This window comes from Malus sylvestris, chromosome 13 (assembly GCF_916048215.2).
Source record: "Malus sylvestris chromosome 13, drMalSylv7.2, whole genome shotgun sequence".
Taxonomy (NCBI): Eukaryota; Viridiplantae; Streptophyta; class Magnoliopsida; order Rosales; family Rosaceae; genus Malus; species Malus sylvestris.
The window spans coordinates 27462264-27534352 of record NC_062272.1 but is presented as its reverse complement, the minus strand read 5'-3'; the positions used below and the strand labels follow the sequence as shown (position 1 = coordinate 27534352).

General features: G+C 39.5%; 2 protein-coding genes and 2 long non-coding RNA genes across 7 annotated transcripts; 2 read left to right on the top strand and 2 right to left on the bottom strand.

Moving 5' to 3' along the window:
• Positions 1-11936: 11936 nt before the first annotated feature.
• On the bottom strand, positions 11937-21562 carry LOC126597181 (uncharacterized). 2 transcript variants are annotated; one of them, XR_007614170.1, is made up of 2 exons: positions 21395-21562; positions 11937-12128 (listed from the first exon to the last, which is right to left on the bottom strand). It is a non-coding gene; the product is annotated as an uncharacterized LOC126597181 (long non-coding RNA). The 2 variants fall into 2 exon arrangements; XR_007614171.1 differs by lacking the exon at positions 21395-21562 and adding an exon at positions 12181-12308.
• Positions 21563-26499: 4937 nt separating this feature from the next.
• On the bottom strand, positions 26500-29039 carry LOC126595504 (uncharacterized). Its single transcript, XM_050261778.1, has 2 exons — positions 28935-29039; positions 26500-28716 (listed from the first exon to the last, which is right to left on the bottom strand). Exon 2 carries the CDS (start codon positions 27922-27924, stop codon positions 27250-27252), a length of 675 nt encoding a protein of 224 aa, XP_050117735.1. The 5' UTR covers positions 27925-28716; positions 28935-29039; the 3' UTR covers positions 26500-27249.
• A 22232-nt stretch (positions 29040-51271) lies between these two features.
• Positions 51272-53394, top strand: LOC126595694 (uncharacterized). Its single transcript, XR_007613658.1, has 3 exons — positions 51272-51453; positions 51537-51696; positions 51802-53394. It is a non-coding gene; the product is annotated as an uncharacterized LOC126595694 (long non-coding RNA).
• A 5494-nt stretch (positions 53395-58888) lies between these two features.
• LOC126597341 (uncharacterized) lies at positions 58889-64245 on the top strand. 3 transcript variants are annotated; one of them, XM_050264125.1, is made up of 5 exons: positions 58890-59604; positions 59705-60374; positions 60865-61170; positions 61598-61689; positions 62797-64245. In XM_050264125.1, exons 1-5 carry the CDS (start codon positions 59405-59407, stop codon positions 63665-63667), a joined length of 2139 nt encoding a protein of 712 aa, XP_050120082.1. In that variant the 5' UTR covers positions 58890-59404; the 3' UTR covers positions 63668-64245. The 3 variants fall into 3 exon arrangements, with proteins under 3 accessions (XP_050120083.1, XP_050120082.1, XP_050120081.1); XM_050264124.1 differs by having other exon boundaries at positions 58891-60374; XM_050264126.1 differs by lacking the exon at positions 60865-61170 and having other exon boundaries at positions 58889-60374.
• Positions 64246-72089: the final 7844 nt, after the last annotated feature.

Here is a 72089-nt window from a genome sequence, read left to right as displayed (position 1 = left end):
TTATTTTATCGCGGTTCGATTCGGTTTAGCAGTTCCACGATTTTTATGCCCACCCCTAGGCAGAAGATTTGAAGCCCAACTAAACCTTTAGGGGGTTGAAGGGTTTGTTTTCCCCCTAGTTTCCATGCATTAATTGTAAACTATTAGAAAAATATTACCCTAGTTCAATTGCAAAAACCATTATGCCCATAATATCTCTTATTGTTCTACCCTTTTTCCCAACTTTATCACAAGGAAGAAATAGTAACTTGCCTCTATCTTTCAATATTACTATCCCAACTTTACCAAACTTTGTAATGGAAAAATTCATTTCCATCCTTGGAAAAAGATATTGTAAATTGTTTCCCTTAAACTTAAATATTCATTTAAGTTGTTTTTCATATCCAATAATTGAAGTTACTTTATGTTTGGATGAGGGAAATAAATTTAGAATTTGAATAAAAGTTAGAATTTATAAATTGACATACACAAATTCCCTTGTTTGGATTTATAAACATAGAAATTTACAATTTTTGTAGGGAAAAAGCTTGAAATTTGGGATCTCCAATTCCCAAGTTTGGATTCCATGTAAATATGTGTTATTTTAAATTTTCTATAAGGAGTTTAAAAAAAATAAAAATAAAAAGATAAACTCAACCATGAGTGGCCACCACCACCCCATAACACCACCACCACCAATACCACCCCACCATCATTATCACCATTAGGCTACCGCTGCCGCCACGTCATTGTGGTCCCTGCATTTGCCACAACCACCACCCATTGCCATCATTGCCGACACCACCCTCACCATCATAGACGCCGTCACCATTAACACTAGCACATTTCATAACTAATATCCTTCATTTATATATTAATGACTCTATACAAACATTAAATTTCGTATCAAATTTCATTGTTTTTTTTAGTTAACCAAACAAGAGAATTCACAAATTTTAAAAAATAAAATTTTATCATTTTAAATTCTTTAGAAATTGAAAAATGATAATCTCTAAGAACATCTCCAATCTAGGTTGCAAATCAATTTTTTACAGCTCTCACCACCAGAAGATGCTCCAATATTTGGGCTATAAAAACGTAAAACCCATACCGTAGGAAGATGAAAGAAAAGATTCAGAGTTGCATCCAAACATATATTTGCACCAGCAGAACCGACAAGTCCAAAAGGAGAAAAAACAACTGTGTTCTACTAGTCGAATATGGATTGTCCAGATTTTTTCTTTAGCTGATAAAGGGCTAGAATTGGGGAGATTGTGAGTACCTTGAATAGTCCAGTTTGATCAAATCTAACATGATTTTGCAATCTTTATCGAGGGTGCATTTTTGCTCACCACCATTTAGAGAATCACTTAAAAATATTTTTAGTCCATTTGTATGAAAAATGAAATTAACATATATATGTATAAATAATTCTACACAAAACAAATTAAAGGGGATGATTCAATTTGGATTTTGAGGGATTTTAATTCTTTTAATGAATCTATGGGTATTCAATTAGGATTTTAAGTGATTATCTAAAATTCAACCTGCATTTAATTAAGATTTTAAGATAGTTTATTAAAAATTTTACAAATCGGGGTGTTTCAGTTAGTATTTTAAAGAAGTTTATTGTAGAGCCTAAAATAATCCCAAAAATCCTAAAGGCAACACGTGAACTTTTGCTCAAGAAATACAAGAATGCCCTCTACTCTCATTAAATGGGCAAGCTTCTCAAATACTCCCACGCGTAGCTCAGCACCCATGAAGGTCCAAGCAGCTGAAATGACTGCTCACAACACACCTGCCCATGGCAAAAAAAAGTCAAAGACACTAAAGATAAGGATTAATTACCAAATCCTATCTTTAATGCATTCCCAATAGAAGATTATCCTCATTCAAGTAAGTAATCTATATTTCAATCAATTAGGGATACTTCCACTATTATCTCAAGATATTATTTTCTATTTAATATCTTGAGAATATTCTTTCCATACACCTTGGCCAATAGGATGTTGTCGTACGTAAGGTAAAACCCTAACACCATGGTTGGCCACTCCCCTATAAAACCTCTATCTCTACCAAATTTCGGTAAGCTTTTGTTACCCGTACAAGCCCTAAACACATACTCTTTTCGGAGAAACTAACTTAGGCATTAGATATCCATTGGCCTAACCCCCCCCCCCCCCCCACATCGTGGGCGTGTGCCTTTGATCAAAGGTGTTGATTGTTTTGTAGGTACAAATTTGTTAAGACTGATGACGGCAGATTTTTGTTTCCACAAATTGGTGCTTTCATTGAGAGCTTGATACAAATACTCGAAGAAGACTCTTGCAATTGGTTTTTGGAATTTTATGTTATGTTGAATTTCTCACATGCGTATCAATTAATTTTTCCTAGAAAAATTTCTTAGTCAGTCCCTTGAGAAAGTGAAATTGGTATCAAGCAGAATATCCTGCAAATAAAAATTTAACTTTACACAGTAGACTAGTCAAATAAGCTAGTTAACTGGTTACAAGTCAGTCAGTGATATAAAGAGTAATTGCAATAACAAATCCTAACTGACTAATACGTCCAACTAATCAGAGTCTGCCTAGATTAGTTTCACAACAATAATTCCTAAACTTGAACATATTTACATATCAGTTCATTATGCAAACAACAATGACAAAGCAATTATGAAACAAAGTATGATGGATTGACTAGTCAAGTTCACCAGTCAACTAAGTACATATTCGTCAGTTAATCAAATGCAAATCTACGAATCAAACTTAGCTCACTACAATTATCCTAGTTAACAACAATTCAGTTCATTGCTCATAATATGCAGTGTAAACTTGGTAGCTAACACATATCAAAGAACAACTCATAGGATGCATGAAACTTATGCAAGTAAGTAAGATATGTGGACAAGTTTAAGAGACAAGGAGCGCAAGAAGTTTTTTGCCGGAAAAACCCACCTCTGGGTTAAAAAAACCGAGGACTTCCCACTGAGTCCAATCCACCAGTGTAAACAAGGTTCATACAAAGACCAAACAAGCTCAATTCCTATATTCCTATCTACGGAGCAGCTTTACCTTTGTGCAACCTTGCCTTACACGAGATGAACTCCTTCAATCTTCACGAAGTGGCAGCCCCTCCTAAGCTTATCACCTTGTGGCACCTAGAACCAACACAACCATTGCAAATGACATGATAATGATGGTTATGAAATTTGGATTCAATGACCAGTCATTTTATCCAGACAAATACTTGAAGGAAGAAACTGATAAGAATCAGAAACGGGTCAGTTTAAAGATTTGAAACTTGAAGAACTTGACCACAAAATTAAAACAAAACCATGAAGACAATGCTACCTTAATATGTAGTGATTGGGTGTTTGATTCATGAACATGGTTTTGTGGCTAGGTCAATGAAGAACACAAGAGGTTGCTCAAAGCTAAAATCAACTATTTTCATGAAATGTAAAACTCCTAGCCAAAACAAATAAGCATATAAAAAGATTTGAACAAGCATTTCGGAGATAGATTCATAAATATCCAAAGAAGAATATTACCTAGAAAAATGCTTGATGCTCCTAGGGGGTTTGAGATGGAGATGAAAAACAATGTCTCTCTCTAAAGTTAATCTATCTCAACCAAAAAGGATGAAAACCCTAGCTAAGGTTATATAGACAAATTTGATTTTGCACATCCAACAAGGACAAAAACCACTTGTCAACCCAGTAGACAATCTGAGCAGATCAAGGGCCAGAAACAGACCACCAACAAAAAGGTGTCAGTCATCCCATGTGGGCTGTCTTAATTTGTGTGCCTAGATAGCTGGAAGTCAGCACGTAAAACTGACTAGACAATCAAACTAGACAGAACGCAACATAAATAGAGATATGACATGCACGTGTATGAATAAACCTTTTGTAATGATGATTGTCCTCAACCAATGCCTTTGGATGCAAAATCCAGCATGATAAACTTATAATAGGGTTGTAAATTCAAAGACTATCTAAGAGCATGTGTGGTATCATTTACAACTTTTAACACAAAAAGCTAAACAAATAAATCTAGACTTCACAAAAAGGATACAATGATGGGAAATTTTGAAACCACGACAAACAGAACTTCGTACGTTTAAGGAGTTGGACTGAAGAGTGGAGATGAGGACATGGTAGGAGAAGCCTCACCTCCGCGAACCACAATCACCACCATGGCCATTGCCCAGCAACTACTTCATGGCCACCAAGCAGCAGCAACTAGTGCCATTGCAATCACCACACACGAGTAAAAGGCCCAAGACCAGTAGACCCACACTATGGCAGCCCTTGTTGCTAACCAAGTGGCCCAAGTGATGGAAGCCCAGGCCTAGACTCGTAGGATAGCAGCAGGAGGCCCAAGCCTTCCAAGCTACAACCCGAGCCATAAGGCCCAAGCTATAACATTTGGAGCCATCAACCAGGCAGCCTAAGGTGCAGTAACCTGCTCTTCCAACAACGCGAGTAGTGCATACCTAGGGTCAGGTGGCCCACGCGTGACCCGCTCTTGCAACCCATCTCGAGGACCAGACTAGTTTAAGACCATTTTAGGCGATCCAAATTCCAACCACCAGACGGACGATCGAATATTTTCACCCCACTTTCCATATGTATGCATATTCCAAGCCCAAGTCTTGAACCTGCAACTTATTACACTTCCACCACACATGGAGACGACCATCATCTAGACTCTTCCATCGTAAATGGTGAACATCACCTGTCCTGGCCGATCGACCTAACCAACGCCTTCGTGTAACAAACAACCTTGGTGAATCAGCTCCTTAAAGGCATCAAGACGTAGTGCACCCCAAAAGAGGTGTCCAGAAGCAGAACAAGGGAAGATGATCGTGACTCTTCTAGCGAGATCCTGACAAGCAACCACTCAGCCCGCCATGAACCGAGCGTTCCAGCAGTATACATTATCAGCTTGGCCCTTGAAAAATGCCTTTTCATACCTTAATGTATAGAAAAACATTCATTCTCAACTCGACCCACGACTTAGTGCGCACTCGAGGTTGGGTCCACACTCCGAACATTCCAGGCGAAGCGTCCAAGCGAGGCAAGGCCTATATGAGATCTTTATATAAGGCACTAGAGTAGGCAATTGCATGAAGAATCGAGGGAAGCACAAGAGCAGCCCAACTCCAGTTCAGTCTGTAGCCCACGCCAAGCGTGACAGCGAGCTGCTCACTCACCAGCCAGAAATGAACCACGTGCAACGCAATTGCTCCACAGACAAGCAAAACAAGTGGAAGAGAATGACAGGCTAGTAGGTTAATACCGGGGCAACCGAAGGCTCTACTGCCCTAGCAGAGGTAAATCCATGAGAAAGTATAAAGGATCGTAGTAGAGCAGCTGCGCGAATTCTAACGCATTGAAACCATCGACGAAGCTCAACCATGCCAAGCCCACATCCAAAGAAGATCTGAGCGATCATGGATACTAAGTCCCCTATTACTCTGAAGGAGATACAAGGTCTCACAAGGACAACAACATCACTCAATTGTTTCCTCTTGCGATCTATCGATTGATGCAAGATCTTTTTAAAGGTGATCAAGAAGGCACGACGAGACAAATGTAATGATGAAGTGCGAGAAAAGATTCCAAGACTTGAAGAAATACTTAACATAACCTATACGTCTATCTAGCAGCAGAGGACCTATACTATCCAACCCGGAAGCAGCAGAGGACCTATACGTCTATCTAGCAGTATTTGAAGTGGTAGTGAGCTCTACCCTCATATGAGAAGAGCTGGGGCTCGAAAATCAGATACCCGAATATCAAAACTTTGATTTTGGTGCGAATTAGTGCAACCAGGAAACTCAAGTTGTACCTTCAGATGCACGCAATCATCATCATGATGTAGTATTTCGTACAATCTAAACACACGATGATAAAGGCACAAACATTAGTGGACATTTATACGAACACAACAACTTAGCCCAAAAGCACACTAAGGGCAGACGAGCACTAGAACGACGTATCAGCCCAACCTGTAAAAGAGTTCCTCCAACTACCAAGGATCAGAAGTATGCCTTGTCCTCATTACCTGGACACCCAGCCCTAACAGTCAAGCATCACCTCCCACTACACGCAACTTAGCCCTAGAACAGTCCAATACTAACAGCCGAACATCATCTCTTGATGCTTAACATGGCCCCAGCCGGCCTCAGCTCTACGACTCCCAACTGTGCTTATCATGTACAATGGCTCCCAGCCATGCCAAACTTGTTATGTGGCTCCATGACGCACTGACCCATGTTTCACAATGGGGACCCATGCTCCGTGGCTCCCCGCCCTCTAATCAGGCCAACAACATTCCTAATTTCAAAGCATCTAATGACAGAGCAGAATACAAGGCTTTACCAGCACCTTCTGGCTAGCGAAAGAATTTGAGGTAAAGAATCTCTCAATCCATTCAGATTCATAGCTAATCACTAATCAAGCCCTTGAGGAGTACACAGCGAAACATCCAAGGATGGTGCAACACTTGGATTAAGTTTAGGATGACGCTGCTACTCACACCCTTATGCAGGTTCCACATGCAATTCAAAATCTCAAACAGATCGCGAACAACACCTCACATGCTAAGGATTGTTTTAGTTGTCCAGCAGTTCAGATTTCCTCAGTTACACATCATGCATTCACAACAACGACTTCCATGCTCTCCAACACGAGACGGTGAACCAATCCCCTGACACTCATCTGGGTACGCTCTTCCAAGCTCTCCAGCACGAAAGGGTAAACTAATTCCTCGACACCCATCTGTGTCTACTCTCCAATGCGAGAGAGTAAACTAATTTCCCGATACCTATTTGGGTTTGCTCTTCAGGGCGATAAGGTAACTAATTCCCCGACACCCATCTGTGTCTGCTCTCATGCTCGAAGAGGGTAAACTAGTCTGGAATATCCAAATATGGATAGGTTTTTGAAAGCTTTTGACTACTTGCGCTGCACATTCCCAGAATTCCATGATAGTCTTTTCTCAAAGTCTTAGCCGACTAAAGGATTTAATTTTGTGGGAGCCCAAGTTTCTAACTAAAAGAAACACTAAGTGCATGATCCTTGCCCATGAAAGATTTGCATGGCAGGATAGCCTGCGCACGGTATGCATTCTTCATGAGCATAACTCGACTCTAAAGTATACTAGTCATCCGACCTGTGGAATCAGTTACATTGCTGCCCACGAGACCCGTAGCGACCTGCACCAGCTTAGAGGATTAGGGAATCAGTAGCTCAGAATGTCAGGCCATTAAGTCGCATTTTCGCGCACAACTTAGGCCTAAAACACCTTTGAGAGCCTAGGGTAATGCCTAAAATGGTCACGATGGTCGTCTGTTTCTATAAGTAAGACACTAGGCCGAAGAAAATTCCCAAGTCTAAGCAAAAAGACTACTCATCAGCAGCCCATGCAACCACTGGTTCATTGACTGCCACACCTTTAGTATACACTGCTCTCAGTAGCTAAAGTTTCCATCAACTCGTCCTCAGCCACCTTTGCATAGATAGCCTAACCATCAGCTTATCCTCAGCCGCCCCTTCCTGGACAGTCTAACCATCAGCTGCTCCATCAAAGCAGCTTTATACAAGAAGTCAAGCAAATCAACTGGAGATATGAGTAAGTCTCGAAGTCTTTCTCGGAAAACTCATAATCTAATGGCCTACCCTAGAGATGGTCTACATGGCCAAGCTTATAGAAATCGGCCTGATAAGAAGCAAATGCCACTTCGTGACCAACCTTCTTATTCTTCAACTGCATATTCTCCTCGGCAAGCCCAGTGTGTGAGCATCCTGCAACATATCCAGTTTCTTCTTTAGGTTCTCACTAGTAGACATCGCATTTTGTAGATCTACTTCCTTGGACTCAAGCTTACTAGCAACATCCTTAAGACTAGACACTTCACCATTGAAATTGGGTACTAGGTAGAATATCGTACAAATAAAAATTTAACTTTGCATAGTAGATTAGTCAAATGAGCTAGTCAACTAGTTATAAGTTAGTCAGTGATAAAAAATGTAGCTGCTAGAACAAAACCTAACTGACCAATATCTTCAACTCAGCAGAGTCTGCCCAGATTAGTTTCACAACAATAATTCCTAAACTTGAACACATATACATATCAGTTCGTTATGCAAATAGCAATGGCAAAGAATTATGAATTAAAGTATGCTGGATTGACTAGTCAAGCTCACCAGTTACCTAAGTACAGATTAGTCTGTTAATCAAATGCAAATCTTGGAATCAAACTTAGTTCAAGATAAGTTATCCTAGTCAACAACAATTCAGTTCATTGCACATAATATGCAGTGTAAACTTAGTCTCTAAACATATCAAATAACAATTGGGTTAAAAGACTGGGAACTCTCCACTGAATCCAATCCACTAGTGTAAACAAGATTCTTACAAAGTAACACGCAAAGCTCAACTTATAGACCTAGTCTACAGAGTAGCTTTACCTTTGTGCAACTTTTCCTTACACGAGACAGATTCCTTCTGTCTTCACGAAGTGGCAGCTCCTCCTAAGCTTTTCACCTTGTGGCATAAAAAATGTGTTGTCTCTAGTCTTCACAAGATGGCAGCTCTTCTTGAACTTTTCAGCTTGTGGCACCGAGACCAACACACAACAAATGCACATGACATGCAATGATGATAGTATGCAATATGGATTCAATGACTAGTCAATTTCTTCAATCAAACAGTTGAAAGAAGAAATTGATAAGAAGGATAAACCTTTGCTGCAACTTTGGAGAAGAATGAGCCCTTGTCGTGCCTTCCATTGGAGTAAGGACCTTGTGCGCAAGTCACCTGCAACCATTGGAGTTCTAAGAGTTCTTTCTTCCCTCGTTTTAGTTTCAATGTTTATTTCAGTTTTCTTTTCAATTGCTATGAACATGTGTAATTAAGTTTTTCTTAGTTAAAGGTGAATTCAAAGCCATGGACATATGTTTAATATGAATTGATTACCTTCAATTATTGTTTCATAAAACATGAATGTGATTTACTTATCTGTTTGATTGATAACTTATTCTTGTGTGTTGATTAAGGATGCATACTTAGTTTGCATACATGAATCTAATGCTAAATTATAAGGGACTTTCACCTAATCTTAGGAACTTATAATTAAAAGTAGTGGAGATTGCTAGTCATAATCATGTTGAATAGTCACAATCACGTTGAATAGATTCTTGGCTGAAGTATCATGCAGTTCATACCTACAATAACCTTGTCAATGTTTATGATTTCCATGGAACATAATGATCTTTGATTGTATCTCTATCATGTTGTTCTTATAGGGAACTTGAGAAGAATAATTGGGTTGCGATGCGTTGTCCATTCAATTCAATGAATTTAGGGAAATATGAGAGTTAATTAGTGCATTCACGATTAATTTGAGGCATTGTCATTCATGGTTTAAAGAAACAATACTGGAAATTGATTTATGTTGCATATGTTCATGTGTGGAGAATGACCCTCTAACTACCCTATTTCACCATCCAATTCACCTGATTTCGTACTTAGTTTGATTTAGTTTTGCAATTTGTTCAATTTAATTAATTTCATCCAAATCAATCCCCCTTTATTTAAGTGTGTTAGATTAGTTAAAAAAGTGTTGAAATCTGTCCAATTTATTGTTTTGAGTCTTAGTAGTCTGAAATTCATCCAATTAACTAACTAGAGTAAGTTTTTGAGTCAATTTCACTTATTTGTGTTGTTTTAAGTAGTTTGAGTTAGTTTTAAGTCTTAAGTGTTTAGTTTTGTGTTTCTAAGTCTAGTTTTGTGTTTTTGAGTCATATTTGTGTTGATTAGCAGCCCTAGTTAATCCCCGGTCTAAAACGATCCCTACTTGCTTAATACTACAATTACATGTTTAATAGGGTTTAATTTGAGTGTTAGTTAAATTTCACATCAAATTTTGGCGCCGTTGCCGGGGATTAGCAAATTGCTAATCCCTTGTTTAATTTCGTGTCTTTGTGTTTTCTTTTAAGTGTGTCTGTGTGTTTGTGTGTCCTTGCTGTGCCTTCCACCTGGTTGTTGATTGTGTTTATTTCTTCGTTTCAGGTACTAGTTTATAACTCGTAGTTCTCAACCTATTAGTGCAAACATCTTGGAGTACGACGACGATTTTGAAAGAACTTTAAGAAGGAAGAGGAAGCAACCAGAACCTAATCCACCTAGTTCAAGTTCAGAGTCCGAATCTGAATTTGAAGAACAAGAAGAAAAAGAAGTCATGGCAGCGGACAATCGTACAATCAAAGAACTTTCAGCCTCGAGGTTAGACAATGTCGTATCCCTTTGCATTCAATATCCCGTTGCTACCCAAGGAAAAACCGATGAGTTCGAGTTGAAGTCAAGCTTGCTGCAGCATATTCCCAAGTACCATGGGCTGTCCATGGAAGATCCAAACAAGCATTTGAAGGAGTTCAAAGTGGTGTGCTCAAGCATGACACCAATCAATGTCGATGGCAGCATTATGAAGATAAAGGCCTTTCCATTCTCTCTTATGGATAAGGCTAAAGATTGGCTATATGAATTGGCACCCGGAACTGTCACTTCTTAGGAAACCATGAAACGAGCATTTTTGGAAAAGTTTTTCCCAACTTTAAGAGTCATTCTTTTGAGAAAAAAAATCAATGGCCTTCACCAAATCCAAGGCGAATCATTCCCAGCGTATTATGAGCGTTTTAAAGGTCTAGTTGCATCTTGCCCTCAACATCAAATGAAGGAAGAACTGTTACTTCAATATTTCTACGAGGGATTCCTCCTAATTGAAAGACAAATGTTAGATGCCTCAATGGGTGGTGCTTTGGTTGATGAAACACCGGTGGCTGCCAAGATCTTAATTGCAAACCGAGCTTTGAATGCACAACAATACAAAGGTGTTGGACAAAGAGACACCCTACGGCAACAAGTGAATGAGGTAAGTGCAATTTCAGAACTTCAATCTCAAATGGCTAATCTTACTGTTCTTTTATAGCAGGTTGTTGAAGGATCCAAAGTGCAAGGAATTACATTGATATGATGAAAGTTAAGCACTCAAATTAAACCCTCTTGTTGTCAAATTGTAGTATAAATGCAAGTAGGGATCGTTCTAAACCGGGGATTATGAGGGCTTGCTAAAACCTCTAAAATTACTCAAAGACATAAAAACGAAGTTAAAAACGTTTGCATAGACTCAAAGGACTCAAAACAGATTCGAAAGACGCAAAACAACTTAAAAACACTCAAAATTGCCTAAAAACACTTACTGGGCAGATTTGACTCTAACACAACTTTGGACGAAATTTGGGTTTTGACTTGAATCAAAACACTCAAAAACACTAACGAAATAGAAATTTAACACTTTCAAACAACAAAGTAAAAGGGGGATTTTGGTTCTAATGAATTCGAAACAAACAAACAACTTATAAAATTAGACAGATTGTAAGACAAATTTAAGGAATACAATGATGGATGGATTAGTTAGAGGTCTGTTTTTCACACATGACACACTTGGTACATGAATCGATTTCCAATTGCTTTTCAATAAACTATGATGCTCAACACCCCAGATTAACCGTGATGCACAAATTAACCCTCAAATTTTCCTTTACTCATTGAATTGGATGAATGCATGCGACAACCCAAATCATTCTCTAAAAGTCCCCTATATGAATGCATAATAGAGATACAATCAGAGATCATTACGTTCAATGAAAATCATAAGTGTTGATGAGGCAATTATAACTATGAATGCATGATACTTGCCAAGAATTCAATTAATGTGATTGTGATAAACAACCTTCACTACTCATGAATATAAACTTGCAACGATTAGGTGAAACTCATTTATATTCTAGCATCTAATTCATGCATGAAAACTAAGTATGCATCCTTAATAAACATACAAGAATCAATTATGAATAAAATAGATAATTGAATTGCGATCACAACTTATCAAATCACAATTGGAAGAAATCAATTCAAATCTCAAGCATGTTCATGGCTTCAAACTTCCCCCTAACTAAATAGGGGTTTAGCCACTCATAATTGCAACAAAATTAGAAAATAACAAAGTAGACATTGAAAGCAAGAACGAAGTACACCTAAAACGCTCCAAAGTTCCAAGCTTGAAACGCCAAGGACCTTTGTTTACACCTAAAACGCTCCAAAGTTCCAAGCTTGAAACGCCAAGGACCTTTGTTTTCACCACCTTGTTGTAGCACAAGTGTCTAGGATGTGTATGGATATATGGATGGAATGGATTTGCACGGCTAAGAGATGAAAGTGTATGGATTGGTGAGATGTAGTATGGCTAGATGAATGGATGGAGGTCACGGCAAGGAAATTGTGTTTGTGAATGAAGCTCTTTTGATGGATCAAGATTGTCCTTAGGAAGGGGAATGGTGGATGTATGTATAGGATAAGGAGAGGACCATTTCAATTCCTTGCATGTGCAGTTTGTATGGGTGTGTGATGTCCATGTTTCCCTTTACATTTTGACACACATGACCTCCATCATTTCAGCCACAAAACAAACACATTTTCTGCCATGTTTCTCCTTTACATTTACACACATATTCTTCATCATTTCAACCACAAATCAACCCATTTTCTGCCCATGTGTGTTTCTTTCCTTTGCCCATGTGTGTGTATTTTTCCTTTGCATTTGCACACACATGTTCTTCATTATTTCAGCCAACAATCCACCCATTTTCTGCCCATGCCAAGCCCTCCATGCTGTGCAGTTTGCATGTGTGTAGTTGTCCATGTTTCTCTTTTGCATGTGCCATGCCTTCTCTTTCTAACTGTGCATTTCCACTTGCTCCAAACACAAATGAGTGCAATCATAACCCCATTTTCTGCTGAGTGTTGATGACAAAGCAAAACACAAAACAAGTGCCTTTACTTTCTCATTTTATTAGCCAAATCTGCTTAGCCCTTTTCTGAACCTTTCAGTGTTACAATGCCCATAACTTCTTCTAGAAAAATGATATTAACAATCCGTGAATTGCTCCAGAAAATAGACATCCGTAGCTTTCCAAGAATATAAGGCTAATTTCCTCATTCATTCTGAGTTGTTCGTAACATGCTTCCAAAGTCATCTAATCTGCACAGGCAGTTTTGACGAATTTGTTACTTAATATCTCACTTGTGCTACTTTTCTTTTCTTTGCTTGATAAATCACACAAAACACAAAAACATAGTAAATAGCTCAAAAATATAAGGAACTAACTAAGAAAAGACAAGTGAATTTTATGTAAAATATATATAAATATGAGCTTATTAAATACCCCCACACTTAGCTTTTGCTAGTCCTCAAGCAAAATAAAGAAAACAAAACACAACCTAAACCTTCCAACGTTTGCCTCAGGGATTTCCAACACACATGACAAGTTAAAAATCATCATTCGCACAGATTTTAGTCAACTTAACACTTGAGCACATACTTAATCACAGTCACCACTTACTAGTTCACATTCAACCAATTAAAACGATGTTTTGAATTTAGTAACATGCCTTAGAGAATTTACTCAATTCCTTACAAGATATTCTCTATTTTCACACACATTTTCTGACTACACACCCTACACCAGTTATATATGAGAAGATTGATGTAAACATGAAAACGAACACTCACATATATGTATAACAAAGAGGGCAATTTTCTGGAGTTATTCAGCATGTTTAGATATGATCTCATGAATGGAACGCTACTACTTAGATGCGAGAATCAGTGACACCATATGCTCATACCAATTTCAAACTCCACAAATTGAAACACATAACACTCAAGATAGAAATCAAGGGTTGCAACGGGGCTTGGGGTATTGGCTAATAAAGAAAGGATAGGAATAACAAATGTTCTTAAAGCGATATCAAGCAAAGCAATGAAATAGACACTTTGGAATTCACTTTAGAATGCAGAATCAACTTTTTAATACAAAGGAAAGATTCATGCAACACTTAGGACTCTTTTTCACAACTTTTCTTCTTTTCATTCTATTTTCCACGAATGTTTTTTTTTTCTTTTTCTTTTCTACACGTGCCTTATTAAAGACTTTGGCACACACACACACACACAAGAATCACTTCCCCCACACTTGTTTTTCTGCAAAAGTTCAACAAAAGGAATTCCTTCTAAAGTATGTTTTACTATGCTTCAAGAACAAGGGTATGGATGGTCCTAATCTAGGCTAGGTGAGGATATTGTGGGTTAACAAAGAACATTGGCTACACAAGGCTCAACGGGGTTAAACTTAAACACATAATGAAATAGGGCACGGCAATCTGGCTATGGTGGTCACTACACAACTTCATCTTGAATATGTATTATGCAAATCAATAACATGCTTTGAACGAAATAGGCATGAGTTCTAGCATTTGGAACTAACTGATGAAACGCCTTCTAAGTAGCAACCAAGCAAAGAATAATGAGATCATGCAACGACTTTAGAAAACAATGATACACAGATTATTAACTCTCCAAATAAACGTTTAGGCTCAAGTCTCACAAGGTTGTAGCATACATTTGAGTTCCTTCTTTCAAGCATGTTACAAAACTGATTTTTCCGTTATGATTGCATGTGAATTCATAAATTATAACCACAACCAAGCATACACCAAAGAGTAAATCAAATTTTCATCCATGTTTATAACTCTCTTTAATAGTCATGCAATTAAAAACCAAATCCTCATCATTGTGTTGGAAGGTACCCTAAGACACAAATAAACATACAAAAACAACTCTTTTTGGGTTTCTCAAAACAATTTTTCAAATTTTTATGAGATTTTCGGATTTTTATGTCAAAACACACTGAAACACTCCAAAACAGCTTAAAAACACTTAAAACAGCAAGGAACAACACTAGAAGTAATGGGTGATAAACTCTTACGAATTTCATGCAAAACAATGGTTACCCCACCCCCCCCCCCACACTTAAATCAAACATTGTCCTCAATGTTTCAAGCATAAACTCACACAAACAAACAACGAATAAACATGACAAATATGGCAAAGTAAAAATTAGACAGAGTAGAGTTTAAGAACGCAAATCTGGTTTTGGAGATAGATGATCTTGTTATCTTTCCACAACTTTGATCTCGAACTGGTTTGGAATTCTGAGCGAGGAATATGAGAGTTCCTTGGTTTCAAATCAGACTCATTCTGCTAGGTTGATTTGATTGTGCAGTCTGCATTCTTCTCTGCTTGTTTCTTCTGCACGGCGGGCAGGCAGGCACGAGGTAGAGGTGTTGGTCTGTTTCTTTCTTCAATCTTTCCAAGTGCCCACCTCTTGCTTTCTTTCTCCTTGCCCCTAGTTGATGATGAATTGGCAAATTGTCTCCACATGCTTCGAGGTATCATTTTCACTTCTCTTATCTGTTCCCCAGGCAGATGTGGTAGACGAAGAGGAAGCATAAAATGATGAAGATGAGTACTCGAGAGCAAGGCTAGGTAAGCAATCAGGAAGGGATTCCAGGCAGTCGGTTCCAGATCAGAAGATTGATACCAAGTGCTGGCTGATTGCTCTCTTTCTCTTTGTCCCAAAACAACGACAAGGAGAAGGACAGGGAGAAAGCATGATATGAGATACTCTTGCTTTCAACCTTCATGATATGAAATACTTTTGCTTTGGATGAGTTGTTTGCAGAGGTACCCTAAGGAATAAGGAACACTAAGTGACTCGAAAGGGTTTGTTGGAAAGGCATTCTCGGAGAAGAAGAAGGGTTATGTATGTTTGCCTTGCAATAGAGGGTGAAGGGTGACATTTATAGGAATTAATAACCGGTACTATTATTTCACTCTTGTCAGCAACCGTTGGATGATTTAATAGTGAGCTTCACGTGCTTTCTACTTCACAAGAGATCTTCGACAGATTACCCGTAATTTCCGCAAGGCTGAGTGTACATGTGACAGGCGCTGACACGTCTAGAAAAGCAAGTGCCTATTCAATATCTGGAATCGGCGCTTCGACAAACTGCCCGTGATTTCCGCAAAGCTGAGTCTGCATGTGACAGACGTTGACACGTCTGGAAAAGCAGATGCTTCTTTAATATCTGGAATCGACGTTTTGACAAACTGCCCGTGATTTCCGCAAAGCTGATTCTGCATGTGACAGATGCTGACACGTCTGAAAAAGCAGATGCCTCTCTGATTTCTGAGCTTGCCTTTTCAATCCCTGAAATCCCGTCGAGTGCAAAGGTTGCATGTGACAAGTACGGACAAATCTGGAAAAAAAGATTGGTCGTGGTTTCTGAGCAAGCCCAGCTTTTGAGAAAGCTAGCGCCTCTTTGATTTTTGAGTTGGCCTCTTCAATTTCTGCGCTCGCCTCTTCGATCTCTGAAATCCCATCGAGTGCTGATTTTTATAGAGGTACGTAGGACGTTCAAAGCACACTTGAATTTATGCCTGTAAAAACTCCCTTCTTGCACTTCTACGATCTTGACTTGTCCGACCTCTTCTTTCTTTAACACCTCTGAAAATGTCTGGCCCCTCCGACCGTCGTTTTCACTTGAACCTTGGTGAAGAGGCAATCCCGCCTTTTCCAGAAAACATATGGCGCCCATCCTTCATATCCCCTACTGATCTCCTTACCGTTGGGGATTCGGTGATGAAGAATGATATGACAACTTCGGTGATAAAGATAACAGACTACTTGCCAAACGGTCTGATGAGTTGGCTGTTAAGGATTCTCTGGCTCTCAGTGTGCAATGCGCAGGTTCTGTGTCTAATATGGCCCAACGCCTATTTGCCCGAACCCATCAAGTTGAATCATTGGCGGCTGAAGTGATGAGTCTCAAGCAGGAGATTAGAGGGCTTAAGCATGAGAATAAACAGTTGCACAGGCTCGCACATAACTATGCTACAAACATGAAGAGGAAGATTGACCAGATGCAGGAATCTGATGGTCAGATTTTACTTGATCATCAAAGGTTTGTGGGTTTGTTCCAACAGCATTTGCCTTCGTCTTCTGGGGCTGTACCGCGTAATGAAGCTCCAAATGATCAACCTCCGATGCCTCCTCCTTCTGGGGCTCAGCCAACTACTGAGACTTCTCCTAAGCAGCCTTTGTGAAGGCTCCCTCTTGTATTTATCTGCTTAATGTTCCTTTCTTTTTTATGAATGTAAAAATACCTTGCATAACTATCAGTGTTTCAAAATAAAAATATAAACCCACACCAAAAACAATTAAACAAGCAACAAATAAAATGACAACAATTGCAAAATAAAACTACAGAAAAGGGAAGGTTTTTAGGAAAGCAAAACCAATCATGGAGCAATTCAAAAATCTTCCTCATTTGAATACATGGGTTGCCTCCCAAGAAGCGCTTTCTTTAACGTCTTGCAGCCGGACGATACCTCAATTTAAGCTTGTACAGGGCCCACGGCATGGAGGGGTACATTCTCCATGACATGCTCCTCAAAGTTCTCACACATTGAATCCTTGAACGGAACGGGATAGTAGTCCTTCCTGATTTTGGTGTGTTGCTTCAAACAATTGATGTAACCTTCCCTACTACCTTGCATTCGATTAGGTACCTGCACCATAGAAGGTAACAACCTATTAGTTGAAATGGGAATTGAAATTGGGTTAGGTGACGTACCAATGTGCTGTAATGAAGTGACAGCACTATAAACAAATGCATAAAGATTGCTCTCGGTCGAAATTGGGGTTTTGAGAGGTGTGGTCATGCACTCCTTGTTGTTCACTCCAATTTCCTCCTCAATGGTGGTTCGAGGTACTTTCTTTTTTATTAGTGTTGAACGTTTCTGCCCTATATTTTCAATCACATCAATGGCACAACAAAAACAAACATCATTAGTATTCTCAACAGATTCAGGAATATTAAAGCTAATCATATCACCACCAAATGCCATAGTTACTGATCCTTTGGCTACATCAATCTTGGTTTGAGCTCTTTTCATGAATGGCCGTCCAAGGAGGATGGGCAATGTAGGGGAGTGGTCTGACTCGTCCATTTCAAGCACGTAGAAATCCGCCTGAAAGATTAAGTGATTGACCTGCACTAAAACATCTTCCAAAACTCCCTTTGGATAGGCATTAGAAAGATCGGCCAATTGTATAATCACACCATCATTTTTCAATTAGCCTAAGTGCATAGATGCATAGATTGAATAAGGCATGATATTTATAGATGCACCTAAGTCTAACATGGCCGATTCAAAACGAGTATTATCAATTACACAAGGAATGGTAAAACTTCCTGGATCCTTGCATTTAGTGGGCAGTTTACGTTGTAAAACAGCTGAGACATTTTCACTTACCTTGACAACCTCCTTGCTCGAAATTCTCTTCCTAGTTGTGCAAAGTTCTTTTAAAAACTTGGCATACCTTGGAACTTGCTTAATTGCATCCAAAAGTGGCATATTAACTTGAACTTTTCTAAACGTTTTCAAAATATCCTTTTCAGCCTCCTCCTTCTTTGATTGCATAAACCTACGAGGAAAGGGTACATTTGGAGGAACAACGTTAGAATTAATCAAAATTGGAACTTCCTTACCTTTGTTGGCCGAATTGGATGGTTTAGGAGCTTTTGGGGCATGCGACAAACGTGTTTCCACCCTTTCCGTGGGGGTGCTTTGCTCCTCCTCTTCAATTATCAACTCTGCAACCTCATTGGAACATGAATTGGACAATTGGGGATCAGATCCAACTTGTTTTCCACTTTGCAAACTTATGGCTTTGGCAGATTCGAATCCTCCCTTCGGGTTGACAACAGTTAAACTAGGCAACTTACCTTGCTCTCTGAACTATCCTACAAACTCCACAATCTGCCCAATTTGCTTCTCCATTTGGTCCACCCTTTTTTCTTGGTTTTGCATTGTTTTGGCTTGATTTCTTGCCCCTGAGACAAATTGGTGAGTAACTTAAGAAGTGTCTCATTATCTAAAGATGTACCTGAGGTATTTTGGGCAAGTTGTTGTATGGCTTGTGTTGGTGTGTATTGCTTGGTATAGAAGCTCGGAGGTTGCTGCCTAAAGCCTCCTTGTTGTTGGGGTTGTTGGGGCTCCCTTCACCTGAAATTTGGATGGTCTCTCCAACCTGGATTGTACGTATTAAAATATGGATCGTTCCTTGGCTGGTTTTGGCCTTGAAATCCAATTGCATTGGCACTTTCCCATCCACCATTTTCAATCAATTGTGGGCACTTTTCAGAGGCATGTCCTTGGATAGAACACACACCACATACACTTGGTTCTTTCATCCTCATTCCTTCGGCCATCTGAGACACAATGGAAGTAAGATTTAATTGCGATTGAATGTCGGATATGGAACTTACCTCATTCACTTGCTGCCATGGGGTGTCCCTTTGACCAACGCCTTCATATTGTTGAGCATTCAATGCTCGATTAGCAATTAAGGTCTTGGTTGCCATGGGTGTTTTGTCCACCAAAGCTCATCCCGCTGAGGCGTCTAGCATTTGACATTCAATTGGTAGAAGCCCTTCGTAGAAATATTGAAGAAGAAGTTCCTCCTTCATCTGGTGTTATGGACATGAAGCAACAAGGGTTTTAAAACGCTTATAGTAAGTGGGAAAGGATTCACCTTGGTTTTGCTGAATGCCACTAATCCTTTTGCGTAGTAGAATGACTCGAGAAGTTGGGAAAAACTTCTCCAAAAATGCCTGTTTCATACTCTCCCATGATGTGACAGTTCCGGGGGCTAGCTCATACAACCAATCTTTAGCCTTTTCTAAGAGAGAAAAGGAAAAAGCCTTCATTTTCAGAATGCTCCCATCAACGTTCACATGGGTCATGCTCGAGTAAACAACCTCAAACTCTTTCAAGTGTTTATTAGGATCTTCCATGGACATCCCGTGGAACTTAGGAATGTGATGCACCAAACTTGATTTCAATTCAAACTCATCCGTCTTCCCTAGGGCAGCCATGGGGTATTGGATGCATAGGGGAACGGCATTGTCCAATCCTGAAACGGAAAGCTCTTTGATTGTTCGATTGTCCACTGCCATATTGGGATCTTCCTCTACAACCTGTGCCGTGGGCTCCTCTTGCTCTTCTACTTTGTCTTCTCCAAGATCTGGTGCAGGTTGAGATGGTTGGGGTTCTTGTTGATTCCTTGCTCGTCTCAAAGTTCGTTCAAATTCATCGTCAAAGTCACGGATGTGCTTATGAATAGGTTGAGAACTTCGAGTCATAAACCACCTAAAACAAGAAAACACGTAAAGTCATCAACTAGGAACAAAAACACATGAAAATAAACAAAAAGAAATAACAAGGGATTAGCAAAATTGCTAATCCCCGGCAACGGCACCAAAATTTGATGCGATGAAAGTTAAGCACTCAAATTAAACCCTCTTGTTGTCAAATTGTAGTATAAATGCAAGTAGGGATCGTTCTAAACCGGGGATTATGAGGGCTTGCTAAAACCTCTAAAATTACTCAAAGACATAAAAACGAAGTTAAAAACGTTTGCATAGACTCAAAGGACTCAAAACAGATTCGAAAGACGCAAAACAACTTAAAAACACTCAAAATTGCCTAAAAACACTTACTGGGCAGATTTGACTCTAACACAACTTTGGACGAAATTTGGGTTTTGACTTAAACCAAAACACTCAAAAACACTAACGAAATAGAAATTTAACACTTTGAAACAACAAAGTAATAGGGGGATTTATTTCTGACGAATTCGAAACAAACAAACAACTTATAAAAGTAGACAGATTGTAAGACAAATTTGAGAAATACGATGACGGATGGATTAGTTAGAGGTCTGTTCTTCACACATGACACACATGTACATGAATCGATTTCCAATTGCTTTTCAATAAACTATGATGCTCAATACCCAAGATTAACCGTGATGCACAAATTAACCCTCAAATTTTCCTTTACTCATTGAATTGGATGAATGCATGCGACAACCCAAATCATTCTCTAAAAGTCCCCTATATGAATGCATAATAGAGATACAATCAGAGATCATTACGTTCAATGAAAATCATAAGTGTTGATGAGGCAATTATAACTATGAATGCATGATACTTGCCAAGAATTCAATTAACGCGATTGTGATAAACAACCTTCACTACTCATGAATATAAACTTGTAACGATTAGGTGAAACTCATTTATATTCTAGCATCTAATTCATGCATGAAAACTAAGTATGCATCCTTAATAAACATACAAGAATCAGTTATGAATAAAATAGATAATTGAATTGCAATCACAACTTATCAAATCACAATTGGAAGAAATCAATTCAAATCTCAAGCATGTTCATGGCTTCAAACTTCCCCCTAACTAAATAGGGGTTTAGCCACTCATAATTGCAACAAAATTAGAAAATAACAAAGTAGGCATTGAAAGTAAGAACGAAGTACACCTAAAATGCTCCAAAGTTCCAAGCTTGAAACGCCAAGGACCTTTGTTTTCACCACCTTGTTGTAGCACAAGTGTCTAGGATGTGTATGGATATATGGATGGAATGGATTTGCACGGCTAAGAGATGAAAGTGTATGGATTGGTGAGATGTAGTATGGCTAGATGAATGGATGGAGGTCACGGCAAGGAAATTGTGTTTGTGAATGAAGCTCTTTTGATGGATCAAGATTGTCCTTAGGAAGGGGAATGGTGGATGTTATTTATAGACTAAGGAGAGGACCACTTCAATTCCTTGCATGTGCAGTATGTATGGGTGTGTGATGTCCATGTTTCCCTTTACATTTACACACACATGACCTCCATCATTTCAGCCACAAAACAAACACATTTTCTGCCATGTTTCTCCTTTACATTTACACACATATTCTTCATCATTTCAGCCACAAATCAACCCATTTTATGCCCATGTGTGTGTCTTTCCTTTGCCCATGTGTGTGTGTTTTTCCTTTGCATTTGCACACACATGTTCTTCAGTATTTCAGCCAACAATCCACCCATTTTCTGACCATGCCAAGCCCTTCATGCTGTGCAGTTTGCATGTGTGTAAATGTCCATGTTTCTCTTTTGCATGTGCCATGCCTTCTCTTTCTAGCTGTGCATTTCCACTTGCTCCAAACACAAATGAGTGAAATCATAAACCCATTTGCTGCTGAGTGTTGATGACAAAGCAAAACACAAAACAAGTGCCTTTACTTTCTCATTTTATTAGCCAAATCTGCTTAGCCCTTTTCTAAACCTTTCAGTGTTACAATGCCCATAACTTCTTCTAAAAAAATGATATTAACAATCCGTGAATTGCTCCAGAAAATAGACATCCGTAGCTTTCCAAGAATATAAGGCTCATGTTCTCATTCATTCTGAGCTGTTCGTAACATGCTTCCAAAGTCAGCTAATCTGCACAGGCAGTTTTGACGAATTTGTTACTTAATATCTCACTTGTGCTACTTTTCTTTTCTTTGCTTGATAAATCACACAAAACACAAAAACATAGTAAATAGCTCAAAAATATAAGGAACTAAGTAAGAAAAGGCAAGTGAATTTTATGTAAAATATATATAAATATGAGCTTATCATACACCAAATGTATGTGGCATGTGCTCTATGCAGAGGCATCTCAATGATCAATGCCTTCAATTGATAGAGAATGGAGGATGGGAAAGTGCAAATGTCGTGGGCTACCAAAGCCAAAATTAGCCATGGATTGATCCATACTCTAATCCGGGGTAGAGAGATCATCCAAATATAGACAGCCACCTACGGGGCTCTATCAAAGGCCATTCGCACCACCACAAGTCCCACCATAATCTGCGCAAACAAACTCAGGTTCGTCATTAGATAATGATACACTTCTTAAATTACTAACTTCATTAAGAAAGGGCCAACAAAATCAAGCCAAGGAGATGAGTGAAGTGAAGAAGCAAATAGGGCAGATTTTAGTGTTCATGGGGCAGTTTCGAGAAGAAGGAAAACTCCCTAGTTCAACCATTGTGAATCCGAATGGAGGCTTTGAATCTGCTAAAGCCATCACGTTGAGAAGCGGAAAAGAGGTGGGAACCAAGCCAAACACGTCCAAACCAAGTCAAAAAAAGGATGAAAAGTTGTTGACTGAAGAGGAGGAGATGGACAAAGCCACGACAAGGAAAGAATGATCCTTGCCATAGCCACCTAAAGCACCTAAGCCATCCAATTCAGGTAAGGAAAATCAATAGGACATTTGTGTGCTACTTTGTGGTGTGCTTTTAATCCTATCACTAGTGAGTGGTGACTATGATTAAGTATGTGCTCGAGAGTAAGGATAGCTAAAATCGATGTGAGTAGTGATTTTTGATATGTAATGTTTCATTGGAAATCCCTGAGACAAACGTTGGAAGGTTTAGGTTATGTTTTGCTTGTTTTGTTTCTTTTGTTTTGCTCGTGGACTAGTAAAAGCTAAGTGTGGGGGAATTTGATAGGAGCATATTTATGTGACTTAGTTAGCCTGTTTTCTTACGTTTTCATAGTTAGTTTGTGGTTATTTTAGTGTTTTAAGCTATTTTCATGTGTTTGTAGGTCCTAATGACAAAGTTGGCAAGAAAGTGCAATTTGGAGCATTTTGGAGCAGTTTTGGGCCAAGAATGGATAGCTTACATATGAAGCAAGATGGATGGACGTTTTTGAAGTTCAAAAGGCTAGGAATCTGATAAGGAGATGAAAAAATTAAATTCAAGACAAAGAAGATAAGGAATCAGCTCAAAAGAATGAACATTATCCAAAACCTTATCCAACCTTATCTAACCTTATCTTATCCAAACTAACCTTATCTTATCTTATCCTATCCTAATCTTATCATGCCTTAAGTCTAGCTGCAAGGGGACATAAATATCTATTTCTAGAAGCTATTTCTAGAAGCATTCCCTTCTAGAAGTCTTAATTTCTGCCACAAAGCACATTGTTTCTAGAAACCCTACAATAGTGGCGCCTATTCCCTTCTAGAAGGCTTTTGTCTTGCCTTGCACTTAACTTCCTTTCCTTCCAATTCTTGCCGCACGTCTTCTTACCCAATTCCCTATGGATTTTGATTTAATTAGCATTTTTCCTTGTGGATTTGGGTTATGCAAATTCTTTTCAGAAATTAATTGGGCCAAACCTTTTTCCTAGTGGATTTAAACCTTTGGGCTGCACCCTAGTGCCCTAATTCTCTACCCTAGTCTGATTCTCCCTAGGGTTTGCCATGCCTATATATACATATTTTCAGCCAAATTTCGTGGACCACCCCCATATAATTCTAAAACCCTCTCAGCCACAATCCACGCCATTTTACAAACCTTTGATGCAACTTTGGAGAAGAAGGAGCCCTTGTCGTGCCTTCCATTGGAGCAAGGACCTTGTGCGCAAGCCACCTGCAACCATTGGAGTTCTAAGAGTTCTTTCTTCTCTCGTTTTATTTTCAATGTTTATTTCAGTTTGCTTTTCAATTGCTATGAACATGTGTAACTAAGTTTTTCTTATTTAGAGGTGAATACAAAGACATGGACATATGTTTAATATGAATTGATTACCTTCAGTTATTGTTTCATAAAACATGAATGTGATTTACTTATCTGTTTGATTGATAACTTATTTTTGTGTGTTGATTAAGGATGCATACTTAGTTTGCATACATGAATCTGATGCTAAATTATACGGGACTTTCACCTAATCATTAGGAACTTATAATTAAAAGTAGTGGAGATTGCTAGTCACAATCGTGTTAAGTAGATTCTTGGCTGGAGTATCATGCAGTTCATCGTTACAATAGCCTTGTCAATGTTTATGATTTCCATGGAACTTAATGATCTTTGATTGTATCTCTATCATGATGTTCATATAGGGAACTTGAGAAGAATAATTGGGTTGCGATGCGTTGTCCATTCAATTCAATGAATTTAGGGAAATCTGAGAGTTAATTAGTGCATTCACGATTAATTTGGGGCATTGTCATTCGTGGTTTAAAGAAACATTACTGAAAATTGATTTATGTTGCATATGTTCATGTGTGGAGAAGGACCCTCTAACTAGCCTATTTCACCATCCAATTCAACTGATTTCGTACCTAGTTTGATTTAGTTTTGCAATCTGTTCAATTTAATTAATTTCATCCAAATCAATCCCCCTTTAATTACGTGTGTTAGATTAGTTAGAAAAGTGTTGAAATCTGTCCAATTTAGTGTTTTGAGTCTTAGTAGTCTTAAATTCATCCAATTAACTCCCTAGAGTAAGTTTTGAGTCAATTTCACTTATTTGTGAGGTTTTGAGTAGTTTAAGTCAGTTTTAAGTCTTAAGTGTTTAGTTTTGTGTTTCTAAGTCTAGTTTTGTGTTTTTGAGTCATATTTGTGTTGATTAGTAGTCCTAGTTAATTCCTAGCCTAGAACGATCCCTACTTGCTTAATACTACAATTACATGTTTAATAGGGTTTAATTTGAGTGTTAGTTAAATTCCACATCAGGAGTGGGGCTGCTCAGTGCGTGACGCATGCGAATGCGAGGCTTGGGCTCAGGCCCGTGCAAGCTTGGATGGCACGGCTTGGGCCATGGTGGAACCTCATTGTGGTGGTACCACTCTGCCTATGACCACATTTAGCCTCGTGGATCGCCGCGATCTCATTTCTTGAGTATTAGAATTTTCACTTGTGGAATTTTCTAAATTTCTAACCATTATATTTTTCTTATACATTTTATCAAAGAACCTTTGCAAATAAAAAATTCTAATAATAAGAACGTATTAAAAATATTCAAATGGACTAGAAAATAGAGAAAAACCTTTTTCTGGGAGAGTCTTCTACAAGTATGGATCTCAACTCTCAATGAAAGCACCAATTTGTGGATGTAAATTTCTTCCTCCTTGATCTTGGAAAAAATTGCACCTACAAAACAATTAACACCTTAGGGTCAAGGCCAAGAGCCTCACATGCCCACGATGAATGGGGGGGGCTTTGGCCGAAGAACCTCCGATGCCAAAGTTTTTGGAGAGTATTGGGAATTTTGCAAGTGAGTTGGAATGATCTTTTGGTGAAAATGGGAGCCTATTTATAGGGATAGGGTGTAACTTATGGTTTAATGTGTGATTTAATAGATTAATTAGGCAATTAATCAATTAATTGGTTAATCAACACATTTTTGGAATAAATATTTTGGGGGTTATGTAATTTATATGGGATGTTTTGAAGGTTATGATATAATTACCTTGTGAAAAATATAGGGTGAGGATGGATGAAATAACTTTGAATTTGTTACCTATTTTGGGCACTTTTGATTTGGTTGAAGGATGATTGCCCGCTGCTCGCGCGTAGGAATCTCGTTGTACCTCAAAGGTATTTTTGTCCTCTTTTGTCTAAAAATTCACGTGTCGCCTTATGATTATTTTTAGCTCCACAACTGCCAACTTTCTATAATTAGAAAAAAATACACTTGTGAAAAGTTTTTGTCAATTGAAGCACGATTGTCGTATGATAAATTTAACATATACTAAAACTCATTTTACACTAAAACACTGTTTATAAGCACAATGTTCATCCAATTTTGTGCTTGCTTAGTTTTTTTTTTTTTTTTCAATTTCAATTTCTTACAAGCTGGATGGATGAAGTGGAAGAGTGCATCCGGCGTGTTGTGTGACCGCCGTATGCCATTGAAGCTCAAGGGAAAATTTTATAGGACGGCAATAAGGCCGGCGATGCTGTATGGCACAAAATGTTGGGCGGTGAAGCATCAACACGTACACAAAATGGGTGTAGCGGAGATGAGGATGCTTCGTTGGATGTGTGGGCACACGAGAAAGGATAAGATTAGGAATGAGGATATCCGGGGTAAAGTAGGAGTAGCAGAAATTGAAGGAAAGATGAGAGAAAATCGGTTACGGTGGTTTGGACATGTGCAAAGAAGGCCTACTGACGCTCCGATTAGAAGATGCGACTATGGGATAGAGGTTCAGGGCCGAAGGGGTAGAGGAAGACCTAGGAAAACTTTGGAAGAGACTCTAAGAAAAGACTTAGAGTACTTGGATCTAACGAAGGACATGACACAGGACCGAGCACAATGGCGTTCTAAGATTCATGTAGCCGATCCCACTCAGTGACTTGGATTTTCCAAGTCTCCAACCGAGAAGTTTTCCTCACTCAGGAAATTAAGGGAACACTACCTCAACCTACATGCTCCACTCACAAAGCTCCAACAAAAGAAAATTCAAAGAACTTAGCGAAGAAGGCTTTGGTGTATTTAACACAATACGTTGAAATGAAGGAAAGCATATTTATTGATATCCCCGATAAGCTACAAATATGTACATATACATGAGTCAAAATAAACAAACAAGAGAGAGCCTTCACAAAGGTTGCTTAGGAGAAGTCGCAGCAGTCGGTAGAGCCCCAGAAAGAGAAGGCACCGGAGGGGGATCATTCGGAGCCTCAGTACTGGACAGAACCCTAGAAGGAGGAGGCATCAGAGGTTGATCATTTGGAGCTTCATTACGCGGTACAGCCCCAGAAGACGAAGGCAATAAATGCCTTTGGAACAAACCCACAAATCTCTGATGATCAAGTAAAACCTGACCATCAGATTCCTTCATCTGGTCCAGCTTCCTCTTCATGTTTGTAGCATAGTCATGTGCGAGACGGTGCAACTGTTTATTCTCATGCTTGAGCCCTCTAATCTCCTGTTTGAGACTCATCACTTCAGCCGCCAATGATTCAACTTGGCGGGTTCGAGCAAATAGGCGTTGGGCCATATTAGACACAGAACCTGCACACTGAACACTGAGAGCCAGAGAATCCTTAACAGCTAACTCATCAGATCGTTTGGAAAGTAGTCTGTTATCTTTGGGAGTGAGAAGGTTCCTGGCCACCACCGCAGCGGTCATATCATTCTTCATAACGGAATCCCCAACGGTAAGAGGACCAGTAGGGGAGACGAAGGATGGGCGCCATATGTTGTCTGGAGAAGGCGGGGCTGCCTCTTCAACAAGGTTCAAGTCAAAACGACGGTCGGAAGGGCCAGACATTTTCAAAGGTGTTGAAGAGAGAAGAGGTCGAACAAATCAAGATCTTAGAAGTGTAAGAATGGAGCTTCTACTGGTGGAGATTCAAGTGTGCTTTGGAACTTAATGCCAGCCCCTATAAAAATCTGCACTCGACGGAGCTTCAGAAATCGAAGAGGCGCCTGCTCAGAAATCGAAGAGGCGTTTGCTTTCTCAAAAGCTGGGCTGCTCAGAGACCACGAGGGTCGATCTCAGAAATCGAAGAGGCGTCTGCTTTCTCAAAAGTTGGGCTGCTCAAAGACCACGAAGGCCGATCTCAGAAATCGAAGAGGCGCTTGCTTTCTCAAAAGTTGGGCTGCTCAGAGACCACGAGGGCCGATCTCAGAAATCGAAGAGGCACCTACTTTTCCAGCCTTGGCAGCACCTGTCACACGCACACTCAGCTTTGCGGAAATTATGGGCATTCTGTCGAAGACTTCTGGTGAAGTAGAAAGCACATGAGTCTTACTGTTCAATCACCCACTTCCCACACGCAATAGTAGCTCATGTGTATCACAGATAACTTTGCCAAAGTTCTCTGCCAAAGTTGAGCACGTGAAGCTTGCAGCTTCCACTACATCGCTCTGACCAAGACGGGTAAAAGAATAGCAAAGAAACAGCACTAACAAAGTTTAGACACATAAATTTTGAAGGTCTAGCTACCCCATATTATTACCCACAAGGGTAAAGGAACAGTATCACTGCTGGATAATTGGAAAGTCCCTGTGTGTCAACCTCTGTGCTTCGTGGCAAGGTAGACTAGCAAACATGCCCAACCTTTACTCACATTCGTGAAAACACTCCCAACAAGATTGCTTGCTCCAAAATCGAAGAGGCACCGTCCTCCGAATCTCGAGAGCCAGACTCCCAACATGACTACTTTCTCAAAAATCGAAGAGAGGGTAAAGGAACAGTACCATTGCTGGATAATTGGAAAGTCCCTGTGTGTCAACCTCTGTGCTTCGTGGCAAGGTAGACTAGCAAACATGCCCAACCTTTACTCACATTCGAGAAAACACTCCCAACAAGATTGCTTGCTCCAAAATCGAAGAGGCACCGCCCTCCGAATCTCGAGAGCCAGACTCCCAACATGATTACTTTCCCAAAAATTGAAGAGACACCGCTCTCCGAATCTCGAGAGCCAGACCCCCAGCATGATTGCTTTCTCAAAAATCGAAGAGACATCGTTCTCCGAATCTCGAGAGCCAGATCCCTGATAGGATTGCTTGTTCGAAAACCGAAGAGGCAACATTTTCTCAACTACAAGATCCGGATCTCCTTGGATAAAGCTGTCTGTAATCTTCACATGCAACATCAGCTTTCCACATACCACAGACCACTTTTTCAAAGTGCTCTGACAGGGTAAATGAATAGCATTACTACTTGTTGTTAAGGAGACTCCTATATATGTCAACCTCCATCCCCAACGGACAGACAGACCTGCAAAAATGCTCAACCCTTCCTCATATATGAGAGGGCACTCTCAACGAAGCCTTTCGAAATATTCAGCTTTCTTTCCCCCCGATAATACCTCTGCAAACAAGTTATACTAGAGCAAGAATATCTCATATCATCAGGGTTAAAAGCAAGAGTATCCCATATCATGCTTTTTCCCTGTCTTTTCCTTTGGCCTTGTTCTTACCTGCAAGACAAGGAGAAAGAGAGCAATCAGTCAGCACTTGGAATCAAGCTTCCAGCCAGGAACTGACTGCCTGGAACTTACTTACCTGGCATTGCTCTCGAGTACTCATCTTCAACATCTTATGCTTCCAGGGAAGATACCGCATCTGCCTGAGGAACAGATAGGGCAAGTGAGAAGGATACAAGGAAGCATGTGGAGACAAGCGTAACAGCACACGTGTCGATACATCCATTACTCTGTCAAAGCAAAAGTATCCCGTATCAGTAGGGTCGAACGTACTCTAGATTTGATGGACTTGTTTTGACCCTCAAATTCTTCAGTCGGCCTTATACTCTGGAGGAAACCAGAAAACCCTCCAGCTCAGTTCAAGAATAAGCCTGTGGAAAGTTACTTCTTCAAAAGCAAAAGTATCCCATATCATCTCTTCTCATTTTTCTTCTCTTTATCCTTCATGCTGCCTGCAAGATAGGGAGAATGTGAACAATCAGCCGGAGCTCTGATTGCTTACCTTGTCTGTCACCTCTTTCAGCAAATCCCCTAGCTCGGCAACTTGAGGGACTCCTACTACATGGTTTGTATCGCGCTTGACCAAGCCTGAAACTACAAGTAAGCTTCAAGTGAAATTGATACATTACCTTGTGCATCTCCCCCAGTTAAAGATACCACCCCTGGATGGAGGAAGAGTACTTCCAGAGAAGATGCCATATCTACCTATGAGACAGATAAGGCAAGTCAAGACGATACCACATTCCGATACTTAGAAGTTTCGTGATTACGAGATCATTCTCCCACAATATTTCCTAATGTCATTTGTACTAAATCATTCACCTGTACTCACTAAAGGAAAGCTTGAACCTATGTACTTGTGTAAACCCTTCACAATTAATGAGAACTCCTCTATTCCGTGGACGTAGCCAATCTGGGTGAACCACGTACATCTTGTGTTTGCTTTCCTATCTATATCCATTTATATACTTATCCACACTAATGATCGGAGCAATCTAGCGAAGATCACAAAAAGCGACCGTTTTCGCTACCTAGGATATATCGTGCAAGAGAACGGAGAATTAGAGAGAGATCTCAACCATAGAATAGAAGTTGGATAGATGAAGTGTAAGAGTGCATCCGGCGGGTTGTGTGACCGTCGTAGGCCACTGAAGCTCAAGGGAAGATTTTATAGGACGGCAATAAGGCCAGCGATGTTGTATGGCACAGAATGTTGGGCGGTGAAGCATCAACACGTACACAAAATGGGTGTGGCGGAGACGAGGATGCTTCGTGGGATGTGTGGGCACACAAGAAATGATAAGATTGGAAATGAGGATATTCGAGGTAAAGTAGGAGTGGCCGAAATTGAAGGAAAGATGAGAGAAAATCGGTTCCGGTGATTTGGACATGTCCAAAGAAGGCCTACTGACGCTCCGGTTCGAAGATGTGACTACGGGACAGAGGTTCAGGGCCAAAGGGGTAGAGGAAGACCTAGGAAAACTTTGGAAGAGACTCTAAGAAAAGACTTAGAGTACTTGGTTCTAACGGAGGACATGACACAAAACCGAGCGCAATGGCGTTCTAGGATTCATATAGCCGACCCCACTTAGTGGGAAAAGGCTTTGTTGTTGTTGTTTCAATTTCAATTTCTGACATTGGCCAAAATACCCCAGTTTGACATCTGGGATGCACTCACAGAGTCGCTCAGCCTCTTGCTTCCTGCTTCATTTTCATTTGAAAATAAAAGCTCTTGCTGCAATTCAATTTCCTAGCCCTTTCCCTTGAATGAGAAATCCGAAACCCGAACCCAAAGCTCACTCATATGTCACCCATCGGCTTGGCTTACCACTTTCCTTATTTCCCAGTGGTTCGTTTCGATTTGATTTCAATGATTTCTTCGTTGATCCTTACCTTCAGCATTTCCCTTTTTTTTTTTTTTTGGGGCTTCTTTAGTAGTGGTTTTGATCTGGGTTTTTTGCGTTGTTGATTTTATTTTCTTGGATTTTATTTTTTCGACAGTTTGATGAATCTGTGTGCAACTTTTTGGTGTTTTGTTAATTACGTATTATTTGAGGTCTTGAGTAAGCTCATAAACCTTTGTAGATGAGTGCATGTTAATTTCTAAGAGTGTTGAAGTTTGTAAGCATGCTTGCTTATGATGTATATCGAAAGCAGTTTAAGATATTACCAAATGGACAAGCTCATATTCAATTCCGTATTACTAATCAAAAGCTTTAAAACCAACACAGCTATGAAAACTTTGTGATGCATAAATGCACATAACCTTAAATTTCAGCGAAATTTTATTTTGTTCACAGAATAACAATCACATTTGGGAGTGAGTAATCATAGGACCAAACCTGAGCTGGAAATGAATTTGGATTATAATTATTAAGAATTTAAGATGACTAGTAACAATAGGACCAAAACTGAGCTGGGAATGAATTTAGATTACAACTATTGAGATGGATAGTCGTTGTATGCAAGTTTTGAGAAAATAGTATTGAGAAATTAGCCAAAACATTTCAGAAATACAAAATCTAAAACTAAGAGTACTGAAAGTCTGCGTGCTATGCAGTCACAACTGCAATCTAGTCATTTCTACAACTAAACACTACAACTGCAACTATTTCTAAACTGAAGATTGCCACTATTTATAGAACTAAATATGAAAGTATCAATTTTGAGGCAGCACTTACATGAAAAGGAAGCCCATGAGGAGAGGATTAAAATTCTCACTTGGGTCGCTGACCAATTTCGTTAGATTTGGTAGAAAATTGGCCGAAAAGCTAGAAAATGTCACTAGACATTGAGTTTCAACATGTGGGTGTTGTGAATGCTTAAAATGCACTATGAAATCTCTCCAATTCCCTCAAATTCCTCCATTTTTAGAAATCCTTTAAAACAAATTCATAATTGAATACACCTAGAATGTTATAAATATGGTAGTGAAAATATGCCGTCTTCAGTCTTAACGAATTTGTACCTATAAACAATCAACACCTTCGATCAAAGACCTAAGTTTCACATGCCCGTGAGATGGGGGGTGGGGGTTTAGGCCAATGGATTTCCGATGCCTAAGTTAGTTTCTCCGAAAAGAATGTGTTTAGGGCTAGCAAAAGCTTACCGAAATTTGGTAGAGATTGAGATATTTATAGAGGAGTGGCCGGTCATGGTGTTATGGCTTGACCCTACACATGTGGTATCCTATTAGCAAAGGTGTATGGAAAGAATATTCTCAATATAATAGGAAATAATATCTTGAGATAATGGTGGAAGTATCCCTAATTGATTGAAATAGGGATTACTTACTTAAATGGAGTTAATCTTCAATTGGGAATGTATTAAAGATAGGATTTGGTAATTAATCCTTATCGTTAATGCTTTTGACTTTTCCTTGCCATGGGCAGATGAGCTATGAGTATTCGTATTCAGTTGCTTGGACCTTCAAGGTTGCTAAGTTGCGGTGGGAGTATTTGAGAAGCTTGCCCATTTAATGAGGGCAATCTTGCCTTTCTTGAGAAAAAGTCCACTGTTGCCTCTAGGATTTTTGGGTTATTTTACGCTCCATAAATGGCCCCACACCTGCCCGGCTGCATGTAGGAAAATGGTAGGTGTAGAAGTCCTAAGTTGCCTAGGTGTGTAGAGAGTTGTTTCCCAATTTGATGTAGAGCTCATTCTTTGACTTGGAGATAAACTCTTCTAGGAAAGGGAAACCAATTGCCCCTATACCTATTTAATTCTACCTTAAGCAAGGGATTAAATAAATTTGGATCAATTTTTATCCCTACAAGGAAGGGAGAAGCCAGAGGAAATTTGTTCCTCGTCCCTTAGCTTTCTTCTTCTCTTGCCTTTGCAAACAGTTGTTTCTCGTTGTTGTTCTTCTTCTGCACGTTGCACCAAGGTAAGAAAAATTTTAATTTTCCTTCTTAATTTTATGGAGCCTCGAGTCTTGAAAAATTGGCTCGATAGGGTCAAGGTAGGGAATTGGCAGCCATGGGGCTGCTACGTGAATCAGGCAACTCGAATAGCTGCTACAGTGCAGTGCGACTGGCTGGTAGGGGCTAGGAATAGGCTCGGCTTGGGTCGAGAAGCTAGTGGGGTGAGCTTGGCTCAGCGCGCAGCTAGCATGGACCAAGAATTGTATGGCTGGGGCCATGGCTTGGGCACGAGGAGTTGTGCTTAGCAGATTAAGCACAAGCCTGTGCTGCTAAAGAGAGAGAGATGTGTGTCAAGGCCCATGTGGATCAAGCATTTGCTGGAAAGAATGAGGGAGGCATGGGCCTCCTTCCGAGTTGGGCCGTGATGCCTGCTAGACTAGATCTCTGCAAGATGCACGCTGGAGGAGATAAGAAGACCAGGTCACAGGCCTAGTGTATGGTGTTGAAAACCTTGTCATTAATCTAGCTTTTCCTAAAAGAAAGAAAAAGACTGTTGAGTCTGAGACAGCAAAGCCCGATGCTCTGAAGGTGGCCATGACCATTGTTGAGAAGATTGCCCAACGTAAAGGTTCTGTGGTGCCCCAAGTGTTTGGATTTGTATCAAAGTGGGCGTTTAGAGCTAAGTTCGGTTCGGCTTCTAAGAGGCTCGCCACTATGAAGAGTAGAAAGATGGATTTTGCAACTAAAGTGGTGCCAGAGCTTGTTCCTCCTACTACTGCGAATTATTCGTTTGATGAGATAGGGAAGTTTGCTTGCATGGGCAATTATGAGAAGTCCATCGATTCTGTTTCTAACAAATTTCTCGAGATTTGTGCGTTTCTGAAGGCTGACCTGCTTGAAGACGTCGATGCATGGACCAATTTTTTTATAGTGTCTAGAGGTGATTCACCCAGACTCTTTTGTGAAGTGTCCTGCCTACTCGAGAACGTCTTATTTGCCAGCTACTATGCAAAAGACTTTGATCTTGGTAGCAGAGTCTGTGCACATTGATCAGGATGATGCTAAAGCTGCCAAGGAGGTCGAGGCAGCGCTGGCGGCTCAGCTTCGCTCTACTACTAAACAGATTGAGAAACTCGAATCTTAGCTTGCATTTTTTAAAGGGTCTGATGTCTTTGCCCTCACTTCTGTGCAACAGGAGACCGTTCATCAAGATGTTATCGGTTTGAAAGAAAAGTTTAGTGCCACTCAGGCGATGTTGAAAGCTGCAAAGAAGGAAGTCCGTCGTCTTACACTGATGGTCCAAAACCTTGAGTATGTCAATTTGGAGATTCGATCTCCTTGCCAATGAGCTTATCTTCATGCATGGTTATGAAGTCTAGGTTTATTGTTTAGCTTCCCTTGTCAAATGTTGTAAATTGTACCACCATGCTCTAGTTAGTTTTAGAGTTAAAATGTTACTTTGGGATCTTGTTGCTGGAAATATCAATTCAAGAGTTTAACTTCTCACATCAAAGGTTTTTCATTCATATGCATTTCACATCATTATTTCCAGCTAATTTTGTTTAGTGGTTTTGTCTAGTCAAAAGTTTTTGCTGCTTTCACGTGAGCTGGGCACACACTTTAAGATAACCCATATGGGCCATCTAATAGCTTTTAGAGCTAAACAAAAAGGAGATGGCCACAAATCTAAATCTAGCAGAGGAAGAACACGAGAAAGTCATCACTTGTATTGCAGCATACCAGTAGCTCATCTCTAGCTATAACAAAAGGGCAAATATCCTTCAGTTTCAGCCTAAAGATCTGGTCTTAAGAAAAGCATTCATCATTGCCCAAAGAGAAGGCTCCAAAAAGATGAATCATATATGGTAAGGTCTGTACAAAGTTAGCAGAGCAGGCGGCAAGGGTAGCTATACCCTCACCACCATGAATGACAAAGAGATCGACAAGTAGTGGAATGCCTAAAACCTACGAAAGTACTACACGTGACCTCTCACTTTTATTTGAGCTCTCATCAGACGAAATAAAGCTTAAAAACACAAGCAGCTCGACGAGCACTACCTCACAAGCTGAGGATTATCTAGTTGTTACGCAGTTTCTACCTTCCATCTAAGTTCGATATCCTTCTTCTCATTTTTCAATAAAGATTTCTGAAGTTGGTCATCATTTGGCTCGATTACGTATCTACAATAATTGTCTAGTCCTCCTCTTATCGAAGATCACACCCAATAAAGGACTTATCGCATGAATTGCTTCTCTTTGGGGGCCAACCATGCTCTCCCCCTAAGAGAGGGTAAACTACGCACTCTAAATATCCAGACATAGATGGGTCAGGCTTTCCTGGTGTAACTAGAGCACGATGGCCTGGGCTGGCATCCCTAGAAATAGCCACAATGGTCTTTTTCAAGGATTAGCTAGATTTTTTAGGCCCTTGGCTTGATCCGCAGGGACCCGAGCCTCAGAGATAGAGGAAACATGCTGCGCAGCTCACCTTTTGGACGGATGCCCATGAAGATGGACCAAAGTTGAGCATCCTTGATGTGACTAGCTGCTGGTAACCCCCGGCTGAGCATTCTGTATGTGGCCAACTAGCGATCTTCGTGTTACAGAATAATATTCCCTCTATCCGTTAGGGAAACATTCGTTTTGAGCATTCGCGAGGTGACCAGTTAGCATTTGCAGCTGAGCATCCCTGGTGTAATACATAAGTGATCTCTATGAGGATACGGAATTCTAGCTCCAGTTACACGCATGGGGTTCATGTGATTGAGCATCCTTGATGTGACTAGCTAGTGTAAGTAGCTGAGCATCTTGTATGTGACCAATTAGTAATCTTTGCATATCCCTGGAAACATAAAGCCGCTGCTAATTCAACAAACAGCCTACGATTTCTAGAAAATCCCTGGGAACTTAAGTGGCCTATTTAACGAGCACCCTACAGTTTCTAGAAGGTATCAGGGAACCTAAAGCCACTACCAATTAAATAAGCAACCTATAAATTCTGGAAGATCCTTGGGAACATAAAGTAGCTACCAATTCAACGAGCAACCTATGGTATGCCCTTCGAGCAATTAGCCACCTAAACCTATACAACTGCATAATCTTGTGAAAGGTTAACAAGTTAGTGCACATATGCACTGCCTAGCACAGAACAACCCCTTGGGTTCACACTGATTCCTAAAGTGTTGTGCTACTTGCTACATAGTCTACGGAATTGGTTACATAAAGTGCAAAAGGTTCTTTTGAACCACTGCCCATGAAATTCCATAGAACCACACACTTTTAATGCGAAAGGGTAGCGAATTTCGTGTCCTAACAATTTTTAGTATGTTGTGATTTAGGCCACGCATCTCAAAGGAATGGAGAAATGACGACTAGCTAAGCAGCCTATGGTCAGAGGGCAATAATGCGAGATAAAGCTCAACAATTTAACACCCTAAGCGATCAAAGTTAAAAATCGAGCAGTCATGCAGACTCGCCAGCTTCTGTAAGTAAGGCGTTTAGCTGCTGACTCTCTGGTTAACGTCTTTGTATAGGTCTTAAGCCTAGATCGGTAGTCACATAGGTCATGCAAGCCCGTCTGCTTATTAAAAAGTAGTGCGCTCGCTAACGACCTTGTGATTAATGATCTAGTGATCCATTAATACGAAACATGTAACTACGAAGGTAATTCAGCTCTACCAGTTAGAAGTTTCAAAAGATGCCTCAAGCAAGTAAAGATTTACACCCAACAACCTGGAGTTGGCGTCTAAAGTAATGAAGATGGCCTTGAATGCTTTGTTCAAAGTAACCTGATCAGTTGTTCATTATACGGCTAAAACTTGAAGCAAGGCAAAGAAACAAAAGATGAAGTAAAGCAAAGAAAAATAGTTTATTAATTTCTAGCAAATTGGTAAACTGGCACGAAGGTCAAAAGAGTTCAAGCAAAGGAAAAAGCAAAGGAGGAAAGAAATGGAAGTAAATCCTAAAGTCTATCTATAAAAAAATTACCTCTTAACAGCTTGGACATCTTCAGCAGCCGCATCGCTCCTTACAACATTAATCTCCCACGCTTCATCTACAACTGCCCTATCCTAAGCAGCATTGTCGCAAGCCACCTCTGCCTGGGTGGCACCACCTTCTGCCGCACTTACCTGGCAGTCTGATCCTAAGCTGCTCCACCAACGGGGCTCTTGAAGGAAAACTTAAGCATATCATAGGAAAGAAATAGCAAAAAGCTCGAGGTTCTTATCAGAGAATGCGTAGTTAGACAACATGCCAAGGAAATTATCTATATAGCCAAGCTTATAGAAGTTAGCTTGACCTTAGGCAAGGGCAACTTCAAGACTAGACTTCTCACTCTTTAGCTGCTTATTCTTCTCAATCAGGTAAGTATGAGCATTTTACAATCATCTAGTTCCTTCTTCAGGTTCTCGCTGGCAGAACGCTCATTCCAGTGCCACTTCCTTGAACTTAAGTCTACTAACGGCCTTCTTGAGTCGAACAACATCATTATACATGGCAAGCAGCTCTACATCGTAGGCATCATAGGCAGACCGAAATTATGAAATAACACACTCAAGGTCCAACACTAGCAACACGTGGACTTCAATCTCCTTCTATGCAACGCCATACTTCCCCCGGACAGCGTCAAGCTAAGCCTTCAAGTCACTGATCTTTTGGTAAACGATCTCAAGTTGTTGAGTAGTGAGGGTAAAGACATCAGATCTCTTTTAAAATGGCAAGTTCAGACTCCAACTCTTTAATTTTCTCAATAGCTGAGCAAGCTTCTACTACCATGGCTACCGTTATCTCCCTAGTAGCCTTGGCATCATCCTACTTCATACACGTGTATTCGGCTGCCAAGTGAATGATGATTTTGTGAAAACATGTTCATTTGAATAACATCTATAACATGCATTTAACAATTAAAAGGCGGAAACGTGCTTGCATGCATTCAAAAACAAAACATTACCCATGAAATTCAAAGCCTAGTAGATTGGTGAACCAAGACTCAACTCAAATCAAAGTGAGTTGAGAAATATATACCTTTGTAGATTCCTCTTTGCATAAGCAAAGGCTAATCACCCAAAGAGAGGGCCTTCATTCCTTGCATCTAAAATCTATGGATTTGGATGGAAGAATATGGTTCTCCAAGTTCCCAAAATTAAGAACCTCTAAGTATCCACACCAAGGTAAGATTGATGAAGAAATGAGTGACCTTGGAGTAGTGGGATTGCTAGATACACCCTTCAAGGGGGCCGGCCTCTTTAGAGAGAAAGGAGAGCATTGTGTTCTCTCCAATTTCCTAAAAGAAAACCCTAAATGAATTTTGGCTATAAAGTCATATTTATACCTTTATTCATTGGAGTGGCAAACTTGTAATTAAAGCAAGTTCACTACCCTCCTCTAAATGGCCGGCCATAGGGTTTTGTTTGGGCTTTTTGGGCCTTTGTGAATTAAGTTGTCATACAACTTAAGTCAATGGGCTTGACGTTCGAAGCCCATTGGGCCTTAAGGTCCAAAACTATCCCGAGGTCTTTAACGAACTTATTCGTTTGATTAATTAACATATTAATTAATCCTTGCCATAAATAATTAAATCATTTAATTATTCTTACTCATCTCCATTGTTTCTTCAATCTCCACCTTACACGGTGTACGATCCATTAGGTTCTTTTTAGCGAGGTAGTGGGCGATTAAAACTCTTTAAAATCGATTGTGAATTGAAACTTACTTTCAATTCTCCCTTTAGTGTTTATACACGTTTAGGGCTTCCACAAACCAAGAGTGACACCTAGCAGCATATCATGGTTACCCAAGCTAATCAGAAGAGGTAGAGAACCTATTCAGCTTAGGATTACAAATGCAATACGGTCTTTCTCTAATACAATACTCTTGACCACATTGTTTGGTTTGATAGTTTATTCATGTCTACTATCCAATGTAATTCATGTGCTCATATGATTACCTTGAATGTGATTTAGAACGACTTTTCTAAATCTCATTCATACTCTGATCAGAGATTCTTAATCATATCATAGAGTATTCTCCCCCAAACGGTTTGAAGGTTAGAGATCCCTTGTTGCGCATTCACTTGCCTCCATAGCTAAGTGGCTTAACCCCAACGATGCCGTGGACACCCTCCTGATGGAGTGACTTTGACATAATCAAAGATCAAGTACTTAACCACAAGACAAACGTGATGCCTCAGGTCAAAGGACTACTTTGCATTATCCCAACCATGAGTTCTCATGTGACATGAATATGAGAACTCTTCGTTGATCGTGTTCAGTGAACTCATTCTCTATTGAGCACCTACGTACTTGTCTTGATGTCACACACACCAATGACTCGAGACTAGTCAATCTCCTTGAGAGAATACATAGCACGTACTGATCTTAACGGACTGTCAATGCCCAATTGGCAATCCTATGATTAGGAACGTTTAGGATGTGTCTACGAAAGAATGGTCTCATGAATCTAACTTCTTTAGATCTTATTCTCCCAATCACATATTCCTTGGACTTATCGTTTAAGCATATAACATTTATATGAGACGGCTCAAACAATAATATTTGCCCTTGATATTAAACTAGATTAGTTTAACATGTAAAATGTCCGTAAAGTATCATCATATGATTGGTTTTAGGGCACATTTCCAACACCAAGGAACCCATCCGTGAGTGAACTTCACGCCTCGCAAAGAAACTATAATTGGCAACCTTGCTTACGCCATCAACAAACTTTGCATATGCTCATGTGTCCTCAAGCAGATCAGGCTTCAACAACATGGATCTCGGAACTCCCTTAAGGTTGGTTTCGTAGGCTGATTATGGCTGCTCATGAGGGCAGATGCTTCATTCTCAGCAAGGGGGGTTAACCCGGCACCACTTTAGCAGTGGAATCACCATCCTCACTCTTCGCCTCTACACGCACCTCTGGAATTGGATCAGACTTGGACATGGAAGGCTATCTCATAATAAAACCAGGCACAAGGAGGACGACAAAACTCCTCCGTGGCACAGTCCTGGCAACAACTGTTCTAGCAAGCCTCGGAGCAACATGCTTAGATCCAGCAGCCTCTTTGCTCCCCTTGGAAAAAGTCAAGTCAATAACGAGCCTTGCAGCAATAGACAAACCCTCGCGGGCAGTGAAGGAAGTCTTCGATTTTTTCTCTATGACGGTTCTCGAGCAGGCAAAGAAGATATTTTTCTCCCGCCTTCATTTACAACAGGGTCCACAGTAGCTATCGGACTAGCGAACACATTACCCTTGATCCTTCTAATCTCCTTCTGCGGGGCAGCCCACCTTTCTCCCTACGAAGAGGACTTAGTAGCCAACATAATTCGCGATATTCAACAATGATCCCCAAATCGATGTGCACCTTCTTCATGTCTAGAGAAGTCTTAAAAGAAACCGAATTTCGAATTTACATAAACAGAGGAAGACAAATCAGAAGGCAGCTCAACAAAAGTATAAATTAGCTAAAAGACTAAACAACCTACTTACCATTGATGAAAACAATCATAGTACGCAGCCCATGCAAGGAGTCGAATTCCTACTCTTCGCTGATCTCTATGGTCTCTCTAGACCAATCATGATCTTTTTTGCTCTATTGATCGAAGAGCCTATGGCGGGTCCTCAGCTGCCCAACGTCATCGATGTAGCCTATGTCATAAAAGTATCAAAACTCGTTAGCAGTTAGGTCCAGGTCAAAGAACCTGCTCAAGTTGTGGAACCCCACCATTACGTGGACCGAGTTCGAAGAACACTGAACAGGAACATACTTTATGGAGCAGACTACCTCTTGGAAGAACCGAGGCATGGGAAAGGTGAACCCCAACATGAAGTAGTAAGGGTGAAACTTGATAGCTTTCCTAGACCCACACGGTTCACAGCTGCTACTATCTTTGGCCCACTTCACGCCAACCTAGACGATATTGCGTGCTTAAACATCTCAAGGAAGTCCATGAACTACTCATCGAAACTTACCTTGACGTGAACAGCCCTGAAGTAGCCTAGCTTACTTGCAAATCTGCCCTGACGATACAACGGCAGAATAAATTCATCATTCTTATGGCTCGAGGAAGACATGTTTGAAAATCCTACAACGACGCAAGGAAAAATCATGAAAAGGTTGCTTGAAGAAGAAATTAAAAAAAAGAGGAAATTTTTGCATGGAGCAACGCACTAAGCTGCAACCTAGCACACCCGACCCAAGGTACGGGCCCAGTACGTCAGGCCCCTTCTGTCGACCCAAAGGGAGCAGCAGCTAAAATTGCAAAGCAGAGGACAAGCGCCCTAGCGCTACCTTTTCTCCTTCTATCTCGCATGGCCCAACAGCCCGCAAGCCCACTTATGGAAGAAGGCTCGTACCTTTCTCCCTCAATATTCCTCCATCCATCACTACATAGGCCCTAACCCAACAGTAAGCTCACAGAAAGCCTAGCCCGAGTGGCCTTCCCCTACAGTGCCCTGGTGCACCTAGCCCACGCCAGCCGCATACCGAGCCGCAGCTCACATTGTTATCCTTTAGCCCAAGCCAAGCCCATTTCGCACCATGCCAACCCCAGTAGCACAACAGGCCCACGACTACCACTACCATTTTCAACACCTACAAAGGTATAACTACTATCTTCACGCTGAAAAGTTTAGAAAGCAAAGATGCTTAACATGGAAACAGTATGTAGTGCAAATGTACCTACAAGTCAACAATTCAAAATAATGGAAAATAAGGCAAGTGGAATTGCAAATGTTGGATGTATTAACAAATATTTGAGAAACGTTGAAAGAGATTTGTAGAAAGAAATCAAGGGACATGATGTTGACATGCTTCTTGAATATTTTGATTCTGGAAAGGAAAAGAACCCATCTTTTCATTTTGAAGTTGATAAAGATGACGAAAAAGGTTGAACCTTTGTTTGTTTGAAAAAACCCATGCTTACTTATGTTGAATAAAATATTGTCTTCAATACTTTTTTTGAGAAAGCATAGGACCAACAATGGCACCATTCATTGGAAGTGGCTTAAAGGCATGACTTGGTTATTAAATTTACAATTAAGCTAACAAAGACAAAACCACTATTTCTTCACATAAAGAAAGAAAAAAGAAGACTTAGGAGCCAATTTAGAAACTAAACTGAGCTGTTCAAATACTAATTTAGTGAGATTGAGAATCAAATGACTAACAAATGATTTGAGGTTGTAATCAAACCAATTTTTTTCATACTTACATAAAGATTGCTTATGTTTAATAAAAAGCTAGGCAAGCTTTTATATCCTTTGCTAGATGATTACATTCACAATACATTACTCCAAATTAGTGCCTATATGCTACCTATGGTAACTTCATTTGTACTAGCTTTGACAACAATGCAATAGCAACATGTTGATGTTTGTTCATGTTATGCCATTGCAACTTACACTACTACATTTGCAATTACATTCTCACTTGGTTGAATGGGCGCGTCTCCGTACAATATGCCCATTCTAACACTCCTTCAGCATGAAGTGAACATATCACACCAAGAGCAGTACCATAACCAGCTGTTGCAAAACTACATTTACAAAAGATATCATAGTCAGACAAAACCAATACGAAAACTTCATTCTATATATGTAAAACCACCCTTTGTTTGTTCAATGTAAATAACCAAATCATCAAGTATGCATTCCTAGGAAAATTCCTGCCATTATTGCAATGGGTCAACATAGAAATGTTCTTAGAGTTTCCAAGTAGGTGTTGAATAAAACTTGCTCCATGAGATCCAATAATCCAAAATAGAAATTTCTCAAATAAACAATTTACTAATAACAATTAAACCAATTTATAATCAAGTTTGAACAAAATAACACAAACCCACATAACAATCAACCCCAGATTTACAATTCCTCAACATGATTCTATTATTTCCCAACTGCCAAACCATCACCACTCAAGCATGAAAATAATCTTTTTTTTTCAACATTTTCTACCTTAACAAGAAACTTACAAGCTAATAAAAGTACAAGAACCAAATTTGTTAGGTCTTTAATTTTACACCCTATATGGTGAAAGGGTGGGAGGAGAGCGGTATAGAGGGAGGATGAGCGTGAACCCTATTTCTCTTTTCAAAATTTTCTCACAAACCAAACAAAAACCAAAATTCAAAGATACCACCAAAGTTTGGAGACAAAAATTGAGCAGTGAAATGGAAATTACAAAGTTTCTGGATAAGAAATTACATCGGGGGCGATCCAGGCGTAGATTTCGAACTCTTTGAGACTAACTTCAAGGGATGGAGCAAAGCGGCACAGAGGGAGGATAAGCGTGAGCCTATTTTTAATTTTTGGCATGTTTTGCTTTTGTTTAGGTGTAAAAGGATTATATTAATAAATCAGTTTTTGTACCTTTAGATTAATCTGATGGCTCATATAAAAGAGTGTTGGAAGTATGCCCACAAAGCCACCCATTTGATGTAATAGCTTTTGGAATACTTATTGTATTAAACTATTATACGTTTAATGAAGAGCAAAGCTTATTGTTAATCACTATTTATTGTATTATGTGTTTAAGCAATAAGGGAATCCAAGGAATGTATGTAATCTAAGAGAGAAGTGATCTAAGTAAGTTAGATTAATGAGACCTTTCTCTTATGTTCATTCCTAAAACATTCCTAGCCATAGGATTGCCAATTAGGCATTGATAATCTGCTAAGGTTAGTATGTGTTATGTTAACTCAAGCATGAGTATGACTAGTCTCAAGTCATTTAGTGTTGGACACTAAGACAAACACATAGGTGCTCAAAAAGGTAATCGAGTACACTAAACTACGATCAAAAGAAAGTTTGAACATACATGTCATGTAAGAACTCATAAGTTGCAATGTGCAAAGTAGTCCTTTGACCTAAGGCATCATAGATGTCTAATGGTTAGGTCTTTGATCTTTGATCGTGTCAAAAGCATTCCATCAAGAATGTCCACGACATTGTTGGGGTCAAGCTATCTAGTCATGTGGGCATATGAATGCACAACAAGGGATCTCTAACCTTCCATGGTGGAGGGAGAATACTCTGACATATGATTCGGGAGTCTTTGGCCAAAGCATATGAATATGACTTAGAAAGTTTGTTCCAAATCATATTCAATTGAATCATATAGAGAAGTTTTGCATTGGATAGTAGACATGAAACAAACTATCACTCAAACAATATGATTAAGAGTATTGTATTAGAGAAAGATCGTATTGCATTGTAATTGTAACTGGATAGGTTTTCCAACCACTTCTACTTAGCTTGGGTAGCCATGACATACTGCTAGGTGTCACTTATGGTTTATGGAAGCCCTGAAGATTAGCAAACACTAATCTTCATCAAAGGGAGAACTGAATGTAGTTTCAATTCACAATCGATTGTTTAGAGTAACAATTGCCCACTGCCTCGCTAATTGGAACCTGATGGATCATACACTGAGTAAGGATGAAAGTGAAGAAATATAAATGAGATGGATAAGCAATTAAATGGTTTAATTGAGAATGGTTAAGATTAATTATGTAGTTAATTAATTATACGAATGGTTCGTTTTGGGCTTTCAAGTTAGTTTCAGGTCTTGGGGCCCAAAAAGGTTTTGTTCCACGAGGCCCATTATGTTTAAGTTGTATGACAACTAAAACAAAATGGGCAATTAACCCAATAACTAAAGGATGGCCGGCCATAGGGTGAGTGGTAGTGAACTTGACATAATTACAAGTTTGCCACTTAGCACTCAAATGTGAGGTGCCATAAAAGGAGCTTTATAGCTTTACCACATCAAGGGTTTTTTTTTTAGGCAAAAGAGCAAAACTCTTTCTCTCTTTGTCTTCCAAAGAGGCCAGCCACACTTAGAGAAAAATAGCTAGTAATCTTCCTTCCTCTAGGTCATCCATTTCATCTTCACACGTCATCCTTGGTGTGGAGACTTAGAGACACCAAATTTTTGGTGTTCTTGGAATTCCTCTCCTCAAATCCTCAAGGAGCAAAGGAGAACTAAAGAAGTAACCATCGAAGGAGTAAAGAAGGTGACTTGAAGGCCCTCCACTTGGGCGAATCCCTTGCGTAAACAAGGATGAGCTTCAAGGGTAATGAAACTCAAACTCTCTCTTCTCTTTATTTTGTCAAAGAGTCTTTTGGTTCACCATTCACTAGGCTTTGAAAGTTTGTTTTAGAATTGTTTTTGAATGCATGCCTACTTTAAAGTGTTATTAGTTTGCTTATGTGTTCAAATGTTATCACATGTCCTTAGCTAGGACAAAAAAATTTCCTTCAAAGAGGTCATCACAAGGGCTCAAAGAAAGGAACTTAGGAAAGCATTCATGACAAGTGATGATATACTCCTGCACGGAGGCCTCTACCTTTTGAAACAAAAAAAGTTTATTGAAAAACAAAGTTAACCAGATTGGTCCTTGTTACACTTAAACTTACACATACATACATTCCCGACCATTAAAGACTTGGAAGTTGAAATCAAATATCACTGTCATGATAAAAATAATCTATGTTCTGGATATGATAACATCTCAGTTATGACCCACTTCGTGCATGATATTTTTCAGGGCGTAGTGAAACTTTTTTAACATTCATAGGAAATTCCAGACAGGATAACATCCCCGGAATGACCTACTATGTGCTTGATATTTTAGGGCATAGTGAAACTTCAACATCCACCAGGGTATTTTAAACTAGATAACATCCCCAGAATGGCCTACTTCATGCCTAATGTTTTAGGGTAGAGTGAGACTTCTTCAACATTCGACAGGCTATGCCGAACAAGATAACATCCCCGAAATGACCCACTTCATGCGTGATATTTCAAGGCAAAGTGAAACTTCAACATTCACCAGGGTATTCCAGACGGGGTAACATCCCTAGGATGGCCAACCATGTGCCTAATATTTCAAGGGCAGACTGAGACTTCTTCAACAACGCCAAGTTAATGCCAAACAAAAGAACATCCCCGGAATGGCTCACTCTATGCCTGATATTTCATAGCAGAGTGAAACTTCAACATTCGTTAGGGTATTCTAGACATGATAACGCCCCCATTTTGATCCATTCCATGCTTGATATTTTAGGGCAGAGTGAAACTTCATCATTCACTAGGGTATTTCAGACATGATAACGTCCTTAGAACGACCCATTATGTGCCATATATTTTAGGGCAAAGTGAAACTTCTTCAACATTCGTCAAGCCATTTTGGGCAGTACATCATCCCTGGAATGTCCCACTATGTGCTTGATATTTCAAGGTGGAGCGAAACCTTTTCAGCATTCGTCATGGTTCTAGACAGGATAACGTCCCCGGAATGACCCACTTTGCGCCTGATCTTTTAGCAAGGAGTTGAACTTTTCAACATTCACTAGTGGAATCTGAATAGTATAACATCTTCAGAATGACCCACTGAAGATCTTAAGATGTCTTTGAGCCATCTAAATGAGGAAAGAAACCCTCTCAGACTTAATGACACAGACATCACTGTGGTCGAGGTAATGTGTGGTCTTGTTTAACTATGCCCTCTACAACATTCTGTTGCATAAAAGGCATGTTTAGGGGCAATTTTAGGACCATATTTTCCAATTCTCTAGAATAATGATTCATATGTCAGTCCAGGTCCTCATATCAATCCGAGTCTTCATCTCAGTTTGAGTCCTAGCCATTTCAGCAACCATTCCAGAATGAGTAAGGTGATCTAGACCATATAAGGACAATTTACTCTGACTTGAGGTGGTTAACAAAAGAACTCCTAATGGTAATATGTGAGCTGCCATCCTATAAGGTCTGTCCGGAGTGGTAATGAGAGTATATGTGGTCTACCACCCTATAGGCTTTGACCAGAGTGCATACGCGTAGGTTCTCCACGTCATGTTCAACCACTCTCCACTCAAGTTCTATCTGGTCCCATTCGAATCCCAAGTTTTGATCTAATTGGCCTGATTGCTTTGGTACATGCTCCTGATTGCAATGGGCCATGCCTCTAACTCCAACTGCTCTAACACTTCAAATAGTTGGTAGAGTGCTCTGAAGATAGACTTTGGCTGGTTATAAATAGTCCCGTCGACTCTTCACAATTGGTTGGATACTTCTACCTCATTCTGAGCACATTTTTTATCTTCTCTCTCAAATACTGGCTTAATCGTTACAGAACTTCGTTCAGAACCATCCATGGCACCTAGTTTCATGATCTATTCTTTGTTTCTATCCTTGCAAACTAATGGAATCAGTCACTCCATCCAAAAGAACAACTTGCGTAAACATGATCCAACAACTAGTCAACCAGGTAAACAAGTGTAGATTTGAAACGCAACATTTAGAAAATAATAGTATCATATTATAAGGCGTCATTTGGCATGCTGTATAAAGTATTGGATATGACAAATAGTACGAAGTTAGTTATTTTGTACATTTTTGTATTAAATAGCCACCTAACTAATAATCCGGACTCACTTGTTTTAGCAGGTACACTCATGCTAACTCATACACCCCAAAAGGTAAGGATAATTAGTTAGCTTCGTCTCCTTTCGTTCTTCGTTCATCTTCCACCAACCCAAAGTCTTTCTTTCGACCCGACCAACCATGGTAGCAATAAGTGTCAATTCTGGCAAGCATTCCAAAGCCAGTTGTCGCTGACCTTGCTTTCCTGTCTCTCTTTTTTCTTTTTAGATCTTTGTCATACCCTACCCTGCGTAGTTCTCTTTCAATTATTTTGGAAGTTCAAAACCCTTCTTGAATTGCACAACACCCATTTGCAATTAGTGGGAAAGAGGTTGGGATTTTATGCGTAGTGGGGAAAAAGGTGGGATTTGTATGGGAGGGTGGAATTTGATGTGTGTTGAGGAAGGTGAAGAAAGGAAGATGACGATTGGAGATAAATCTTAGTTTTTTTTCCTTCATTTTTGTGTTCTTCTTTTTAATTTTTTCAGTGCAATGATTAATTCTTTTTTTTTTTCCCTTAGTTTTCTTTTTTATTTTTCATGTTAACATTGATTATTAGGTGGAAAAATTATTATAGTTCGATGTACTATCTCGTTTCTGCAATTTTTCATTTTTTTTTCTTTTTCTCTCCATGTCTTGTATCCCTCAATTTATGATTTCTATTTGATGGATATGTGATTCTCAATAATTTGAGAGAATATTTATCATCTATATTAATTTCCAAATCTCTGAGCACTTCGTTTTGGCATGGGTTTCAAAAGGATCCCAAATCTTTGAGAACTTCGTGTTCCCTGTTCGACTTTCTCTGGGTTTCTTTTGCTTTTCATTTTTTTCTAAATTTTTGTTCTAGAAACAAATTTGTGATTTATTTTAACTTGAATTATCATTTAAAAATAGTATTAACAAGTAATTAAAACATAAAATATAGTCCACCTCTTAATACGGTCATTAGTTCGATATTGCACCAATCGCTCGACTAATTTAGTCAGTACTATCTGACGACTATATATTCTAACTGAAATATTCAGTACAGTTTAACCAACCAAACGAGACCTAAGTCTCTGCTTCATCGTATAATGTTATATATATATATATGGGTTAAACTCTGTTTTCTATCCTCATATTTCGTGATTTTCAACATTTAGTACATCAAGTTTTTTTCGTCCCAGAGTCATACCTAAAGTGTAAATTTTGGGACAGTCTCATACATCCATTAGTCAAACTGTTAAGTCTCCCATTAAGCGATGACGTGGCGTCCATGTGGACAATGACTGGGCGCCACGTGTCATTAAGGGGTCCACATGTTTCTTTTTTTTTTTTTTTTTTTTGCTTTCTTTCTTGTGGAATTTTTTTTTTCTCTCTCTTTCTTCTTCTTCTTCTTCTTCTTCTTCTTCTTCTTCTTCTTCTTCTTCTTCTTCCTCTTCCTTTCTTCTCTTCCTTTCTCCCTAGAATCCCCACCTCCCACCAGCCAATTTGCCTTTCTGGACCAACCCATTTTCATCCTCGACCCTAAAAATGGGCAAGTGGACGTAGTCCCAGTGGTCAACGTCCTCCAGAAGATTGGCAGGACCTTGTTGTCCACCTCCACATCGAACTCGTACGCCACAGAATGCCCCACCTGCGCATCCCTCAAATCGAACCCTGACACCTTCAAATCTTCCACTTGAAACCTTCACACTTGGTTTTAAGAAGACAAAACCTAGAAAATTCGAAGCCAGCCCCAGATTTGCTAAAACCATCGTTGCTCCAGCGGTTCAGGAACTCGGCCCTGTCCAACAGCCTAGCAACGACCGCCATGGAAATGCAGCGGTGTAATTCCAGGCACCGCGCAGACCGCCGACGATGGTGGGTGCTTGGTGTGCAACGGTGTTGTTTTGAACATTATGTTAGATCTAGGGGTGATAATCAGGTTATTGGGGACGATAGGAGGTGACTTCGGTGGCGGCCATGGAAAGAGAGGGATGAAGGGATAGAGGGAGGGTTAGGTGGTGCAGAGAAGAGTCAGGAGGGAAGGTTGGGTAGGAGCGTGGGTGAGGGTAGGCGAGGCCCATATTTAAAAAAAAATATTATTTGACTGTGGATGATAGATGATGATGAATGCAGAAGAGATGGGTGAGGGTTACAGAGGAGATGGGTGGGGGTTGCAGGGGAGATGAGGAAGGGTGGGGGTTGCAAAGGAAAGAAGGAAGGGAAGGGGTTGGGGGAAGGTAGGAGCTTGATGATGGAGGTGTGGTGGCTGCAGCAGAGGGTGAAGAGTTGATTGACATTTAGGATTTGAACATATGGGTGGAGGTCGAGTGATGGTGAGGTGGAGTGATGGTGCGTTGGTAGGGTTTCGGAAATGGGTTGGTCTAGAAAGGCAAATCGGCTGGTGGGAGGTGGGGATTCTAGGGAGAAAGGAAGAGAAGAAAGGAAGAAGAAGAAGAAGAAGAAGAAGAAGAAGAAGAAGAGAGAGAGAGAGAGAGAGAGAGAGAGAGAGAGAGAGAGAGAGAGAATTCCACATCATCTCTGAAGAGAAGAAAGAAAGAAAGAAAGAAAAAATAAAATAAAATGACACGTGGCTCCCAATCATTGTCCACATGGGTGTCATGTCATCACTTAACGGGAGACTTAACAGTTTGACTCACGGATGTATGAGACTGTCCCAAAATTTATACTTTAGGTATGACTCTGAGACGAAAAAAACTTGATGTAGTAAATGTTAAAAACCACGAAACATGAGGGTAGTAAACATAATTTAACCATATATATATATATATATATATATATATATATATATATATATTTCGAATTCAATCACCAGCCTACAACATACAAAATTAATTAATTACACAATTAAACAAAAAATATTAACAACTAAAAAAATCTTAAATTAATTGGGAGAGTGAGAGAGTGAGATATGGGTGATGAGGTGGGTGGGTGAGAAAGAGAGAGAGAGAGCAGATATATGGAGCATAGATGAGAACTGGGAAAGAAAGAAGAAACGAGAAGGAGAAGGCCGCATGACCTATTTTAATGAATTGGGGTTTGCTTGATGAAATGGTTCATCAGGCAAAGTCACTAAAGTAGTAGAACAAAAATGTATTTGTACGGTTAGGACAAGTCATCGTGGGTTTTTGCCTGACAACCATACACTTAGTCCGACCAATATTTCGTCAGGCATTATTACATTTGTAGATGAACTTGTTTTCTATTGTTCGAAGGGTGGCATAATATGCGCCAATTTTTTCCCTTGCCGCGAATGTCACAGCCCGTCCCGGAATTTTAATTCCGAGGACGTGAAAAGACCAAAATGCCCTTAAGCGGGACTAAGGGGCGAAAATTTAGCAATTGGATTTACATTAGTATGTTTAAAGTTGTGTTTGGGATTTAAGTAGGGCCTCCTACCCTGATTCCCTCCCCATTTCCCGTATGTACTCTCTCTCTCTTCCCTCACGACTCTCTCACTCTCTCTGTCACTCTTCTTCTCCGTTCGAACCAAACCAACCACAAAACCACCCTAAACTTCTACCAACGACGGAGTTAAGACCACCATCAAACTCCTGGAACCTCCACGATCACGATGGTATCCATTTCAGGTAAGTTTTGCTTCGGAAAACCCCTAGTTTCCAAGTTCCCGTGAAGAGTACTGTTCATTATCTTCGAATTGGCTTTGTTTTAGGTGAAACCAAGCTCACAGTGAGCTTAAGGAAGTCCCAAGGAAGCTCGGAGTGCTTCGTTGGAAGTTTTTGGACGTAAGAACACGGAGATCGACAAGTTCAAAGTTTGGCCGGAGCTTTCGAGGCTTTTTCCGGCGAATCCCCGGCGAGTTAGGAGTCGAGGTAGGTATCAATCTCTTCGTCTCGTCAAGTACTACAACTTTAATTTTTGTTTCACTCAATTTCGTTGAGTATTGAAGAAGTTATACTCATTTGAAAAATACCCAGTTTCCGGCGACCTCCGAGGCTTTCGAGGAAGTTTCCGTCCAAACCACGGCGAACTAGGTGTTGTGCAAGGTACCATTCTCTTTGTCTCTTCAAGGGCTACAACTTTCGTTTTTGAATCACTTGATTTCGTTGAGAAATGACAAAGTTATGGCAATTTGAAAAACTGCCCAGAAAACGGCCGCCGGAAAAACCAGTCCGGCGACCCAAGGAAGAAGATGATGCGCGTGGGGGCGCGTGGGCCGTGCTTGTCTTGGCGCGTGGGGGCGCGTTCTACAGTAAAAAATTATTTTAAAAATATGTCGACGTCCGTGACGTCGAGTAGATCACTGTGGTATATTCATATACCCAAATTGAACACCGTATGAGAAAGTTATTAAGGATTGTTGGTTAGGTGTTCGAATAACGTTTTATAGTTTTCACATTTAGGTAAAAATGTGAATTGACGATCCGACCGTTGGATGGTAATGAAATTTTAGGAGGTTATCCTAGAGATATATTGTGGACCTCTGGAAGTTATGGATTTAAAATCTGAGTGGCAGATCTTCCGGATCGAACTACGTAGTGACGTATTTTATATAAGTTAAATATTCTATCGATATGAATTCTGAGGTTGGATTTGATTACTATTCTAGGCGGCGATCGTCGTGACGCCTTGATGTGTGGTGCTAGGGAGTTGTTGGATGAACTCCAGGTGAGTGGGCAGTTTTGTTTTCCGTATACATATATACTTGCCGTTTTCCCAGAAATTGAAAATGCATGAAATTATGCTTTAAATGAAAATGTATAAAAGTATATGAGATATATTAGTTGAAATGCCATGCATAGAAGTATGCGAAAAGTATATAGAATTATACGAAAAATATGAATTGAGATGCTATGCATAAAAGTATATGAAAAGTATATAGAAATGTGAATCGAATTGCCATGCATGAAATGATATGAAAAGCATGAATTGAGATATGATGCATATGAATGAATGGTGCGGCGGACGCACAGGTGAATATCAGGTGAGTATTTAATTACTGTTATGATGATGTTGATGTATATTGAGCTCAAATCCTGCACCATAGTTTAGTGCTTATAGTATTCACCGCATCGCACGCTCGCCTTGGATCCAAGTAGATGCTAGTCGTACAGACCACCGGGGGTGGTTCCGACATGCCAGTCGTACAGACCGTTAGAGGGGTTCCGACTGGTAGGTGACCTTAGATTATGTGCACAGATGATTGATGAGAGAAGCACTAGAGCGTAACTTGTGTGCAGAAGGCCGTACAGGTCACAGAGGTGACTCCGGCAGAGTGAGAGTGATAGATTTTGAGCTCTAGGTTCAACCGTACAGGGCTATTAGAGGGCCTCCGGTTGATTACTTCTTGCACCTGATATAATTACTGTTGATGCATTCATACTTAACTGATGAATTCCGATATGGCATGGCATATTAGTACTGAAAAATGTGGAGTAATGAATTGAAGTATTGAGAATATATATGTATAATTATATTTTACATTTCTGGGAAAGTATACATGTTTTACAGAGAGGGGTTACAACGTTTTGAGAAATGTTTGGATTTGGAAAAGATTGGTTTTACTGACCCACTCAATTTTGTTTTTTGCCCCTCCAGGTTCTTGATAGCAGAGTTTTGGTGGCCACGAGGAATCCAACGGTATTCTGACAGAATTCACAAAATTAGGTCTCACCTTTGGGTGTTTCATCTTAGAAATTGTATATTTAAAGCTTCCGTACTGTGTAAATGGTTACGTCACTCTCACGTGACGGCCAGCATGCCCTCCTTCGGGACGGGGTGTGTCAGCGAAACTTTGCTCGTCGAAATTTTTCGTTGCTTAAAGTCTTTGAAAAAAAAAAACCATTGGCCATATTTTCCTAATCAATTTTTTTTGTCACTTAAAATTACTTTGCCTGACAAAATTTAGTTTGACAGGCAAACTATTGTCGGGCAAATGGTAATTTCAAATTGTATCATGACCATACAATGCATTCAAATGCAATTCATGAATTTATGATTTTTTTTTCAATATTAAAATTACTTTCATAAAGAAATATAAAAATCAATATTTATATTTCTAGAATCTATTCCGTAATGTATAAAACAGTATGAGGAGTTCTAAAATAAACCACAAAAATTATGTAGTATGTTTCCATCAACAATTAGTTGGATAAGGTGCTACTTAGTGCTACGGTTTAGTGATATTATTCTTTATTCGTAAGCGAGATTTTAGGTTTAAATCTTGATAATGACGAGTTTACAACCAATTTATTCTATTACTTCCTTAAAGTATAAATATACATTGTCATATTAAAAAATAATTAGTAAAATAAAGTAGGGATAATATTTAAGTACTCACTAATAAATATTCTATGTATTTACTTTTTTATTTGATTCAATTAAATTGTTTTACACATTCCTTATTTTTTAAAGCTCGAGAAAAATAAATAATATCTCTTTTGAACAAAATAAATAAGTAAATACTCGTAAATGGAGTACTCAAATTTTATCCGTAAGAAAGAGCTGGAATTTATGTGTCAAAGACGGCGAACCTACTGACAACTGACCCACTAACTAAATAATTACCCAAATAAAAAAATAAAAGAAGTTTCATGGAGAAATTAAGAAAATAAAATAGGAGTAGGATTCTCTCTCCTCTCTTTTTTTCTCCCCTTTCCTCCCCTTCTATTTGAACGGTCAGGTTAAGCCACGTCAACATCTTATATTAATTTGTTATAGCAAAAAAAAGACAAAATAAAAGAATATAAGAAGAGGGGATGAAAGATATGAAAAAAAGAAGAGGAGAGAATTCTAGTCCAATAAAATAAAGGTTAGCAAACTTGCAGTTGGTGCAATTATCTTCGGGATGCCACTTTATTCAGGTAGCTGACACCCCTTTTACCTTGATTCTAACAATCCACATGCACCCATCTGCACACTCTTAATATACAAAAGGTCAAAAAATTATATTGGAAAAATCTAAATAAAAAAATAAATCATTTAAAAATTCATAAAATACTTTTGTGAGAATAAAAAATAAACATTTCGTTTTCTGCCAAGATTCTTGACCCAGGCAGACCCACCCAGTTGCTGCAACAATTCCTAAACCCCCTTTGGCTTCCTTGGCTACCGAACAAACACCCTTCATGACACACCCCGTCCCGAAGGAGGGCATGCTGGGCGTCACGTGAGAGTGACGTAACCATTTGCACAGTACGGAAGCTTTAATTATACAATTTATAAGTTAATACACTCGAAGGTGAGTCCTAATTTTGTCCAATCTGTCAGAACACCGTCGAATTCCTCGTAGTCGCCACACCTTTGTGATTCCTGAACCTGGAGGGGCGCAAAACCAAAATTGAGTGGGTCAGTAAAACAATTCTTTTCCAAATCCAAACATTTCTCAAAACGTTGTAACCCCTCTCCGTAAAACCTGTATACTTTCCCAGAAATGTAAAATATAAATATACATATATATTCTCAAAACTTCATTTTTACTATCTCAACATTTTTCTTTATCAATCATGCCATGCCATGTCTAATTCAATAGTTAAGTATGGATGCATCAACAATAATCATATCAGGTGCAAGAAAGTAATCAACCGTAGGCCCTCTAATAGCCCTGTACGGTTGAACCTAGAGCTCAAAATCTATCACTCTCACTCTGCCGGAGTCACCTCTGTGACCTGTCCGGCCTTCTACACACAAGTTACGCTCTAGTGCTTTCTCATCAATCATCTGTGCACATAATCTAAGGTCACCCACCAGTCGAAATCTCACTAACACTCTTCGACTGGCCCGTCGCACCCACTCCGCGTGGACTGTGCGACCAGCATCTACTTGGATCCAAGGCGAGCGTGCGATGCGGTGAATACTATAAGCACTAAACCATGGTGCAGGATTTGAGCTCAATATATATCATCATCATCATAACAGTAATTAAATACTCACCTGATACTCACCTGTGCGTCTGCCGCACCATTCATTCATATGCATCATATATCAATTCATATCATTTCATGCATGGCAATTCGATTCACATTTCTATATACTTTTCATATACTTTTATGCATGGCATCTCAATTCACATTTCAATATACTTTTCATTTAATTTTTGATTTCTGGGGAAACGTCAAGTATATATATACGGAAAACAAAACTGCCCACTCACCTGGAGTTCGTCCAACAACTCCCTAGCACCACACATCAAGGCGTCATGACGATCGCCGCCTAGAATAGTAATCAAATCCAGGCTCAGAATTCATATCGATAGAATATATAACTTATATAAAATACGTCACTACGTTGATCGATCCGGAAGATCTGCCACTCAGATTTTAAATCCATAACTTCCAGAGGTCCACATTATACCTCTAGTACAACATCCTAAAATTTCATTACCATCCAACGGTCGGATCTCCGTCAATTTCCAAAACTAAGTGACGGTTAACATTTTATATTATGGACTTACAATTCCAATTCCGGAAGATCCGTAACTCGGATTCCCAATCCGTAAGTTCCAATAATCCTCAAATATTACGTATTACAACGTATCAAAGTTTGGTAACGATCCAACGGTCGGATCATCAATTCACATTTTTACCTAAATGTGAAAACTATAAAACGTTATTCGAACACCTAACCAACAATCCTTAATAACTTTCTCATACGGTGCTCAATTTGGGTATATGAATATACCACGGTGATCTACTCGACGTCACGGACGTCGACATATTTTTAAAATAATTTTTTTTACTGTAGCACGCGCCCCCACGCGCCAAGGAAGGCACGGACCTACGCGCCCCCACGCACACCTTCTTCTTCCTTGGGTCGCCGGACTGGTTTTTCCGGCGGCCGTTTTTCAAATTGCCATAACTTTGTCATTTCTCAACGAAATCAAGTGATTCAAATACGAAAGTTTTAGCCCTTAAAGAGACAAAGAGAATGATACCTTGCACAACACCTAGTTCGCCGTGGTTTGGCCGGAAACTGCATCGAAAGCCTCGGAGGTCGCCGGAAACTGGGTATTTTTCAAATGAGTATAACTTCTTCAATACTCAACGAAATTGAGTGAAACAAAAATAAAAGTTGTATTAATTGACGAGACGAAGAGATTGATACCTACCTCGACTCCTAACTCTTCCGGGATTCGCCGGAAAAAGCCTCGAAAGCTCCGGCCAAACTTTGAACTTGTCGATCTCCGTGTTCTTACGTCCAAAAAATTCCAACGAAGCACTCCGAGCTTCCTTGGGACCTCACTAAGCTCGCTGTGATCTTTTTTTTAGCCTAAAACAAAGCCAATTCGAAGTTCATGAACAGTGCAATATCACGGGGTCCTTGAAAACTAGGGTTTTTGAAATGAAACTCACCTGAATTTAGTACCCACGTGATCGTGAAGTCCTCAGGATTCCAATGGTGGTCTCAAACTTGACGTTGGTGGAAGTTTTAGGGTGTTTTTTTGAAGTTGGTCCGTGAGTTCGAAGGAGAGGGAGAGAGAACTGAGAGTTTCGTGAGGGAGGAGAGAGAGAGACAGGGTACGGGAAAGAGGGAGAGAATTGAGGGGTGTGGGATCCTACCCAATCCCCAACTACAAATTTCTAACATAAAATTTAAGTCTAAGTCTCCACTCTACTTACCAAATTTTAGGAGCTTAGATATAACGAACGTAAAAATTATACCTTAGTCACGTATTGAGGCATTTTCGTAATTTCATGTCTTCGGAATTAAAAATTCCTGGACGGGCTGTTACACTTCATCCTTGGAATCATTCATTCTGGAAACTCAAGCAATCAAAATTCGAATGGCAAGGGCAGCCCAAGTGGAGGGAGAGATGTTACAATGGGGTATATCATGTATTATAATATAATTGGAGATGCATCAAATTCACTGTCATGTGTCGTTCTTACTTTTTATTCAATAATATAATATTATATGTTGAAAACTTACACATATCATTATTTTATTAGAACAAGATGTCATGATGCCAGTCTGCCAATTTCATGTAAGACATTCTCTTATCAATTAGACATATCAATCATCACTTTACTTGTATTATGGTACGCAATATGCCACATGTTTTGTACACGAAAAATTTTCCCAAGTGGAAGTGGGTCTGGTTTTAGGATACTTCCAAGGTTTTATGTGTGTTGTTTTTGGACAAGGATTGTCTGCCCTTTACTTCCGGTGCCCTCCCCGTGCCTTTCTGTTTGTGTGGTCACGGTTAAGGCACGTCAACATTTTATATTACTATTCATTTTTGTCTTATTATATCTAAAAAAACAATATAAAATGTTGACGTGACTTAACCGTGACCACACAAAACAGGAGGGCACGAGGAGGGCACCGAAAGTGAAGGGCAGACAATCCTTGTCCGTTGTTTTTGTGTCAGACACTGACAGCTCTTTGCAACTCAATCATGTATTAAGCCTGGCATCAATTATTTACCAATTTTTTTCTTTTGTTTCCTGTAAAGAAATTTCCAACACCATTCCCAGGACAAGGATTGTCTGCCCTCCCACTTCTGATGCTCTCCCATGCTCTTTTGTTTGTGTGATCACGGTTAAGCCACGTCAACATTTTATATTACTATTCATTTTTGTCTTATTACCTCTATAAAAAAAAATATAACGTGGCTTAACCGTGACCACACAAAACAGGAGGGCACGAGAGGGCACGAGAAGTGGAAGAGCAGACAATCCTTGTCCTCATTCCCATTCCCATTCCCACCTGTACTTTCCTCATCATTCCTTCTTGGTCTAGTTTTATTTTTGCCCATCTTCTTGGTCTTGTTAAAAAGTTGCTTTCTAAATCTTTATTGTGATCTGGAATTTTCTCCCTAAGTAGTTTAATAATTGTTTTTAACAAATGATATTATCTCTCTTTAGCAATAATATAGTCCAAATATGTTTTTGTCGAAAATCAAACTTAAAACATCTTATTTAAAAATAAAAAAGAATACTACTAGATCGTAATAGTTAAAGAACAAAAATAATAAAATCCAAGCAATGTTCCCAAAACCGGTTCCTTTCCCTCCTTTTGGGTTTTATTTCGGTTGCATTACATATATTTTATTTACCTAATAAATTATGTTGTTTGCTTTTCTGGGTGGGTTTGGTGATGTTCTCTGTCATTAATGTCATTTGTTTAAACCTCCTTGTTAAATTCTTTTTGTTGATGATTTGATATAATTTGAATATAAAACTTGGTGTGTGGGGTGCCCTCTAATTTTCTCCTTTTTTTCCTTTTCCTGAAAAAGATGTTCACCGTTATTACTGCCAAAAGCTCTCACATACCATTACCTCAATAATCTTGTGTTCTGCAATGCATTGCGTTTTCTGTGATTAACCCTTTCTTTGGTAACAAATTTCATTTACTTCTGACGTTTCCTCACGTTTTCGTACCCGTCAAAATCCTCAGATCAAATTCTTGGAACTAAGAAAAAAAATTAGGAAAAACCCTTTTTCTCCTTCTGGGGATTGAGAAAAACCCTTATTTTTTTTCTTCCCTTTTAGTGATTTTCTCTTCTGGGTGTTGAAAATTGTTGAATTTTCCATCTGGGTTCTGGAAAAAAACCATTTATTGTGCAGTGTTCGTGTGTTAATGCGTGAAAGCTTGAAGCTTTTTCATCTGGGTTTGGAATTTTTACCTCTGATGCCAATTGGGGGCGTCCAAAATGGCGAATCTTGTCCCTGGCGTTCTCCTCAAGCTGCTACAGCATATGAACACGGATGTCAAAGTCGCCGGCGAGCACAGGTCGTCTCTGTTGCAAGTGGTGAGCATTGTTCCGGCGCTTGCAGGCGGTGAGCTTTTCCCAAACCAAGGTTTCTATCTTAAGGTATCAGATTCCTCTCATGCCACCTATGTATCTCTCCCTGATGAACATGATGATTTAATTCTCAGTGATAAGATTCAACTGGGTCAGTTTATTCATGTCGACCGGCTTCAGGCTGCCACCCCGGTCCCCATTCTCCAGGGGGTTAGGCCTGTGCCAGGGAGGCACTCTTGCGTAGGGAGCCCTGAAGACATCGTTGCAACTCATTCTCTTGGTTTTCTGAACAATAATTCGTCTTCGGGTTCGAAAACTTTAGAGAAAGTACAGTCTGAGTATAAGGTATTAGGAAATAGTCATGCCGGAGAAAGGGATAAACATGGACTAGTGAGGTCGAATAGTAGTGCTAAGGCGGATAAATTGGATAAGAAAATAGGGTCTTTTGACAGATCAAAGTCTCAGCCATCAAAACCTGCATTAACAATAGATATGAAGAGGGAACCTTTGCCGAGAATGAAGTCATTGAATTCACGGTCTATCCCGTCATCTCCATCAAGTTGTTATTCTTTGCCGACGTCTTTTGAGAAATTTGCAAATGGGATCAAGCATCATGCAAAAGTTAAGGGAACACCAAAGGTGGGAGTGGTGGAAAGGGCAAGTTCTGTACATGGGGCGAGTCCCGGGAGGAGATCAGTGGTGGGAAACCCAATAAAGAATTTTGTTCAGGGGTTTGAGCTGGGGGCCAAGGCCCTGAGGAAGAGCTGGGAAGGAAATATGGAGGTGAAGTCTAAAGAGATGTCTGTAAGTTCAATAATTCTTGAATCTTGAATTGGAATTTGTGTCAATTTAGGTTTTACTGGATGTATTTTTTGTGTATATGTAAGTTTGGTTGATTTTTTTTTATTTGTTTGCTGTATTTGATAATGATTTCTTTGGAGGCCCCGTTTGGCATCCTTCTTGGATCCAATATTTTTCAAACTAACGATTACTAAGTACTTTAGGTGCATTCATCATTTTTTTTAAACCATAAATCATTTTCAAATTGATACGAAACACCCCACATTTTCCCATTAGGTGGATCTTCAAAGAGAAAATTTTGATTTGGAGATAAGCAACTCAAAATTAAATGTGCCTGCATTTACGAATTGTATTTGAAAACTCTTTTGTCTTTTCTCACTGATTTTCATTTGATCTTGTTGTAGTTCCAAAAGATGTGGAAAGTAATTCAATGTTAGGTATTATTTTTCCTCTTATATCTAATATTAGAAAGAAAAAAAAACCATTTTGCCAGGCTCCTAGAAAAAGTATCTCAACTGAAAGGTTGCCATATAAAGAGGACAATAGGACCCAGATATCTGCAAAGTCATTGAAAGAGGAGAGTAAAGTTCAAACGTCAACAAAGAAATTTACAGCAAATGGAACTTTGAGTGATCTAGACAGGTCAAGTAAACTTAGAGTATCTGTTGGAAAGAAATCTTCAGATGTAGCCAGTAATGGATTTCCTGGAAACTTGTTCAAGGTTTCCTTAAATAACAGAAAATTGACTGATGGAGTTCCATGGGCTTCGCTCCCATTGTCAGTTGCAAAGCTTGGTAAGGTATATCTTTTGTAACATCTTAGATCTTGGTAATTGTCTCTGCATAAATCGTTATTTTCCTGCCTATTCAATGTACTACAGTGTTTTCCTTCTGAAATTACATTACTTAGAGACTGCTGAAGTGAACTAGAGAATGAAGTGACCAGATATCTGTTGTCCCATATTGTTCGTGCATATAGGGTTATGAGTTTGTGTTAATTTCTTAGTTTTTGTTCTGCTTTCTGTGCATTGTCTTTCTGACCCTAGTTTCTTAAATTAGGAGCCAAGTTAGTGAATGGGAATTTCCTTTTTCAGTCTGAGAAGGATATTAACTTTTACCTTAGGAATGAATTTTAGTGACATCTTTTCTGGTATCTGAAGATATATTATGTTCTACAGCTCAGTACTTCGTTTTTCTTATTATATGCTTTTGAATCTGTTATCACAGGAAGTTATGAGGCACAGGGATGCTGCACAAATGGCAGCAATAGAGGCGATGCAGGAGGTTTCTGCTGCAGAGAACTTACTACGATGTTTGAGGTATTAAGTTATAACTACATCGTATTGTGTTTGTCCATTCTTTTCCATAATATATCTGAGTACAACAAATGAGTCGAATTAAGGAAGTGAAGTTGTATATGATATAGTTATTGGACAATAAAAATGGTTGGACATTCAAACCTAGAAGATATGGAACAGTCAATAGAACTTTCTGAGTAGCGTAGTGTTATGTTTATTTTTTTAGTAGTTATTGACAGTATAATGCAAAGATATGATCCATAGGGAATCCATGAGTCAGCTAGATCGCTTCAATTGCGTTTTTGTTGATAGTATATAGACTGATTACTTTCGTAATATACTCTTATGAGATGCTTGCTTGCTCGTTAGGAGCCATCCATGGAGTTCTTTAACTCTTATAGGATCACTTATGTAGTAACTCTTACTGTATAGATGGCTCAAAATTGTAGTTTGTTTGATAACACTGCGAAAATACATGAATTGTGATATCGGTAATATACTCAAACTAGGTCCGGGAATGATGGATTATAATTTCGAATAATTAAAAGATACCCAGAAGTGACCATTTCAACACCTTGACATGATCAAGAAAAATGCAGCTTTATAAAACATGCTTTTGTTAAACTAGGTGGTCAGCACATAAGGGTAGAGTGTTTTACCCAATCTAATAAGTTTTCAATAACCTGTTATTCGGCCGTCCGTGCTTTATGGTTTAGAGAGAATTTGTTGTACAATCAAGAATAGCCTGTGCTTGAAATAGGGCACTAGAATGTGGGTGAAAGTTTGATTTGTACTTTGGAATGAATGGCACAGATGCTTAGGTATCGAAAGCTTTTTAATAGGGAATTTGGGAACATCAAACTAGGGGAAAATGCAATCCTACATTATTTTCTAGACATTTTGTACTCAATTATGTGACTTCTTCGATAGCTCTCTCATGTTTCATTTATACTTCTAATTGTGACCAAGATTAATCTGCGTATCCGTGACTTTTTCTATTGGGTTTTTTTTTGTGGAGGCATAATGTTTCCAGAATTTTATATGATGTGAATTTTTCCATGGTTCTTGTCTAAGTACTCTAGTTCATTGTCTGACAATTTTTTTGTCCTTTTTTCCTCTGTCCTGCAGCATGTATTCAGAGCTAAGTACCTCTGCCAAGGAAGACAACCCTCAGCCTGCAGTAGAGCAGTTTCTTGCCTTCCATGCTAGTTTGAGTAATGCTCGCGTAGTTGCTGATTCTCTATCCAAAATCATGCCAGCTGGTTCTTCCCCAGACCGTGAAGAAACCCCCCCATCAGAAGTACTGAAGGTAGCTTCAGACAGACGTAAACAGGCAGCATCTTGGGTACAAGCTGCATTAGCCACCAATCTGTCATCTTTTGCTGTATTTAATAAAGAGTCCAGTTTAATCTCTGTTCAAGCTTCAGCTTCCTCTCAAAACCAAAAGATTGTCTCTGCAAATCAACCCGTGTTAGTTCTAGAAAATTCTACAAAGAATGCTTCAACAAAATCCCAAGGCAAACTTCGCCAGACGGTGGGTTCCAAGCTTGGGACACCAGGGACCCCTCGCCGACTAGGGGATGGATCAGTCATCAATCAAAAGCCGCAGGCACGACCTCTGCCTGAATGGAATAAAGGAAATGGCCTGGACGAGGTTGTTGACTTGGCTGAAAAGTTGCGACTGCAGTCACAAACTTGGTTTTTGGGATTTGTGGAGAGGTTCCTAGATGCTGACGTTGACAGTTCAGCTCTTTCAGATAATGGACAAATAGCAGGAATGCTAACTCAGCTCAAGAGTGTGAATGATTGGTTGGATAACATTGGTTCTATTCAAGAAGGGGTTGAAACAACCGATGTTTCAGCGGAGACCATTGACAGCCTGAGGAAGAAGATCTATGAGTATCTTCTCACACATGTTGAATCTGCTGCCGCTGCACTTGGCGGTGGATCACAGTCATCACCTCGAATCCAAACACTAGATACAAAACTTAGAAAGTGAGTCGTTTAAAGTGTAGTTTGGCTGTGCGGGTTTTGGTGTCTGGCGTTGCATAAATGCAGCACCAAATGCCCTGAGAGCTGTGCCCTTTAACCACCAAGTGGTCCTAGGCGCTTATTGTGTTAATCTGTGTATATAACTTCACATGGGGTTTGAGGTATAGATGGAAGGGTTGTTACTTTCGGAAAGGGATCCTCTCCGGATCCCTTCTCCGTAATCCATCAAATCAGGGGATTTGTGCCATTGAAATTTGATCCTTGATTTGGTGGATTAGGAGAAAGGGATCTGGAGAAATGGATCTCCTGATTTGGTGGATTAGGAGAAAGGGATCTGGAGAGGATCCCCTTCCACTACTTTCAGGAGGGAATTTGATTTGAAGTGCGATGTCATTTTTTTCTTCTTCCATCGTTTGATGCAGTTGTCCCTGAAACTTTATGAGATTGAAAAAATTGTAAAGAGGGAAATTTTTTGTTTCTTACAGCATCAATGCTTGTTTCCAGATTTTATGAAGCATTGAAATTGTTTCTACACATTGGGGATTCTGTTTGGACTTCCAAAATCAATCGATTGGCCTCTTTCTACTTTTTGTTTCTTTTTTAGCGCAATCCTCTTCAATTGACCACCACGCTTCATGTTCAAACCCTCTTCTTCTCCTTAGCGTAGATTAGCTTGTATCAAAAGGTTCCTTGAGAGAAGAAACTGAGAAACTTATGAATAGGGGAAGGAATTAGTTTCCTGGATTTTAAAGGTATTCGATTATAGATTTAATACCTTTTAGGGTGCGTTTGATTGTACTCACTAGCGTTCATTGGACTAGACTAGACGAAATATGTCACACCCCAAAAACGGGCACGTAACAGTGCCACGCTCTATTAGCAACACAATATTATAGTGTTAAAATTCAACACTATACATTACATTCCTAATAGAACGTAAGGCTATTTGAGGGGGATAAAATAATTTATTTTTAAGTAGTACGGAAGCGGAAATCATTTTGGTAAAATGAAGAATGAAAGGGCAGCGGAATTTGGATAAATTTTTTACATCAAAAACGAAGTTTACAGCAAAACCAAAGAGTTAAAGGTAATCATCATACTAAACCAACTCTTTAGGATGATTTGGAAAGTACAAAGTGCTAAGTTTGGCTACAAAAGATTTCTTCAAGACGGTAAGGGAATCAAGCATATGTACGAACCAAAAACTTGTGGAAAGTCAATGAGTGATTAAGAAGTTGACAAGTAACAAACAAGTTCGTCCCGACTTTAGTCCAAATTGTCTATTTGTAGGTGCACCGGTCTTGTAATAAAGTAGGGGTGAGCATCACAAACGTTCATTGCTCCCCCTTAGGGAATCCATCCAAACTTGGTTTGAAAATAGTATACGACACTATATATACTATGGGAAAATGATTGATGCACAACAAAAACTTTGTTCAATTTTGAAAATACATTGTATGCTCACACAATTTCCTTTTAAAAAGAAAACAGGGATCCCAATAAATCGCTACATGCCTGATGACTGATCCAATGACCAACTACCCCCTTTCCTGGACCAACTCCGAACGAACATACTTAAGGTAAGGTGTAGCGAGAGTGTCCTTTAATGCTCTACCCTTAGATATCCTAGTACCTCTCCTAGAAAGGTAGTGGTACTAATCCCTTAGTAGTAGCCCCTCCGGAGGTTTAGGGGATCGAAACCCAAGGCGGTCGCTATGCCCCCTTCACTCTCAAGTCATCACTTTAATTTGTAGCATAAAACATGCATATCATGATATAAAACAAAACCATTTTTCCTCATGGTTCTATCATAGCAAAGATATGCAGCTTTCACAGGCATTCGTATATTTACATATACGTGCATTCACAAAATTCCATAACTAGGGTAAGTGAGGATTTCCCTACCTGGTCTCCAAGCCAAGCAATCAATATTCCTCACCAATACCTCGATTAAACGCAAGCACAACTTGTAATTGGAGTCCCTAGTTTAACAATTACAATATGTCACTATATGTCCATATATAATGACTCAACTTTATTCCCATAACAACAATTATATCCAATAGGGACCTTCACTTAACCAGAAAAAAAATTCTGTATTTGAACTTTTTATTATTTCAAATAGGACCTCAAAATTTTGATAATTGCACTTTGGCCCCTAAACTTTCTGAAAATTACACAATTACCCCAATACCAAAACCGTTTTCGCAGTTCAATCCCTGGTATGAAAACCAGCGGCTTTGAGGTCTATTTTTCCCAGAATTTCAACATATATCCCAGGCCAAAACACAATCTATCAATACTACAACTCATTTGTTCCATACAAACGTCCTTTAAAGTCTAAATTTGAAGTATTTCGAATCAAACATCATATACCTCTATATCTCATTCAAATGAAACTTGTATAAAATCCTAGCAATCTGATTATGTGTAAATCTTTACCTTAATGTCTCAGAAATCGTTCTCTAGTCATCAAATTGGCTTCAAAGCCCTTAAATCGTGCAAGAACAAGCTTAGATTTGAGTCTAATTAGTCACAAATCCCAATCTGAATGAATTATTCAAACTTGAGTAATAATTCTCAAAATTTACCTTCAAACGTTGGGTTCGATTCACTGAGCATGTAGGCAAAAACCGTTCATCAGTCGGATTCCTGGATTGAAAGTTGTGAATTTTGAAAGATTGAAGGAAAATTTTTCCTTTTGCTGTTTTCGTTTCAGCTTGCAGCATTGAACGAGGAAGAATATTTATAATCTTCCAAGCTTGCCGCCTCACCTCTTCAATTTCAGAGGTCCAATAGGTGCTTGCCATGTGTCAAGCAATATGGAAATCTAATCTCTTTTCCTTTTGCTTTGTTCTTATCTTTCGGTTCTTATAACCATGTGTTGTCATGGTGTATTGACACCACCATCAGCCTTTTCCTTGCTAGTCGTTCCAGCTGTTGTCCATGTGGCAAATCATCCATACCTTGGCATCCATGTGGCATTTTAACATTCATCGGCTTTAAATCTCATAAAAAAATCATTCGAGCTCCGAAAAAATAATTCGAAAAATGCTACAAACTCGTGGTCTCGCCTACTTTCAACCTATCACCTCAAAATAACCCTTGATCTCATGTAAAATAATCACCCATTCACAATGAATTGTAAATTGTAAAATTTGAAGACGCTTCAAAATTCATAACAACACTTTCTAAGTACATTAAAAATTTAGGGTCTCACAAAATATTAGGACAGTCCCATGTTTGTTTGTTGCAAGGACTAACTTAAGTAAGGCTAGGCAGGACTCGCCTAGGTTAAATGCTTCACACCCGTCTTAGTGAAGCCCCCCAAAATTGGGCGGATTGCCAAGACCAGATCTTCTTCGCTCCTCCCCGCTTTGTTCCTGTTTTCTTCTTCCTGGAAAACACCTTCGTGCGAGGTCCCCTTGGGTATATGGTTCGTATAGGTGAAGAACATTGGCAGAAGCTCTTTTCTGCTCATAAACTTGTTTTTGGAGAAACCCATTATGCGGGTTTGTGTTGAAGACGAGAAGGATTTCGAGATTGGGATCTTGAATTTGAGGTGCAGGATTTCATCTACTAGGTTCGTGCAGGAAAAACACATGGCAGAAGCCGTTTTCTGAGAAATCCATTTTGTGGGTTGGTGTTAAAGACGAGAAGAATTTCAAGACTTGGGTCTTGAATTTGAGGTGCATGATTTCAGATTATTTTTCTAATTTGCAGAATGCAAGCCTTCAAAGATGGCTAAAGATTTTCTCAAGTCATCACCTCCCAAGGTTTTTGAAAATTCAAGATTTTGATTCATTGGTATACTGCATCAATCTGATTGTTTTTATTTATAGGGTGCATTTTAGTTTTTTAGACAAAAAAAAAAAAAAAGGAAAGTTTTCACAATTTAAAAATAAAAATTAGTCCTATCTAATCCGACACTGCACCAAATGCTTCACAATTCTAGTACTGCTTAGTCTATACCAAGTCAATCCAGCTTAGTCCCTGAAGCTAGTCCAGTCCGAGATAGTCCGGTGCAATAAATGCACTCTTAGGGTGCGTTTGTTGTATTGAATTATCTCGGAATGGACTAGCTATGCTTCACAATTCTAGTATTGCTTAGGGTGCGTTTGTTGCGCTGGATTAGGTTCAAGACAAAGCTAGATTGGTTTAGACTAGACTAAGTTGGCTTAATGAAGTATTTGGTGCAAGGAACAAACACGCAATTCGGACCAGGGAAAACCCCTCCTGGCACCACGTTGCAAGTATTGAAGTCCTTACCCCAAGAACCGAGGCAAAGCGTGAAGAAGTTAACCTCCGCCTACACGATGTTATCAAGTACGATTGAAACTCTTATATTCGATGAGTGTGTTATAATAAGTGCAGGAGCAAGTGTTCTCATGGGTTTAATGCCTAATTCCTAGTACCAGAGTAAGGTGGTATTCCGGATATCGCGATGAGAATACTTTATGAATACTGTGTTTGGGAGACAACATTCCCCCTAAATCAACGTTGCCAAGGGGAGAAGATAAGCTCTGTCATGGGCCCACAAAATTACTCATGTTTCGCTCCGCCACTTATTTCTCAAACAAAGTTCGTTTGCTTTAAAGAAATTTATCGAATTAACCTTTCCCAAACAAGAGAAAGAATGAAAGAGAGTGGTATTACGGCAAAAAATTGTGAAAGGGACAAGCTCTCTTCTTAGCCAGTAGCAAGTGCAAATCCATTCTCTTTCGAAACATCTTTTTCCTTGAATGTAGTAGAAGACTCGCCAGGGGCATCATGTGCTAGATTATTTTCAAGATTACATTCTTCTTGCTTCTTCTCTTGCCCCACCTCTATATCTAACATCTTATCCAACAAATGTAAAATGTTGTGGAGGAGGAAAGTCCATGTGTTTGATCTCCTCATAAATTCTGAAGACACTACAAACCCTAAACCCTAAGATCCTTGACCTCCTTCTAAAGAGCTTCCCGTTCCTTAGCTTAAGCATTCCGCTGCGAAGCTAACGTACGCTCCGACTCTCCTTTCAAGATAACGAGAGCATGGTTTGACTCCGCCTTAGACCTCCTCTCCAGCCTTAGCTTGTCTCTAACCTTCTCAAAACTTTCCTGGTAATTCTTGGCCTTCACCTCTTCAATAGTAATGACGCCGATGTATCAAATTACCTCTGCTTTATGAGCAGAATATGAGGCTTGCTGCCTAACATACGCGCTCTTGAGTTCTTCCAATTGGGCTAGCAATCATCGTTTCACCTATATCCTCACTATTGTTTCAAGGGCCCGTAATTCGTTCAAGTTCCTGAATCTGTCTTACTTGTCGGAACAAGGCAACCTCCGTCTACACATTAGCCTAATATACGAGGTATATTAGGGGGAATTCGTGAATATCAACAAAGAGAAATTGAGGAAATTAAGTCAAATACCTCGTAACAACTCTCGTAGCACCGTGTTATGACATCTTCAAGAGAAATGCAAGCTCATTTGAAATCGGCAGGGGTAATCGCAGCTCCAAGCAGCACTCGAGCATAATCCGTGTTTTGAAAACCACTAAATCTAAAGGAACAACAACTTGGTCAACGAAGGCCGAATCACAAGAGGAGGATGAGCTATTCCCTAGGACCATGATGAGGTAGTTGACGGAAGACCATCATGGTAGGGAGGTCCATTTATAGACACTTGCAGTGGAGGGATATAGGTTGACGCCGAGGCAATGGAGCACACAGTGACTTTGTTCGGCACAAAGGGAATGCTTGGTTGTAGAACCAAAGATGGAAAGTAGGATTCCAACTCTGATGACTAGGGCAATCCTGTAGGTAAATGCATGTGTAGCGAAAATGGTGGCTTATTTGCTACGAATGCAGGAGTAGGTACATTAAAAGTTAGTGGCGCCAGAACAGCAACGTGTTTCTTTCTTCGGGGAGGGGTTTCTTCCTCTTCTCCAAGGCCTTTAGAGTGGATGTCCTTAATCATCAGTCGGGTTTGAGGAGTCGCAATGAATGAGTGAGAAGAACTACCAGGATATTTCTGCTTTTTTAAGACAGGTGACAAGGTCGCTGTTGGTTTAAAGAACAAGTTTTTCTATGAGCATTACGAGCATCAACCCAATCCGGCTCTCTTATAGGGAATCTTGAACAGTGAAAGACGTCTATATCATTCCCATGATTATTGAAGATTATATAGGGAAGATTATATGGGGAAACCTTAACCAATTTGGACTTTTTCTCGATTATGAACTCTTATCTAGGGAAAATTATATGGGGAAACCTTAACCCATTTGGACTTCTTACTTGAAGATGTTATGAGAAAAGATTCAAAAGGGATACAAGATTTTGAAATAGGTACGGATAAAAAGTTGGAGCCTTTTTTAACAACGAAAGGTTGTGGTAGAAGGTTCAGATGGAACCTGGTGCGAGGGTAGTGTATGCACAATCTGTAAGACTGTTCAAGAATTCCTTGAGACAAAAGTTGTAGTCACCAGCATGAGGACCCAAAGTGTTAATGAAATGGCTTATATGTTCCTTAGGGCTACCCTTCCTCTTGTCAAAGAGGATAAGGTTGGTAGTTTCGTATTGGTTAGGATATGGCATGTGGAGAAGGATGACTACGTATGGCGGCTCAGGAACATGTTTTCAGTCTTCTTAGCTCCTGTGCAACTCTTTTTCTAGCATGGCAATGACGTCTTCCTGAGTGAGAAAGGATGGCATTTTTTTTTTCAAAACCTTTGCTTGCAATAGCAGCTGACTCTTCTTAGGAAGCCTTTTTCCTGGGCGTGCAATCTTTGTCATTGGCCTTCTTGCTTGATGCGAAAATTAACTTAACACACAAATTAAACCCTCTTGTATCAATTGTAGTAAAGAATGTAAGTAGGGATCGTTTTGGACCGAGGATTAGGAGGGCTTGCTAATAACCTCTAGATTGACTTAAAAACATATAAACAAAGTTAAAAACACAAACTAAATCAGTTTCTAACTAAAATGACTCAACAAAGTAAATGGGGGTTTGGTTTTGACGAATTTGAAAACAAAACAAGTAAATTAAAGAACTAATACAATCTGCACGAATTTGGGTAAAACTATGGATGATAGGTTAGCTAGGAGGTTCTTCTCCACACATGACACACTTGCAAACAAAACAATTTCCAGTTGCTTTTCAATAAACCATGAATTCTCAACGGCTCAGATTAATCGTGAATTGCACTAATTAACCCTTAGATTTTCCTAATTTTATTGAATTGGATGATTGCATACAACAACCCAAAGCATTCCCCACAAGTTCCCTACATGAATTGCATAATAGAGATACAAGCAAGAATCATTAAGTTCTATGAAAATCATAAGCATTGACGAAGCACTTGTAACTTTGAATTGCATGAAACTTATGCCAAGAATTTACTTAACGTGATTGTGACTAACAACCTTCACTACTTGTGAATATAAGTTCATAATGATTAGGTGAAACTCCCTTATATCCTAGCATTAGATTTATGCATGAAAATTAAGCGTGCACTCTCAACCAACATACACAAATCAGTTTTAATTCAAACGGATAAGTAAATTGAATTCACAACTTATGAATCACAACTAAAAGTAATCAAATCATATTGCAAGCATGAACATGGTTTTGAATTCTCCCCTAGCTAAAAGGGCTTTAGTTCCTCATACTCACAAAGCAAAGATAAACAAATTTAGACATTGAAAACAAAAGAAAGAAAACACCTAGACACTCCAGTGATCCAAACTGAACAGCAAGCACGTCTACGAACTTCCCTATTTCCTCTTTGTTGCAGCACAAGGTTTAGGGTCAGGTTTTGGGGGTTATGAATGGTGTAGAAGGATGGGGTTAAGGCTAGGATAGGTGTATGGTGCGGCAAGAGGTGTTTTAGGTCAGAAACTATGGAGAATGGTGATGGATATATGTGGCAGAAAGGGAAGAATGATTTCTGGCATGAATTGTGAATATGGGAGGTGGTGTTGTGGCAAAGAATGAAATATGAGTATATATAGGCACATAAAACCCTAGGGAAATTAGGTTAGGATTTGGACTTAGCAGAAAATAAGGATTAGGGCCCAAACAATCAAAATCCAAAGGGGAAAAGGTATAGGAGGTGCGGTAGATATGTAGGAAAGGGATTGGGCTTCTAGAATGCCTTGCAAGGCAAGGAAAAGGGGTTTCTAGAAGGGGATAGGTGCGGCAAAGGCTCCTAGGTGTTCTAGAACCTTTGTTTTGTGTCTTCCAATGCTTAGGAACCTTCAAAGTTGCTGGAACTTAAGGCCATTTCGGTTTAGGAAAGATCAACCCAAAATAGGAAACTTTAGGCTTAACTTTCCTACTTCAAGTAGAAAACCTTGTTTGACTAGGAATCTTCATTCTTCTAGGAATCCTCTTCAATTAGGAGTCCTTCGTTGATTAGGAATCCTTCTTCGATTAGGACTCCTTCGT

What these genes read in the sequence shown, in the direction of transcription:
- LOC126597341 (XM_050264124.1), top strand. Translation starts at nt 59,478, where the DNA reads ATGGCGAATCTTGTCCCTGGCGTTCTCCTCAAGCTGCTACAGCATATG. An exon ending in TGAAGTCTAAAGAGATGTCT is followed by an intron (nt 60,375 to 60,864) that starts GTAAGTTCAATA and finishes CCATTTTGCCAG; the next exon opens with GCTCCTAGAAAAAGTATCTC. An exon ending in AACTTACTACGATGTTTGAG is followed by an intron (nt 61,690 to 62,796) that starts GTATTAAGTTAT and finishes TCTGTCCTGCAG; the next exon opens with CATGTATTCAGAGCTAAGTA.
- LOC126595504 (XM_050261778.1), bottom strand. Translation starts at nt 27,924, where the DNA reads ATGTCTGGCCCTTCCGACCGTCGTTTTGACTTGAACCTTGTTGAAGAG.